We start from the raw sequence: 60,948 nt of genomic DNA on the forward strand, positions 1-60,948 counted from the left end.
AACATGTCATTTTATTGTTTTATTTATTGATTTTTTGACCTAGAATTCCATCAATTACTGAGTGTCCGTTTGGATAAATTTTGACCGAACTTAGTACTATGGAAATTAGACTTATAAAAAAATAAACACACAATTTTTTCATAGACAGTCAACGGACTTTTAACTTATAAAATAATTAAATTAAAATAATATAAACAATGAAATCTACACACATTTTTAGCAATATGATAAACGGAATCTTACATATATATATATATATATATTAATACTTATAATAATTATTTATGTATGACGAACAAACCATGTGATAAACGATGATAAAATTAATTACAAAAAATATTATTGTAGTAATACGCATTGACTAATTGTTTCTTTCGATGGAAGCTCCAAAATTGAGGGATAAGGGTAAAAACGTAAATATGCATCAATTTATATATATATATATTAATTAAAACTAATTTTGAATTAATTTATACTAATTGGTAATAAATTGAAACAAAAATAAAATTAAAAAAAAAAAAAGTGTGATATGATATGAGATAATAAAAGAGATTACGAAGGGAAGTAGGCACGTGAATAAAATATATAGTCAATATGAGCAGTGATCACCACTTAATGATTTGAAAAATAAAAATAAAAATAAATTATAGTGGAAAATGATTATGACCAATACCAAAAAATAATGGGTAAAATTAAAATTCTAGTCTAAAATGAATATACAATGGAATGAGTAACAGTGGAAGATGTTGGCCATATAGTTTACAAATCTAACATCATTAACTAACTCATATTTTAATTTATCCTATACTATAGCCAATATCTCAATATATTGTTACAATGTTATTTGCTACCTTGAAATTAAACCCAATATGTTAAGTTTAAAATGAATCTATATATATATATATATATATATATATCAAATCCAAAATAAAGAACAAGAAATCAAATTGGAGTCAATATAGAAGTGGTTTGTTACTCCCTCCGTCCCTTTGAAAAAATTGGCTTTTTGGAGTTTTATAGTAAATTAAGAAATAATATTGGTCAGTGGAAGTATATAAAAGATTTTGACATTTTTGCCCTTTGACTTTTTGTATAAAGTAATTGTATGTGTAGTGGTATGTTAGTAATTTAAGTAAAAGTTAGGGGTATTTTGACATTAGTGTAGGATTATTTTTTCTAAAATAGAAAATGAATATTTTGAAATGAGATAAACGAAAATGTTAAAAATAGTATTTTGAATTGAGACTGAGAGAATATTTTGTTGGACTTATATTATTTTTGGGATCCCCGGTATGTGCACCTCTATGGGAGGAGTAAAGTTCAATCCCATCAGTTCATCTCATTCTTGATTGATCTCGATTCTAATGAAGACAATTCTGTATTCGTCGGCAGACAAAGAAAGTGAAAGTAGGGTGTGACATTTTGGCAAGATCATACTTGGATCTAACCCCTCGAGCGTCATTTTCTACTATGCCAGACACGGATCATCATATTAGCAAAATTATTGTCGTCTTTGTCCGTGGACGTAGGAATTTTATTCGGAACCATGTAAATTTTGTTTATTTAATTTTGGAGGATTTTTTCGAAAAAAAAGAAAAAAACACATATATTCTATCTGTTTCGCCACATTTACACATTTTTTATTTTAGTATGTTCTATAACAACCGACAAATTTTCATTTTTAATAAATTTATTAATTTAAATATATTTAATAAAATATAAATAAACGTAATTAAAATTTTAACATCTTATTACGAGACCCAACCAAAACTCTATTTTTTTTGATCTTCAATCCCACTCAAACCCCTTTTAGCTTTCTTCCAAATTTTATTTAAAATCCCTTTATAATTTCTATCTAATTTTTCAATATTAATATAATTTTGACGGATGAAGTATTTAACTATAAATATATATAAACACAAATCCATAATCATAATAATAAATAAATAAATAAAAATGTATTTAAATTATGATGCAAGGGGTGCATCGAACTCACGCAAAATGTTTGTGATTTTGATACGTTAGAATCCACCAAATATACAAATAAATAAATAAATTATTCATAGCTGAGTCTGAAACTGTTTTGGCGGGGCCAAATTCATAAAAGTAATATAAGATATAATTTTTTTAAAAAAAGTTATATTAAAATTAAAATTAAAAAAAAAATAACAAATTACAAATATTTCAATTTGTTTCTTTTATTTTAACTTTTTCAGATATGTACTAGAGTGTTTAAATTAAAAATTTGAAATAGAATATTTTTCATAATAATATTTTTAATAAATTTATAAGAATGACTCGTTACTTTAATTTTATAAATACTGTATAATAAAAATAAATAATTAGAGGAGGCAGACATATATATGTCGTCGGTATTAGTGGTATATATAGGTGACCAAACATTCAAAATATATTCAATATATTTCAATCAATGGAAATATCGAATGGAATCTTATCATCTTAATACACACATATGTAATGCATGCATATATATATATATATATATATAGATGGGGTCGAGTATGGTGGTGAGTTATACTCTCTTTATCATTTAAATTTATGTTTATTATTTTTTTTTTTGTCATCTAAAGATATTTTATTTTATTTTATCTTTTTTTTTCCGTAAAAAAAATACTATTTTTTTTACTAAAAAAAAAAAAAAAACTATTATTTCTTTATCTGTTTTTTTAAATTTGTACTCAATCAAATGAACATAATTTTCCGTGATGAAGGAAGTATAATTGAGCACCATGTTAAATTAATGGTAACCTTGAGATAACAAAATAGATTAATGGTTAAAAATGAAAATTAATTTAATGAGTAAAATGGTAAAATGATCACAAATAAAAATTTGACATTGATTTCATCATTTATGAAAAATAAATTGAATATTACAATTATAAAAAATATATATATATATATAATCAAATCATTTTACATCCATTTGAAAGAGACGTCTCACACCAACTGAAATATGAATTTTTCTCATTATCTTGCCAGATCAAGACATAATATCATATCAAAAAAAAAAAAAAAGAGAGAGATTTGATCAACGGAAAAAGTAGCCAACATAGTTCAAAGTGCTGAGGAAAAGGATTACAATCAACAAACTTGTAATATCGATAACTTTTCGTATCGAAATAAATCATTTAGATTATTTTAATTTTTATGCGCAATATACTGATTAAAAAAACATCATCTTTAAGAGCACGAGCAAACAGTTCTATAGTAGATGCCCAACATGTTATGTTTTGAAATACAAAGGGATCGAGTGGAATATATTGTTTTTTAGTTGAAGATTTACGATATTCCATTCTCGACCATGTCTTAAAAGTTTTTGTTACATCTGTTTACATTTTTTTGTTCTGACAAATTCAGAAAGATTCTTCTAGTAGATTGAATTTAACAACAAATGTATAAAATTTGACATTGTTAGTTTCTTAATATCGAATTTAGCCAAACGTATATGCATAGATTATATTAAACGAAAAAGAACGTCCATGATGTAGGAAATATTGGATTTGATTTTTAACATACCATATATTTAACCCATGGTTTAGAGGATTGTAATGTCCTTTATTTATCTACATAAATACATATGATTTTAATTCGCGTAATCAACCCGTCTTCTCATCTTTTTTCTTCCATAAAAAAAATCAAGTAAATTTAATATTTTGAAATATTGCCCAAAAATAAAATTGAGATATACATAATATTATTCATTATATACGATTTTCGAAAAAAATATATTATTTTTCTTACAAAATATTACATCAAAATACTATTTAAATACAAATAAAAATCAATATTTTATTTCAAATTAATTATAAACCACAATAAAAAAATTCTAACTTTCATTTAAAAGAAAAAGTATGTATCATGCCTATTAACGTCATTATTCATGTTTTTTTCTTTGAAAATCGCATAATATTACAGCGAATAATTATTTTCATCTGAAATATATCAAAATGAATATATATATATATTTATACATAAACAAAAGAAAATTAAACACCAAAAACAACAAACCCTTAATTTGAAAAAGTTTAAAATTGTGTTTAATGTAATAATCTTTTCTTATATTGAGTCAAAACTGAGTGAAGGAGTGTATTTTTTAGGTAATGAATATACTTTCCTTTTGTTTTTTTTAATAATTTTTTTATTGAAATATATTAAGAAGTAATACATTACATTTTTGACAATTTTCTTATTTAAAAGATTTTTAGGATTTTTTTTCTTATTGAGACCATTCGTATATCGCTATAAATATGTGCTAATTGAAATAGAGAATTTCAATTTAATATTCTAACATCTTTGAAAATTGATACGTGCCCAACAAAAATCAACCTAACGGACCAAAAAAAAAAAAATCATAAAATTTTATAGTAACATAGGTTGTGTTCTTTTGTGGATTTTATCAAAAGTTTTTATTATTCAAATTTTTTTTTTCATCCAAATATATCAAATCAACTAATTACTTTTCTTTTTTTTTTTTTTTTATTATACTACAAATTTATTTTATTTTCAAAATATTATTATCAACTTCTAATTATACTGCATCAAACAATTATTCAAATTTTAACTTTTTACTATTTAAAAATTCAAACCCAAAAACAAAAACTCACGGACAAACGCACCCATAGATTTTTAAGTTTTAAATAAATGTGGGTTTGTAGAGGTCAAGTGGGCAAAGCCCATCATATTATCCAACTAAAAACATCAAATCAAATATTTATTTTTCCCCTAAAAATGTGGGTTTTTTATTTAATTTTTTTTCCCTAAAAACATCAAATCAAATACTTATTTTTTATTTTTTTATATTATACTAAAAAATCAATTTTACATTCAAAACATCACATCAACACATATTTATATCATATCATACAACTATTCAAATTCAAAATTTTTACTATTCAAATCTAAACTCAACATTCAAACCCCCAAACAAATACACCCTGTTGCCTTCTCATTTCTCGATCTGCTAACTACCAGAGAAAGTGGCCACTCTCTTGGTGGGGTGTGTTTTTTTAGGGTTTTTTCTCTGAAAAATATTAAATTAAACACCTATTTGTTATTTTTTATATTATACTAAAAATTAATTTTATATTTAAAATATCACATCAACACATATTTATATCACATCGTACAATTATTCAAATTCAAAATTTTTATTATTCAAATCTCAATTCAAAATTCAAACCCCCCAAACAAACATATCCTTAATTAAAGAAAAATATATATTTTTTCAAAAATATTAATGTATTAAATATATTCATTATTTTTATATTTTTTACATAATTTTTTTTATACTTTATATAAAAAAAATAATTAATTCAAACAATCTCACAAATCAAGCACATCCTTATATCGAACTTTCAATAACAAAATATAAGTTATATAATTTAATGAATTAATAAACATATATCTTAATTTACAACAAAACTTCGAAAGAGTACTTTAAAAAAGGTCAAAAGGAGTAATATATATAAACTTATGTGTATATATATATAACCACTGTCGCACACATAAGCGCACATTATATATAATATAGTGAATAACGATATAAATAATTAATATTTTTATTGGCTATTTTTCTAATAATATTACAACAAATATACAAACCATAAATATGTAATGTAATGGAAATGGTCATAAACTAATAATAATAAAGTTTACATAAGTGAACAATTCATGAACACCATTTATATTCCATATAAAATTATTAATATCAATACATATAAATATAAATAATACATCATTACTATATATTTTGGAATAGATATAAACAAAAATATAATATAGTTAATGTTTATTTAGATAATTTTATTCATATAGATACAAATAGAACATAGTTTGTTTATATTCAATTATCAGAATTTATACATACAAACATCACATAATTGATACACTGTATGTTGAAAATAACTTAGAATATTTTTGAACAGATTCAATTTATATACAAATAATACAAAATTTATATTCAATTAGCCAGACATATAAATACATATGTTAAATAATTAATATTCATTTAGTACTGTATAGTAAAAATAATTTAAAATATATTTAGATAATTTTATATTTATATACAAATAGTACATAATTTATATTTAACTAGCAAGATATATAAATACAAGTATCACATATTTAATATATATATATTTAACTAATAAAAATAATAATTACTTCTACCGCTATTTATATATTTATATTGCCTTAATATCCCAAATATCTTCTTCACATTTCATAGCCAATAATAGGTTTAGATCATCTCCAACCTGTACAAAAAATAGGGGAAATGGGCTCCAATCCAACCCCAAATTCCACCTATTTTTGCAGATATGCACGGTGTTATTTCACTCCAAAAATGGAGTGAAGTTTTTGTGTTATTTATTTATATTTTTGGTATTTTTTGAGTGTATTGTGTAATTTTAATTTTTTAGTAGATGATATATAATTTAATATTTTAAAAAGTTGTATGTAATTTTATTTTTTTGAAAAATAATGTATAATTTTATTTTTTTAAAGTGATATAATTTTAGTTTTTGGAAAGTAATGTATAATTTTATTTTCTAAATTGATATATAATTTTACTGTTGAAAAGTAATATAAATTATATATGTATGGATCTAATGTAAAAATAAATTAAAGTTGGGGTGTAATTTATAAATATAAAAAGTTATACTCCCTCCGTCCCAAACACCGTGCAATATTTTTTTTTTATGTCCTAAACACCCTGCAATATTTTCAAAATAGGAAATAATTAATTATACTTAATCTCTACCCCACACTTTATCCCATCACATCATCCAAATAAAAAAATAAAATATACATTTCTCTCTCTCTATCATATCACCTAATTTCTAAATTATCATACTTAATACTACTCACCTAAAAATCGTGTCCAAAACAAATGTTGCATTTTATTTGGGACGGAGAGAGTATAAAATAATATAAAATATGAATATATAGGAAATATACTTTTTAGAATAAAAATTGAAGTTTATGATTGGAGTAAAATTACTGTAACTGTATTTTTACGGTAGCAACTCAAAAATATAGAATTGAGTGTTGGAGATGGCTTTAGACAACCTCATTCTCAATATTGGCCTTTCCACATTTTTCTATTTTTAGTTTTTCTTCTATTTTCCACACACATGATTTTGTATTAATAAGGTGGGTCTACTCAAATAATTGAAGCTCACCATTAATAATAATAATAATAATTTTATAGTAATAATCAAATAATATTTTTATTTTTTATATTATATAAAATTTATTTTTACAAAATGATATATATTGATTATATTTGTTTTAATATATATAAAAATTTAAATTTAATTACTTTTTATAAAATATATTAAATCAATATTTTATTTCCATATAATCATTGTATTATTTATTATATTTTTTTTCGTCATATTTTAATTGTCTCATTTTTATTTTTTTTTATTGGTTCCACTTCAATTAACACATTTTTATTTTTTAAGTAAAATTTACTAAAAATCTATTGATACTTGAAAATTATAAATCAACTTAATTAACTTAATAACATATAACATAATACGTCAAAATTTTTATTTTTTATTTTTTGGAAGTTTTATTAATAACACTTCTATAATTTAATACTCTACTTTAAAGGAGATGTGCACAATTTTTTCTACTATATTTTTTGTTAAGAATATTATAGATGTATGTGGTTAAAAGCATGACTTACAACTTACACCTGATCATGCCACTATAAGTAAGATCAAGATGATATTTAGTATTGTAAGGAAATGATATCCTTATTTTGGGGCGAAAGTATTAGATTTTATGTAGTTTTGTTGAAATTTTGTCTAAAACATTAAAATTTTTCTAATTTTTTGTTTGTCCGGGCGTACTATATATTAAAAAAACAACAACATTGAATCGATTAAAAAAAAAAAAAATTGATATTTTTGCTCCTCCGAACTTTTACTGCTAATTCGGTCACTGCTCACTGATATATTTGAAGTCGAAAGTTCAATCCTCATGAAATGTGTAAATTTATCAGTTTGTAAGGTTAAAAATGAATATGAAAGTGATCTCAAAGGGAAGCTAAGGCAGCCAACAATAAATCTTAAATACATCAACAACTACAACTACGTCAACTCCGAATCCGAGACATGACCGGACTTTCTTCGTGGTCTTGAACTCGTAAAGGTCAATTGGCTTTCCGACTTCCTCATTGCAGTTTGCCCCGCCGCCGGTGGTCTTACAGACCTTACGCCCCGTCCCCTTCCCTTGGGCGTGGCTGTCGACATACACATAATCAATCGTGAGAGATTAAACTGACATTATATAACAAATAGATAGACATCGCATATTTATGTTAATATAATAAAAATACAACATCTGATAAAACATAAAAATAATCCACAAAATATGTGTCACCATCGAATTCAGCATATATCATATGTTAGCACAATAAAGACATGCAACACAAAGTTTATCCTAATATAATTCAATGCACCATATGAACTGACAACATATGATAATCATTAATATACATGTTAATGATATATACAACACATGTTGTTTTCATGAGTTTGTCCCAAATCAACACCATTCGGTTTAAATTCTGTTTGACAGTTTATACTTACAAGGGGTGTTGTTTGAACATATTTTTTTGTGATCAGATCAATGATAATATGTGATGTATATACATTTATCATGTATTGTCATATCATTTATTGTATTCGTATTATATTAATTAATATAAATTATGTATTGTCTGTCATTTGTCAATGTGTTGTCGCCACCGAGCTGAATTTTATAATTCAGCACAGTAATCGCCGTCCAGTCAGTCAATCATTCTCCGTACGAACGCTAGTATTTTTTTTACCCCATACATACTCACGCACTCCACGGGGATTTCGCGTCTATGCCGATTTTACAGCCATGTCGAACAAGAAACATGTAATAAAAGGATCGATTTCTCGATAGAAATGTAATGTAGTAACCTGGCTGTGTACTAGTCTTTGCCTTTGTCTTTGCCTTTCCCGGTAGATTACCCGGCAACGACAATTTCCGCGGCGCGATCTCGGGCCTTTCCGGTGGCGGTGAAAAGAGCTCCTCCGCCACAGGCAGCGCATTCTCGTCGCCATCGCTGCCCGATTCGGAGCAATCCCACGCATTCGCCTTTTCCCTCTCGGTAACTCTATATGCAAACATTTGAAACGGTATTTGCGTCACCCCCGACATCATCGAAGACCCGAGGCTTCTCCAAACCCCGGCCTCGATCTCCTGGAAATCGACTGGCGGGATTGGCGCGGGCGAGTCGGGCTGGCTGCATTCCGGGTTCATCACCAAGAATCGCTTCACGTGCCGTAAAATTCGACAAATCGACGCGAAATTAGGCCGTTGGCCGGGATCGTTATGCCAGCATTTCTTCGTCAAGTTAGTGATGAACTTCGGCGAATGGAACGGGAACAGAGGTCGCTCCCCGGCTCGTACGTTACGGCTCATTTTATCGCCCTGTAGATGCGCATCTTCGAATGGGACTTTCCCCGTCAAAACCTCGAAACATATCATTCCGAAGCTGTACACATCGCATTTCTCGTTGCCTTTGAAACCTCCTGACTGTTCTTGATCGGCTAACACCTCCGGCGCGTACCATATAAAGGGTATCTGTCCGTTGTTGTTGTTCGTCGCATTCGCACGGCTGTAATACGACGATGCGCCGAACCCGGAAACCTTCGCGTGCACGTACACTTCGCCCCTCGATTTTACAAAAACGTTACTCGGATTCAGCTCGCCGTGGTAGACGTTTTTTGAGTGAAGATATTCCATTCCTCGTGCGATTTGAAGCATTACATCGACGGCGACGGGAAGGGTTAATGGCCCTCGTTTTCGCGACGTTTCCTTGACGTAGCTCGATAGATCTCGACTCGTTAGCTCCATCAACAAGAAACACTCGCGCTTTTCCTCGCCAGAGAACGCGCATATCGTCTGAAGTATGTTCGGATGACAAAGTGTTATATCGTTCCGAATGTCGGGGATCAATTGCTCGAATTCGCCGTTGAATTGTCGCATTAGAAAGCTCTCGCCGAGCCATTGTATCTCCTTGTCGTTGCTCCCGCTCCCGACTCTTTTCCTCACCGAATAATCCTTCGAATTAAGTAAAATCGAGCTCGGCAACATCATGTCGTCGTCGTTAGTCCGTCCCGATCCTAAGTAGCTCGAAATCAAATCCGCGAGACGACGATCGCGGTTCGAGGAGTTTTTCTTCTTGTCGCGGATTTTCTTGAGGAGAAACCATCGATCGTCGTCGAGGGCGGATTCAATCCGACGGCAGAAATCCAGTGAGACGAGGTAATGATTGCCGAATAGCGACTGGAAAGTTTTCGGATCTTTGAAATCTTTTCGATATTTTATCGAGTACAAGTTCTTCTTATGCGCATTGTCGTCGGAGATTTGTCCGGCCAATTCGACGGCCTCGACGGCGATGGGAAAGTACGTCAGGAAGTTGTGGACGTGGAGCTCGACGCAGTCGTCGTTCCGGGAGACGGCGAGGGCTTTAGCCCACCAGTTCTTGGCGTCGAGGCTGTGCTTGAGGATGGATTCTGCTTCTTTGAATATTCTTAGAAGCTCCTTTAATGGATTTTCGATTATCTTCCATTTGGTGTTCTTTTCGTCGAATCTGAGGTTGTGTTTGATGAGGTGTGCGATTGTGTTGTACGCGGAATTCGCCATGTCTACCATTAGAGAGCATTGTCTCTGATTCAGGAGGTTGTCGGAAAACACCATTAACGCCTTCATGCTTCCGACTGCTTCTCCTATTTGCCTGAATTGCTCCATCCCTGACCTCAATTGGAAATGGAAAATCCTTACATGAAATTCCATGGATATAGAGACAAGAATTTGTGTATATATGCATATGATTGATTACCTGCGAGATTGATTGATCGGATTGAATCTTGATCAGCGACGGGATCGGATCAGGACGACATTCATCAGGACAGCATGGATCTGATTGTGCTTACAGAGATTAATTAATTAAATAATTAGAGATTAAAGATATTTGGCTTTGTTATCTCCATTTCTGATTTCCTTGGATGATCGAAGAAAGACGTTAATGAATTTTCATCAAATTTTGGAAAAAGGAAGACGATGCATTACTGAAGCAGGAATTCCCCAAACTCTTCTGAGCTTTTTAGCTTGAATAGGTCATTTAATAATTTATTGCATAATAGATATGTTTTTTTGTTTGTTTGTTTATAATTTAGTTATTACTATTATTCATTATATATAAAATATTTATTAAATACAATGTTTCATAATGAAAATAACTATAAATTTATTAAAATTGTTGTATTATTATATATGAGTATGTTATTGATGTGAGATTAAATATTAAATAAATTGTATTAGTAGATGTTAGTGGCATAATTATAATATTGAAGAGTATAAATTTAAAAATATTTTAATTTTTTTTATATAAATGAAAACACATATTTTTCATGAATAAAAAAAATATTAACTTGACGGACAAAAATAATATGCTCAGGTTCCAATACATAATACTTGACTCTCAATCTTTTAAGTTTTATTGTTTTTCTTTTAAAAATATATATTAAATTAAATATTTAAGTTTTATTGTTTTTCTTTTAAAAATATATATTTAAATTAAAAAAAAAAATTGTTGTATCAAAAATTATTTATAATGTAAAACCTAAAAAAATCAGTCGTGTCACACCATTGTTGGTGAGCCAAATGGAGAATTCGATATCGGATGATCATTCTAACAAAAAAGTTTTATTTGCCGGACTATTTTTTGACAATATCAATTTAAAGTTCTAAATTGATAAAAGGGGTCGAATACTAAACAATTTACCTTATTTTCTTTTAGGTAAATGAGGAAATTGTATATTTAAAAAATTGAAACCAAAATTTAATTAAACAAAGATTTTATATTCTTAAATTAATATATATATATATATATATGTAGAAGATACTTTCTATATGTATAATGTATATACAAATTTAGCAATAATTCTAAAAGATCAACCACATTAAATCATCATCCTCGATTTCATGGAATGAATGGCATAAATAGAGTTGTCTTTCCATTTCTTGAATATCTAAAATAGAAATTAATAAGAAGCTATTATATAATTCCCAACAAAAATCAATGTTTTTAATTATTGTTTAATAAGAAAATATATATATATTTAACTCAATATATTTTATTTAAAAATAAAATAAAATCACAAAATATAAAAAAATATAATATCTTGTAATATTAGCTATCACATTATTAATTTATTTGAAATCACAAAATATATATATATAAAAAACATAATATAGTGTAAGATTAACTATCACATTATTAATTTATTTGATGAAATAATAGTCATGTATAGTTTCAAGTAATTATCAAAATTTTTAGTATACTAATTTTAAATTATAAAAAATATAGTAAATACAGACGAAAAAAAATAGCATTAAATCTTTAAAACAGACGATCTATCTCCTGAGCTATAGCAATGTCAAGTATATATATTAAATAAATAATAATAATTTTTAAAAATTAAAGTAAGTGAATAATAACACTAACAAAAGATAAGAAAAAAGCAATGTAAATATGAAAATAGAAACTGATTTGTAGCTCAAAGATTAGTAATTGATAGATAAATTTATATATATATATATATATAATATTATTTTGAATCATCAAATTGCAAGAATTGTAAGTGAATTTCATTTTTGAATCGGTTTGATTAATATATTTATATTTGAGTAACCTATATAAAAAAAAATAAAAAAATTTAAAGATTATTTTTTATAAAACATTTATTTAAGACATATTTTATATAAAAGAAACCTTTAATATTCGAAGAAAAGTCAAATAATGAATTTACGTATGACCTCTCAAATTTTAATTTTTTTTTAAAAAAAATTAATATTATTCATAATGAGTCGTTATTCCAACAATGGTATAAAAAAAAATTATAATAATTGATTTCTAGCAAAATTCGAAGAAAATTTTGATATAATACTATAAATACAATAAAAAAAACTTGTGTTTAGATAATCGTGTTCTAGTGATTGTGTGAATATTATGAGACAATCCAAATTGAATAAAAATTATGTAAAGAAAATAGCATGCAAATCATTATTACCAAAAGTACTCTATTATCTTGTCTTTGTTCACTCAAATAGAACAAAATTTGATTCAAATTAATAATTTGATGGGAAGGCCGTGATTTTGAAGTATTTTCAATAGACTTTTGAGAAAAAAAAAAAAAAAAAAAATCCTCCGCCGTATGATCAATCTAAATTCTAATATATGAGAATAAATGAAAATCAACAAATGTAACATAAAAGAAAAATATATAAATCGAATGAGCTATCAAAAGACAAAGGAAAGCTCAAATTTTGGTGTGTTGGACGCCACCTTTTGTATCTCCTCATTCAATTTTTCATGGTGTGTTTTTTTGGAGTTTGGATTTCGAATTGGAATTTGTATAATAAAAATTTTGAATTAAAATAATTGTATAATATAATATAAATAGACATTGATATAATGTTTTAACTTTAAAATTATTTTTAATATAATATTAAAAAATAAAAAATAAGTATTAAATTTTACATTAAATTTTTCATTCCTTATTCCATTAGATTACTTAATTAACTCTAGCTTTATTTAGTAAATGGTAAATGATTAAAAATTTAAAAAATAATAAACAAATAATATTTAATTTTATGTTTTATAAAAAAATTACACAATTATTGTAAATAAATAATGACTCCATTCACGCTAATGAATGAAATAAATTTTGATATATGAGATGAGAAAGTATTTCAATAATATAAATTACCCTCTCCATCTCATTCAAAGTGTAAAGTTTACTTTTTGCATATACATTTTTATTAGTATTATATTAGATTGAAGTAAAAAAAATAAAAATATCCTATTGGTGTAATATAAAAATAATAACATTTGTGTAATATATTGTAAGTTAGAAAAATATTTATTATGTCAGATAGGTAGTATAATTACTAAAATAGAAAATAATAACTTTGTTTTAGAACAAATAAAAATAAAAAATTGTAAATTTTCAATTTGCGGAGAGAGTATATTAATTTAGATTGAATTATGACTTTTTGACATTTTGTAATAATGTCTTAACTTTTAATAATAAATATTTTGATTTTTTTTATAAAATATTACTTCTTTCATTCCATAGAAAGTTTCTACATATTATAAGTATAATTTGTAAATTATTAAAAACATGTATTAGTAAAACATAATTATTATATAATAAAAATAAATATAAATTAAGATAATTAAATAATTTAATTAATATTAAAAAATTAAGTTTTAAAATATAAAATACGATAAAAATGTATAATTATATTTAAAAGAATAAATGAGACTAAAATAAAAAATAAATAATTTATTTGAAAAAAAAAAAAAAAAAAGTACTACCTGTCGGCCGACTTTTGTGTGTTGATTTTGAATATTAATATAAATTAAAAAAAAATTACAAAGTTAATATAAACACCTCCAACCCTAGCTTGGCTCTTCCTCTTCTTCTTCTCTCTACCCACCATCTCCTTGTTGCCCTTCATTTTCGATTTCCGCCATCGCCATCTTTCCTCAACTTCAACCACAGGCACCTTTGCTAATCTAATCAATTACTGTCGATCTACACCTTTACTTGTTCACTACTGTTCTGCTGCCGTCGCCTCTAATTTCATCACCAATTTTGTCCACAGCCGTTGCTCCCACCATCGTTTTTTTCCTTACATTACCGTCTTTTCTTCCCACTCAAGCCGTGACCGAGTTCAAGGCCATTCCTTTTTTTTTTCCCACTTCGATTTCTGTCCCGCCTAGGTCGACTTCCATTTCTTTCTCGATTTATGACACAATCGAACCCACCCGCCCCATCTACACTTTACATTCTGCAATTACCTGTTCAATTTTGGTTGATATGCAGTCTAGTTTGGATGGGTTATTATTGACTTGTGTTGGTATTTTGTGCAGATTTGTGTCAGTTTTAATTAATAAATTGGTGATTTGAGTCTGTGTTGGCAGATTTTTAATTGATTGAATTATTTACTTTCGATTCATAGATTCACATCTTTATTCTTGAATTGGGTATTTGTTGATGTTAAATTATTGGGTTTTTTTTTTATAATTATTATGATATCTGCTGAATTTTTAATGAGAAGAATTGGATACATGTGATGGATTGTGGCATTTCCTTTTAGGATTGGTAATGAATTCTGCAATTGTGTAGATATATAATGTGCAGATTGATTGATTGCATGAAGCTGAAGTTGTTGATTTTATTGCAGTTGTTGATAAGGGATTGAATTAATTGCCTTTTTGAGTGGTTAATTACTTTATCTATATGGTTAGTTAGTTATGTAATTGAGAAGATTATGATTTGGGAATTGATCTTGTTAATTGTTCGATTTTTATGGGGAGAAAAGCCTTAGATCCGGCTAGAAATGAGTCACCACCATCTGATGTCCATTTCCTCTCACCAGAATAGGTTCCCTGACAGAAATAAGATAAGGAAATTGAAAGCCCCCGATAACTTGCATATAAGGATCTGAGGTGTTGTCCCCATTCGTGTCCAAAATCACTCAAATTGCCTAAGGTTGGTATAATCTTTATTGAGAGCTCTTTCTTGATTCTATGGGTAATAATATAGGACTACTTTTAATTAGTGGAGCGATATGTCTTGGTTCATTTATTTAATAAACGAGAGGAATTACGGCCTTTTAGGCAGCTAAAGTTTGAGCCAATAACAAGTTTATGATGTCCTTAGGTGATGTATTTCACTAGTTTATAGCCTTGGCCACATGCCTAGGTAGTTGTTGAAATTTCATCGCGATAGAGGTACATCATTGTAGTTTGTTTTCAACAAGGAATTAAGTTTGAGTCATAGTATATGTCAATTACTTTCTTTGCTTTTGTATTACTATCCGTAAAATTAAGGAAGAGCTCTCAATTAATGTTATTTCTAACACTTAGGCAATTTTTGGCTGACCTCTTGGATCCACTCTTGGGTTCTACCCCGATCAACCCCCAATATTTGATTATTGTCCTTAAAGCAACGAGTTTGCCTTGAACAGCTCGGATTTGTTGATCTCCGAGTTTGTTGACAAAAAGCTCTTTGCTTGGGAGTATAACCATAATTTTGATTATGCGGACAATGGTCCATCTTCTTTCTCTGAGCTTCAATTGAGTCGTTTGGTTTCTTTCTAGCTTAAATCGAAATAGGTGACCAATTTATTTTAAATTTCATATTGTTTCTTTTGATCTTGTGATATTTTTATAATATTTTATTTACTCATAATCTGATCCAAATATTGTTTGTGAAGTGGACGATATTTGCAGGCTTATGAGGATGACAAAAGCAACTCTTTTTAGAATCCCTGAATTTGAGCATAACATGGTTGCTTTGCTAGGTCATATTGGTTTCTTTTATTTCGTATTTCCTGACATGCGTGGTTTACAAATTTTGCATTTCCAGAGGTCTCTAGAATTGTGAGTCAATGAGGTCCATATGTCGCAAAATCCTGCACATACTTAAGAGGACGGGTTAGCTGGTTAAAATTACTAAGGCTAACAGTAGTTATTACAAAATTCAACTATTCTACTCAAATAATCATCTGAAGTAAATTCATCAGAAACAATGTCAAAAAATTGATGAAGTTTATTTTGGTTATGAGTGGCTTAGGTTGCAGGTTAAAAATATGTCATGCTATAACCCAAAATAATAATAAATAGTAATAATTTTTTATAATAACTAGTGCCGGGTTGAATTCAAATAATTTAATATATAAATGACATGAATTAAAACTAAAACTATACGAAAAAAAAAGTATAACTTGCGAGCTTTCTTATATAGTTTTGCTTTGTGGGCTGCTTAAGTCGTCAATTTTTTCTTCAAGCTATTTCAATGGCGGAGGTAGTTCCTTTAGCCTCTGTTTTAACTTTCTTGCTCAGTCCAGATATCTTTCACTTGAGTGTGTTTATTGTAGAACTTTTAGTCTTCTTCAACAAATGCTATATACTCTTTCTTTTTCCTTTACGGGGAAGTAAGATGTTGGATTTCTCGTTCGCTTCTTTCCACATGGATAAAATGAACTTTAGTTTACGAGAGATATTGTTTTTGTCCACTAATTCTCTTTTTGGATCAAATGAACTTTAGTACGGTGGACAGTGTGACATTGCGGAAGTAGGTAGCTCAAGTTTGTTACGAGAGATTTAGTGGCATTATAAAAGGTTAAGATCGAAGTTAGGAAAAATGAATCGTAGAGTAGTTACCTAGTTTGGTGGAGAGGAACCCATTGGATTTTTTAAAATTTTATGGGCATTTAAGTGCCGATGGTATCTGATAATGCAACGCGGTCTAAGGTCACCATGACAAAGCATGACAACCACAACAAAAAATGGACTTACTAGTGTAATTTTCTTTTCAATTTTTATTTATAGTTTTCTTATATTTTTAATATTTAATAATAGTTTATTATTTAAATTTTTCATATGTTTCTCTTTCCTCCTTTTTTTACTAAATAGTTCGACCTATCCAGATAAATTATCTGCCATAAGTCGTTTTGATATTTTATTTTATTAATTATAGGTTGAATTCGTAAGTCTACTGATAGTAATTTTTCAGTGATATGGCTCAAATGGTATAGCTCAAATGGTAGAACGTTCGTTTTGAAAAGTATTTTGATTGTTCTTAGTTTCGTCTTAATTAAATCTTCCATTTATTTCAAAACTAAACTACTTCACCAACAAAATGAGCCCTTCACAATTCCATCGGGATTTTGTTGACCGCTTATACTCCAAATCCTGGTTTAATTGGCAAAATGGTAAGAAAGATTTAAAAAAAAACAAGACAAAACACATATTGTGGGTAAGTAATATTGATTTTATTGTTTTACTTAATTTTATAAAAATTGTAGGCCATTTCTTCAAATCACGGTAACAATAACATCTATCGTATATAATTAATACGATAATTTAATTTTTTTAATAATACATGTGATTGAAGTATATTAAGTAAAACATCCTCGTTTTCTTATTTCACAATAATTTCATAATTTTTTTTTTTCAAAACTATAAATATTATTGGATTATTGTTGATGTTGGAGAAATGAAAATGTACGGTATTTATTCTTTTCATTCCAGAAATCAACCATGATGATTTATTATGGCCGATCTTCTAGAATATTCTATTGAATTTGTATGCACATTATACATATGAGAGGTATCTTTTACACACATATATATAAAGTTCTAAAGATTGTGCCTTTGATATGGTTTTAAACTGTCTGGTTGGGTCAAATCAACTCAAATTAGCAAGATAAACATTTGTATTTGATGGCACATAATAATATAAGATATTACAATTTTTTATTTTTTTTTATCAAAAAATATTACAAATTTTGACAGCATATAATATAATTTTACATCACAGTATATTATCAATTTTAACACAATAAATATATATATATCAACAACAAAATACAATATATAAAATATTCATCACATGCTTTTAGATAAGAGCAAATAAGTTTCATGCATTCTCTAAGATATAGGAGAAATATAAATATATATATGTTTTTATTACATATGATATTTTACCAAAATAGAATATGAAAGTATTTAATCATTTGATCCTAGCATATTTTTCAGTATTTTCATGGATATGTTTCTTATTTTTGAAATTTTCTAGAGCATACATGAATAATTGCATGAAATATATAATAAATAGACAGACAATACACAACTTATATAAATATAATACAAGTAAGGAATATAAGGTTTATGAACAAAATAAATAAACATACCACACGATTTATGTTAATATAAGGTAAATTAATGGAGAATATGAATTTATAGTGCATACCAATAGTCTACTTTAACACGTGACACAGTTGATCTCAACACATATCAAATTTTAGCACAACAAAAACAAATAACATTATATTTATATAACACCCTCTCTGTCGTATAAAATAAATTCATTAGATTTGGGCACAAATTTTAATGTGATGTATACTTTTTTTACTTTTATAGCAAGAAGAGTAAAAGAAATGATTATAAAAAGTAGTTTGACTTTTTTTATTAAAAAATACAACAGAGAGTATAATATATTATATGAACAAACAACACATATGTCATCATTAATCTAATCACATATCACGTATTAACACAACATAATATATAATTGACAGCACATGCTAATAATTTGTACAACAAAAATTGTTTCAACAAGAGCAATATGTTATGTATATCATTATAATGTACCATTCGTGTTGACTAGCCCCAAAAAGAAAGCTCCATAACTGGCACAAAAACACTTGTGAATGTTAAAAGGCCATCGAACATAGGACATAATAGATAATAACATGGAAATTAACTCTTGTATAAACGAAAGAGACGAGTCTAGCATGATAAAGAAGAGACAATTTGGATAGCGTCGGATGACGCCTAAAATCCACGCGCGCTCGACTCAAAGCAAACAGTCGAGCTTATTAGGAATTTAGGCAAGTCATCCTTGGCTACCAAACTATATATAGACTCTTCGTTCTCACGCAGGACCTCTCTTCCAAAGCTTCGCTCCCACACATTATAAATTTGTCGATAGGCGAAATAATCTATCTTTGCTAGCTGCTTCTTGGAAAAAAAATAGGGCTAAGGAGCTAGCATTTATAGTGTACGAAATTTGAGAGATGAATTAGGGTTTCTCTAGATTATTATTCTTTTCTAATCCAATCTTCTTTTTGGGAATAGAATCTGATGTTTAGTGCAATATTGGTCCATGGACTGATTTGATTCTGTGTTTTACTTACCAACTAACTATCATTTAAGCAATCCCAATATGATCCATATTGAGTAAACTTTTAAATTAAGTTTCTTGAATCCATAAAGAAACCCTATTCGATTAATTTTTTGTGGATATGGTGAAGGAGAGTTGGGGCTTTGACATTCGATGAGAAAAGTAGGGATTTTGACATTCGAATCTCAAAGGGAATTGAATACATTCCATTTTGTGAATTCAACATGGCTATATATATATATATATATATATGCTTACAAAGGACCACACGCCTTCCTTACAACTTGCACAACATGACATTTTGAATTTTCGGACATTATTGTTATTATATGCACTATAAATATATATATATATATGTAACAGAATTATGTCCCTAAAGTTCAAATTTCATCCATAATTTCGTTTCTAATATTATTAGTAACGAAAAAAGGTAAATTTAAGAACGAAAAAACTTCATTACAAAAATGATATTTTCTCATAGTGATAGTGTCCATTATTATATGGTGAATTTTATGTGTTGATAGTACCTGATAGTACATCGGTAAATGACAGAGAGCACATGTCATATATATATAACAAACAAGAATGAACGGATAGTTTATAATTTATGTTATGTAATACAAATTAATACAGTACATAAATTGATAGTACATGACAATTATTCACACAATATATACTATCATTGATCTCAAGACGGAAAATATTCCATATTCGATGTGATGAGGTTTTTAAGGTCATTTCATGGAAGTAAATCAAAGCTAATTAATCTTCAGCTTTTCTAATCAGATTCTTAATTTTTGAAAAATTAGTTCGAAAAGTCTAAGACAATTTATGGTATTTGAAATTCTGAAGCCATTTGGAGATGTTAGGAAATTTTCGAGCCAATACAAATGGCTTCGAAAATTTGAAATTATGGTCTCAAAAATTCTAAAGCCAATTAAAGAGAGCCAATATACATGCTCTCAGAAATTCCGAGACCTGTCCTAATTGACTCGGAATTTTTTAAGCCAATAAAAGAGGTTTTCTCTCATTTTGAGGCAAAATCCAAAACAAACTAAAAATTATTTCAATTTATAGTCAATTCCAAACTTTATTTTCCATACTTTTGTATGTCATTTTGATAGTATTTAATTTTATAAAATATTGTTTAAACTGAACCCTCCTTTTGTAAGCCTATATAGTACTCTATTTGTCACTAATACTATATGTTACAGATTTAGGAATCATTTGAATGAAGAACAACTTAACAAATAAAACAGATTGCAAAATTATATTGGACATCAAATTTACATGGAAAATCAAATATTGGGAAAATCATTGGATGACCAAAAAACATCCAAGAGTATAAAATTACAATCTCACTTCTCACATGTGTATTAGAAACTTTAATTTCTTCCCATTAAAATAAATAAATAACTATATAAATAAAACTCTATTTCAACGGCAACTTTGACCAACTTTACTTTAAATATTATTTTGATGTAATATTTTGTACAAAAATATTTGTATATAGATATATATATATTTATTGAAAACACTACAAACTGAATAGTGAAGATTTCGATTTTATAATATATCTTTGTCGTAAGTATGTTCGCAACTAAAAAGCTCGTGGTTCTCTTATATATTTCTAGGTGTCCATTCATTATTTATAGATACATTTATTGTGTATATATTGATTGATTAAGGAATAATAGTATGTTATATTTGATAAAATTATGTAAGTGCGTAAAATATGTAAATTTAGACTGCAACGGTTAATATCTAATAACAAATATGCGTTGAAAGATATATTTGGATACTTTTATATAAATACTGAAATATTTAAATAAAATTGTGTGTTTATACTAAGTGTGGTCCCAAAATAATCGATTTAAACCAACCAATAGTTAACACACCCACAATCTTACTCAGTAGAATAAAAACAATACTAGATGTGTAATTTGTCCCTTTACCCATTACCAAGACTGTGCAAATAAGAATAAAAACACAAAGATTTGTTTACTTAATTTGGTCACTCAAGAATCTATGTCTGAGATTCTAACACATACCATCTTGTTTACTAAGATATCAACTTTATACATGGTTCAATCTATTAATAAACAAACTCGATAAAATGTGACATAATGAGACGATAAGATGCATATAATTACCCCGAACATGCAAATAGAGACGATTTCAAAACCTCAACGTTTATCTCATCTCATCTCAAGTCATCTTTTTCGAGTAATCATCTTAATTAGCTTTCTTCTTAGTCCCTAAAAGAATCATTTCAATCCATTACATACAAGATTCCCTAATTTATTTCATTTATACAATTGTAAACTATACCATTAAGATATTAACTTGAGTTCCCACAAAATAATAATAATAATAATAATAATAATAATAATAATAATAATAATAATAATAAAAATATAAAGATAATTACAATTTTGTCATTTATAATAAAGATGAATTTGTAATACCACATAGTTTTTATCACAGAGCCCTGATGCCATGTTGAATGAGCAAAATGACCGTCTCACCTAAAAAGTTCAAATTATTAGAGAAATGCATCAATATAAGTGAAACGCATCATTAATATATTTATTCGCAAACAAAAGTCTCTCATACTACTGCTTTATAAACGCATTAAATAATGAAAGATATCTACTATCAAGAGAGACAACATTGTTCTAGTATAAAATATTATTTACTTGAAAATTTTTAAAAATGAAAAAAAAATAAATATATATTCTAAATAGTATCAAATACTTACACAATCAATGATGCAACCCTCATTTTAATCATCGAATTTTATAAATGTTAAAAGTTTTCAAAAATTAAAAAAAAAAAAAAAAAAAAAAAAAGCAGAGTAAATAAATGACAGATGTTTGACAACTTTTATATATAGTTAAAGCATGGGATATGTTTTTAGTTGTGTGATTTGTGACTAAGGAAGTAATCTTTCTCTTTCTTTCTTTTTTTTTTTTTTTTTTCTTTTTTTTTTTCCTTGTCTAAATAGGGTTTGTTCACTATTTTTCATGTAGATCATTCTTTATAATATTATTAAAAAATATAATATATATTTATTACACATATAAAGTTAATAATTCAATATAAATTATTTTTATATTATTAATATTATTTTTCGTACCAAATATAAAAAAAATAATAATAATACAAAGTGGACAAATCCAGAATATTTATGTCTTTTTATTATTCATTTTAAAATTAATATTATAATGTAACTTTGAATCTCTCTTTTTACTGCCTTGTCGCTTTTGCTTTCACTCAATTTTCCTGATTTGTCCATTTCACTATGTTTTATTTTCAAAGCAATTGTTTTCGCTTTCTAATTTATTTTAGTTTACTTTTATAATGAAAAATTAATTAAATTAAATGTTAAGTATACAATGTGGAATTTTGAATAAAAAATTTATTTTGTATATAATAATACATCAATTTTATATATATATATACATGTTAAAATATTATATAAATTCAAATTCAAATCAAACGGAAACCAAACAAACCCTTTTGAGTGGGAAAGGATGATGTATTTTTAAAAGATTAAATAATTGTCAAAATTTCCAAGACTATTGGATAAGTAGAACCTACACAAACTATTGAAAAAAGTATTATTTTATTGAACTCGGTGCAAACTACTTGTATTACTTCTGCGTGAAGCCCAAGTTTTAAACGTACAAAATTTGTACCTATTTCTGCCACAAATATTTTTATTAAAAATATTCCCCACCTTTAAATTTATTTTCTATTAAATCTGTAGGCTGAGATAGATAGATATATATATATATATATTTATTTATTTAATAATTTACTTGGAGTGCAAGTACCTACCATTTACTACAATATTAATTCATAGCGCAATCAACATCCGATTGCTATAATTAGAAATACTTTACAAATTTAAAACATGCCAAATAAAATTAAAGATAAAAGTTACTAAAATGATGAATAAAGCTATAAAGAATATATATATATATATATATATATTACATGTAAAGTATCAAATTTAATTTATCGTATCCAATCTAATCATTTGCTTATTATAGTGGATTAAAGTCCCAAAATGATTAAAGATCTTCGTAATAATATACTCCCTCCGTCTACAAACTAATGTCCTACTTTTCTATTTGGGACGTCCAACAACTATTGTCCTATTTTTTCTTTTAAACACTAATTTTATATTTTTACCTTTCATTCATTTATTACTTTTAATCTCTACCATAGATTAAGGGCAAATTTGTTTATTCCTAACAAAAACTGTGTAAATATACTTTTTAGGACAATAGAAAATGGACGGATGAAGTAGTAATAAAAATAAATAATTATACTTAATTAGATGATATTAATTTATTCTAAATAATTTTATACTAAATATCACTCAATAATATATGGATTATAATCTCATTAATATATTAGTATGATACTAACTACCTAATTATCACATTAAAATACTATAGACAACGTACAAAAATATAACAAACATCACATATTGTATAGAATATTAGTATGTACTATCAATTTTATTTAAATACTCTTCCGTCCGTTTAAAATCTTTTATTTTTCTAATTTAGTCAGTCATTTCTCGTTTCTTTTTTTTAGTAAAATTACATTAGACATAAAAACAAAAATACTAGGTTCGGGCCTGGTTTTGCAAGGTATTAGATTCGGCCGGGGGTTTATCCAGTGGGCACTTTCGGGTAGCAGCTGTAGGTTCCCGCGTCACCAAGTAAAAAAAAATACTCATATTTTATATTACATAATTACTTTTACACAAAAAAAATTAAGCAAAATTGTCTTTACATACATATTGTACTGTACTTTAATAAAATACTAATATATTATGTCCGTCCTACATACCATGTCCACATTGCCGTTTCTATACGTCTCATTTTGAACTTTTTAATTTAATTTTTTAATTTTAATTAAAGTAATTAATTATCTTAATCTTAATTATATTAATTTTTAAATTTTAATTAAAGTAAGTAGTTATTTTAATCTTATTTATATTATAAGATAATTATTTTTACTAATACATTCTTAATTATCTATTAATTATATTTATCATAAATTCTCATGTCTACATAGACCGAGACATCCAACGTGGGACGGATGAAGTATTTAAATTCGCGTTCGAAAAATAAATAAAAAGATTATTAGTAGACGGAGGGCTATATGTATTGTGTTAATTAATTTGTGTGATGAGATTAATTTTTATATTTCTTGTATTGAACTAATATTTATATTATATAAACATATATTTTTTGATATATTAAGGATCCGTTTTCTTTATCTAAAATTCTAAATTTTTATTATTTGAATTTAGTATTTTTTTTTTTTTTTTCATAAAATATTTCATTATATATTATTTTAATATCAAATATAAAAGTAAAATTTTCTCAAATTCATGAAAGAATCACACTCATTGTCTTTTCAACACTATACTGATTATATTTAATCAAAATAACAACAATCAATCATTTGCAACAAGTTTACAATCGAAAAATCCGCCTTATTTTTTTAAAAAAAATAAAAATAAAAACCTAATTAATTATTTAATAGTGGTAACTTTTTAATTATTATAAAATCGAGAGCATGGTCAAACATATTTAATTTAGTTTGATACGGTGTCGTTCTGCTATTGCTATATATAGAATAGCTATTGCCCTGCTCCTTCATTCCTTAGCATTCGTTACTCTTCTTCTACCTCTCTACTGTCGCTTTTCTGCAGTTATGTGCAATTACACCTACTCCCACACTGTTGTGATACACTTTTTTGAAAATGGAGTTTGGAAATACGAAGCGGATTAAATATTCAGAACATAAAACTACTACAGAAAAAGTAACTTCCTCTCCTCTCCGGTTACCGCACGGTGCGGTTCTCTCCAGTTCGCCGCGTTTGGTGAGGATAACTGTAACCGACGGCGACGCCACCGACTCCTCCGGCGACGACTGCGGCGAGCTCCGCCGCGTCCGGAAGCACGTGAACGAGATTCGAATAATGGAGGAGAGCGATGGAAGTCTTACGAGGAGGAAGGAGAAGAGATTTCGAGGCGTACGGCGGCGGCCGTGGGGAAAATGGGCAGCGGAGATTCGCGATCCGGCGCGGCGGGAGAGAGTGTGGTTGGGGACGTACGACACGGCGGAGGAGGCGGCGATGGTGTACGATAGAGCTGCGATTCGACTCCGCGGCGCCGACGCTATGACTAATTTTAAAAAGCCGCCGCTGGAGACGGCGACGGAGGAGGAGACGGCGGCGACGGCGGAGGAGGAGGTGTGCGAGAACCGCCTCCCGTCGCCGACCTCTGTTTTGAGGGGAAATGAAGCGGCAAAAGGGACGGTGGGAGATGAGGGTGGATTGTACGTGGACGATTGCCTGCCGTTGGATGAGTGTTTCTTGAACGACTATTTTGACTTTAGGGCGCCATCGCCGTTGGATTACTGCGACCCGATCAGTGCGCCCCCAGTTGAAGATGATGAAATCGTAGCCGTCGATTTGAAAGATGATCTCGTACCGTTTGCTTGGGATGTTGATGATTTCTTGGTGCCATAGAAGAATAGGTAATTTAGTATATTAGTATTATTATTATTATTATTATTATTAATTTCTATCGGTTAAGTGTATATATATTTGTTGCCTCTATTAATTTAAAATATGTCTGTATATGTATCAATGGGAACAATAAGCACCATGTTCGATTTTTTTTATTCACAATATATAAGATATAGATTCATTATAATTGTTTATTTAACAGAGCAATATTATGCTGAATAAAATATATAATTATATTGTGTGAATGCAATATTTATGTAGAATTCAATTATAAATTATATTATTTTTGTATTATATTCGGTTAACACATTTGAATTCAGCATAATTTATACATATATAGTAGTCAAATACAACAAATCACAAATACTAGTTTATTTACATAGCATAATTATATTTTTTGTATTTAACACAATATATATTATTTGTAGTTATAGATTGTATTGACAATATATAAATATTAAAATTTAAATTAGATTAATATAACAAATGAGCAACATTAAAATCTCATCAAACCAAAATATGAAAATTACAAAATCAAATATGGTATAAAGTACTATAGGTTTTTAATATTATGTACTTAATCTAATAAAATCTCTCTATTTTACCGAGTTATATGTAATGTGATAGTTGAGATTATAGTTTGGGTATTTTTTGAATGATTATTTAACTTCTTGAACTTTAAAATAAAATAAAATTTAGAAATGTTGAATTTATTAGTTTCATAAATTATATTATGGGCTTTGCGGTGAGTTTTCTAAAATTAGAGTAAGTTGATTCATCTTATATGGGTGTGTTTGTTTGGGGGTTTGGATTTTGAATTGGAATTTGAATAGTAAAAATTTTGAATTTGAATAGTTGTATGATGTGATATAAATAGGATTTGATGCGATGTAAAATTGATTTTTAGTATAATATAAAAAATGAAAAATAAGTATTTGATTTGATGTTTTTTGGGGGAAAAAATAGAATGAATAGTAGAAATCCACCAAAATCTTTCAAACAAACACACCCATATATGATAATTAATTAGATATATACCTAACATAAAAAAATACATTCATAAAAAATAAAAATAACCAAATCATTATATGTAATCACTATTTTCACTTAAAAAAAACAATAATAATAATAATAAAACATATATTTTGTTGTAAAGAATATATCAGCATATATTTTCAACTTTATTTTCATATCCTTCCAAAATAAAGATAATAAAATTATAGATAAATAAGTAAAGAATAAATTTGAAAAAAATAAATAAATTCATAGAGAATGAGAATTATTTTCAACACATACAACGATCTGGATGAATCAGTCAATAGAAAATGATAAATCAGATAAAAAAATTATTTTTAATGAGTGAAAAAAAAATTGTAAAAATTAAATATATGAATAAAAATTAGATACTATATTTTATAAAATCGGAATAATATAATTTTTCTAAGAAATCATAAATTAGATAGTACAACAAAAAAATCAATATTTAGAAATAAAAATCATTTATCTATTCAAACAAATAAAAACATTTCTATTTTTATTTCTTCATTTCACACATTTATTTAAAATAACAAATGAAAAAACTTGTAAACATATCTAACTTGCACACAGAAGACTTCCAAACAGGGCATAAATGTCATCATGGCAAACTATGCAGGAGATGAAACACAACAATCCTTTTTTACCATTCCATTACAAATTCAACAATCAATTCAAAGTTCATATTGGATGAAGCAAACATCATGAATTCCTTAAACCAAAAAGAAAAAAGAAAAAAGAAAATATATCGAACCGAATCAGTTTTCTGACATATTCATGTTTTAGAACGAACAACACAGACAACACAGTTTTATACATGCATCAAGATAAGCAGTAGGATTACCCGGGTTGTTTATCCCATTGCGTATTTCTGAGTCCAGCTCCGAGCAGTTTGCTCATACTTGGTCCTGTCCGTCTTATACATATGAGCAATTTCGGGCACCAGGGGATCATCAGGATTCGGATCTGTAAGAAGTGAGCAGATCGACAGCAACACCTAAAAGAAAATGCAATTTAAGGTCATACACATTGTAATAAAACAACAATATATAATATGTGATGATACATACATACAAATTTGTCTTAAACCATTCAAATACATTCTGTTATCGAACCACTTCTTTTCCATATTCATAATCATACATTTGCCTAAAATAGTACACCAATAAAACGAAGAGAGGCAATTTAATTTTATGTAAATACAATCAAGCGAGATCAGCAAGAGGGCAAGAAAGCATAACCTTGGAAAGACTATAAAGGATAGAAAAAGAACCTTGGAAATTGTTAGGGCTGGGCTCCATTGCTCCTTCAAGATGTCAAGGCAAATGCTGCCGTTGCTATTGATGTTAGGGTGGAAAACCTTGGTCCGGAATGCCACCTAAAAAATCATAAAATACAAAAAAAAAAAAAAAAGAGGTTAAACATTCTTATACATCTAAAACAATCACAAAAGTCAAAGTAGGAAAAAAGCCTCTTAGATAACCGACTCGAACTTGTAAATAATCTTCAATACCTACCTTTCATATCACCTCCAACTAAAAAAAAAAAAAACAAGAGTATGTAATGAAATCGACTGAAATAGTTATCAAATGTGTATTTTATAACATATTCAGACTTCAAATACAGAAGCTTTATACTATAATTATTGAGAGGATAAATGGCATAAAAATCACATAAACTAATGGACAACTTCATCGTAACAGAAAATTTCACTGAAAGCTAGACAAAGTGTTAAAAATGTAAGATCTGGAAATACTTAGCTAATGTGTGAAAATTTCACCTTTGGAGGCTTGAAGGGGTAATCCGGAGGGAAATGAATCGTAACCAAAAAAACCCCGCCGGAGTAAGGGCTGTCCTGCGGACCCATTATAGTAGCTTGCCAGTGAAACATGTCCTCACCAACAGGTCCTGTTGTGTTAACAACAAGAAGCAAACATCATTCTATTATGCAACAATCAAAGAAAAAAATCACAATTATTTGGAGAACAACAAAAGTCCAACCCAAGATTGTCAGCATCACAGAAAAAAAAGAACTTCCATGGAAATATTTGGCAGATTCAGAAATTAGAACATTGGAAAGTAAGGTCAGGAAATACGAGCTAAAGCAAGAGGGAGCTTGAAAAACAAGTTGAGCAATATCGTGCTCACAGATTTTTCACTTTTAACCACTTTCACATATTATTAGCTATGTCGCATTACTGCACCTACAAATAACCTTCACCAAACATACAACTTTAAAAAACAAATAAAATAAAAGGATTCTTTTGTTTAATTTTAATAATTTACCTACACCAGAAACAAATAGAGACACGTGTGCATTCACCGTAAGAACTATCATCTTCATTCAATGCATTATTGCAATACAGAACATACGACAAAAGAGATCACGTATACATACCACCTAATCTTCTACATTATTCATCACTTACCAAAACAAACACTTTTCACATACTTACAAAACTGCAACCAACATTGCAATACCTTCACTAAAGTAACTTCTAAATTCCATGAATATAATCAAGCTTGGACAAAGAAACTACTCGCACAAAGAGAATCACTACAAACAAAGAGGATGTTCAATGTATATTTCTTCAACCTCAGAACTGCAAATTAAAGATATCGTAGCAAGTTTGTCGCAGTTTACACCAATATATAACATAGGGTACAATTTTCTATTTTGAAAATTCTCAGAATGCATAAATTAGCTCAATACAAGTACAGATCTATCAATAATCCCCAAATCTAAACAAGAACAATGAATGAGTTGCTTCTTAGCTTTAAATCAACACCAAAATCAACATGCCTAATTAAATTCTTATAGCTCACAACATCAATAGTAAAAGTATCAAAGCATGCAAATGAACACTAACAAAACGTAAAACACCGCCACATAAATCTGTTCCTATCATCAAGAAGGATTTTAAGCAATAAAATAATCGATAAGTCAATTAAAAGCAAGTCATATCAGAAGGACAAAATCATTTCCGCATACGAGTTATCCTTAGGTATATGTCAATGTTCTCTCTTACAGTAATCATCAGATTCGGACCCACACATTCAAAGAACAGTTTCTTTCCCTTATTTGGTTAAAAACCACCAAAAACACAATCATTCAATCCCCATGGAAAACCACGTTCTGCTATAGACACAAAAGACATCAGGATTCGCAGATCAACCGCGATAAAGTTCAAGCAACACACCAAAGTAACAATCTACGAATTTATAAATACCAGCGCTGCAGGAAGTAGGAGGATCCTTCTGCAAATCCTTCAGCTCCTTCAAGATCCGCTTCGAAGCCATCGAGACGAAATCAGATCTGTTGAATGAATTCAAAGGATAACGATGAAACGACCGAGAAATTAACCAAGTTTTAAATAAGGAATCATGGAAAATGTGAAGAAAAGGAAGAAAACGAGCGTAGTAAAGAAAGACCTGTACCTGAGGGGTGGTTTCGTCGATTGGTTTGGTGGTGTTGCGCCGCCGCCGCTGGTGGTTGACGATACGCTACGATATAGGCTTTGGGGAGAATACAGAGCAACTTAAAATAGCATTTCCTTCCTCCTTTATGGTAATGCGGAATAGGAAGAAACCCACTCTCTAGAATTATACATATATTTATTTATAATGGATGTTGAACGGCACCAACCGTATGAATTGGATTTTTAATGGTCTATTTGTTTCGAATTTTGAATTTTACATTTGGATTTAAATAGTAAAATAATAAATTGATATTTTTAATAATAATAAAAAAAAAAAAAAAAAAATTGGCAAAACAATAAAGATTTGTTAAAATTTTTCAAATATAACGAATAACTTTCTTTTTACCTCTTTTGAAAAGTGTCATCGCAAATATATTTATTTAATATACGGTTAGTTGAATTGTTCGTAAATATTATTAAAAAAATATAAATATATACATATATATTAATATATAAATATATACATATGCATTAATATTAATATAAGATATATCTATTCATTTAAAAACACTTGAGTGAACTGACTGATAATGTCTGATTCCTTTTTGTTTTTATTATTTATTTGTTTTTCGATGAATTAGTTTTTAAAAGTTAAATAGAGAAAATAATATTTTATGTTAAATTATTATTTTTTAATAATATTCATAAAAATAATATAATAAAAAATTATTAGATGACAATTTTATTTTATTTTTTTTTACAAATAAAAAATCTAGACATAATATTTTTATTAATACAAAGTAAAATAATTTTGACATCAAATATGACTATTGTATATCCTCTAATGTTCAAATGGTTTTTATTCAATAAAAATTTATACCCAAAATTTGAGCTCACACTTCTACAAAACAAATACTCCATAAAATAAAAAATAATATTCTTTTATCATGCAAATTTATATTTAATTATTTTTAAATTTATCATAAAAATTATTCTCATTTTGTTTCCTAAGTAAAAAATTATGTCAAACTTCTGCACTAATTTACTATATAAAAAGACAATAATAATAATAACAAACATTTGAATTTTCTTACTTCCACTTTCATCTCTTAATAGTACGAGAGAATGAAATTGCAAGGAAATATCGAAAATCCAACAAACAACATCAGCCAGCCATCTCGAAAAAAAACCACAGGCTTGAGTTGAGTTGAGTTTAAAGCTACCATCAATCAATCAAGATCATCACTGCAGAAAGTCGACGGGACTGCCGCGAGCTCGATCCGCCCCATCCACTCCTCCCCGGCCTTCAGAGTCAAGCTCTTCTCCGCTGCCGCCGCGCCTATGCACAGCATCTGCTTGTACTCGTCGTCCCCAAAATCCGCCATCGCTTTCGACTTTTTCTCCCATGGATTCCACACCACTGCGCGCATCGATCATATACAGCCAAACTTTTAGTTCGAAACGAGCTGAATTAATAACAATTTCGATGTATTCTTCACTTACCAACATCGGGTAGTCCTCGCTTCCTCATCACATATGTTCGCTTCCTTTCGTGATCGAGGACGGCAACACATTGGCTAGAGCTTAGGTAAACACGGTCGATCTGACAACAATGGAAGTAGATATACATTCGAAAAGAAATCCAAAGTTGTAATATGTTTTGATGGTAAAATTGTTCATAATTCACTTGTAATTTGAAAAGTTTGCACTATTTTTCTAGTTTGAATTTTGGGCAAGAGTGTCAATTCGGACCGGACCGACCGGTTCAGCCTGAATCTGAATTGTACTGGATTGAGCACTGCCCATTTTCCATCTGGGCCTGTAAAGCTAGGCCCAAGAACTCGAATCCCTTACCAACTACAAACTTAACCAACAATTTTACCATCAACCTATGCATTGATATTTGTTTTTATTTCATTACTTAATATATATATATATAACAATTTTAAATATTAAATATAAATTTTAAAAACCGTGATGAGCCCAGTCACGGCTCGACCTTGATGACCTGGGCACGATCCGAAAAGTTTAGAGCTTATTTTTTTAGGCCCAAGCAACTATTCTTTTCGTAATCAGATTTTCAGGTCGTGCCTATTTTTGCCGGATCTAATTCTGTTCAATATTTTCTATAACAGAGAAAGCCTGATGTAGTTTGTATGTCATTTGGAAAAATGGTGCAGAGTTTTCAAACAACAAGTAAGTTATAAATAATTTTGTCTACGTCGAGAGCATGAAGGAAGATTGTCTTACCTCAGACTCAAATGTTATGGCGTCGCCTTGTTCGGTAAACCGTTCCCTTTGGCAGAGGTTGTCCAGATAATCGAGAGTTTCGAGACCTTCAATCCTAACTTCACTGTGGCATAATTCACAACATGATACACATGTAACTATTGGTGAGTAAATTATGGTTCCTTTTGTCTGAATTTTCATGATTTACCTGATGTCCGAAACTGATAAGTGTGTGTGGTAAGCGAACGAGAAGCTGAAAGGCTTCCCGTTCACATTCCTGATGCGCGACACCAATGTCAAGTTCCCATCCGATGCCAGGGAGACTCGAAGACGAAACTCAAACCTGATGCAAGAACACAACAAGAAAAGAGTTCGGTTACTTTCAGACAAACATGCACGTTGCCAATAGCTATATTCATTTTGGCAAAACAATGGCTCGAGAATTTACCCATGTGGCCAGAACTTGAGATCTTCTTCGGCTGGTTTCAGAAGTAAGTCTATGAAGGATTTGCCGACAGAATCTTTTTGATTTAGTGGGGGAGGATCATCTTCGATCGACCAAATCTTGTTCCTTGCAAATCCATGCTGCTCAAGAACACCACAGCTTCCACACTGCAGAAATCGTCAAGATATCATAGTTGGCCATTGTTAGGCTCCGTTTGGTTGGAGGGATTTGGATTAATGGTACTTCAAATGAATTGATTAAATTCATTAGTTCTACTTGGCAAACGCTGCGGATTATGAAATATTTGAAATCCGAAGTAATTCAATCATTCATTTAAAATAAATTCTCAAATCCAAATCGATTATACCAAATGGGGCCTTAGTTTCTTAAACTTACATAGCTAAACAGGCTTAGCATACCATAGTTCTAACTTCTAACTTCACTACTTATCTCATTGTAACGAGCCAATTTTTAACTCGATAATCGACAGATATATAGGCATTGAGAGGTAGAAAGACAAAAAAATTACCTGCGGAAAACAAACAGAGATCCCTCCTCGCATTGCTTTCGGAGACTTGAAGATAGCCTGCAGAAGTTTGTGAAATCAGCGTCGAACATTTCATTACCAAATCAAATATTATCATCGATAAACAACTGAAACAATTCTGTAGTAATTAATAGGATTGAGTGATTGGAACCACACCTTACTAGTGGTGAACAGAAGTTCTTCGCCTCTATCGTTCCTCCACGAAACAACTTGTCCTCCGTGCAGACTGATCTGAAAATTTCAAAGTTCATAACAACAAGAAGTTTCAAGAAACTCGAAGAAATCTAATCAATGCAACAATGGGAGGCTTCTGATAACATAAGAAAGCTTTGAAACTGAAGATATGATATGCATTCAATCAACATCCATTGATTCTTAGATCTTACTCGAGCTGATGCTCCTCGAGGGCTACGAAGAACAACTTGATCTATCCCGTTCCAATCCTTTGTCATTTCAATCGAAGCTCGGTGATCCCAAACTGCTGCTGAATGCCCCATTGCTGATAAACTGATGTTAGCCTCCTCGGATTCGATTAATTCCTCGAAACAAATTCAGGTATGGCTATGTATCCCCAACACATTTCTTGTGAAATATCTGCCAACCAATGAAATTAATTTACAACCAACTTCAACACATTCACAGAATTCCTCAATTGCAGATAACAGAGGCAATTCAATTCAATTCAATTCAATGCATAGAATTTTCATCCAACAAATTGAGAAATTCAATGCAAAAAGCACATTCTGATTAAATCTGAATCGTACCCCAAATTAGAACACAATGACTATAAAGTGAAGTGAAAAACCTAATCCCCAATCGAAACTAAATCCCTCTGCATAAACAATCAATCGATAGAAATGAAGATTCCCTCAAGTGTAACAAACTTCAAATAAAGCAGACAAATCGTTCGCATTAGGGCATCGCGATTCAAGAAGGTCACTCACAAAAACGGAACACGCAAATAACGATATATACAAAAAGGATAAACAACAATTATCGGAAATCGAAAAATTAATTAAATGCGCACCGCGTGAGATGAAGTCTGAAGCAAAATTAGAGTAAATTAATTAAGCATTAATATAAAAATCTGGATTCGAAGATTCAGAGGAAACAACGAAGGAGTAACGGAACCTTTGCTGCTGCTGCTGCTGAGATGCAGGAAATGTGGTAACATGGGGTGCGTTGAATATAATATTCAAAACATTCATGTGAAGTGTACCCAACCAAAATTGAGAAATTCGAAAAGGGAAATTGGGGGAATTTAATATTGATTGTTCTTCTCCGTACCCGTGTGGGGGAAGAATGCCGAAATAGAATAAAGTATGCCGAACTGCGTATGTATGCTAAAATGCGCCGGTTTCCGCCATGGCCGAATTTTACCGAAGCACAAAGTAATCAAAATATGGGGGGTAGAAACCTGCAATTCCACTGAACATGAGAGCAAATCTGCAGCGGATTGGATACAAATAGGGAAAATGACAAAATCCTTCAATTATGGGCACCTCTGCAATGGATCGATACAAGAACTACAAGCCTCGGGCCTCGGTTTGAGTTAAAAAGGGAGGGAAATTTTTTTGAAAATAACAAATATGGATAGACAGCACCAAATGTAACCATAAAAAAACACATTTGCTTAAATTGAAAATCAAATTACTATAGCTATTTTTATTTTTTATTTTTTTTTTAAATTGATAGATAGTACTTTGTTTGTTATTTAAATTTTTTTATTTATTTTTTGTATTTTTATCTAATTTTTTTTTTTAAAGTAAAAAATATTATTTTTTATTTTTTATTTTTTTTGTTTTTACTATATAAGGAGCAACGTTTGTTTTTTGCACATAAATTTTTTAATATTAGTATTATATTGCGTTGTAATAAAAAGACGAAAATACATTTATTAGTATTGTGTAATATAAAGGTCGTGACATTTGTGTAATATATTGTAAGTTTGAAAGGTATTTATTATGTTAAATAGGTACTACAATTTCTAATTTAGGAAATGGTACACTTGCTTTAAAATGAACGAAAATGAAAAATTAAACTTTTTTTTCATGGGACGGATGAAATATTTCTATTTTTACCTACTTTTTTTAAAAATACTTGCCCCGTGAAATCAGGGAGTAGTAACTTTTAAAAACATATACTTCATGTGTATCTTAACAATATATTCATTTTTGCATTTTATTCTGTCTCGTAACAAAATATTCATTTCTTTTTTTATAACTGTATTATCTACATAACATTACAAATACCTTCTAATTTACAGTATATTACACAAATGTCATTAATTGTGTATCATACTACACTAATAAAGGTAGTTTATTCTTTTTACTTTTATTTCTACTATATCCTAATATAATACTAATATTTCTAAAACTCCATGAAAAAAAATATATTGATAGATAGATATGTTACGGAGAGAGTATATATCAAATTATACTTTTTTTTTTAATGAAACATTCCTTCATTTGCTGTCTAAAATAATATTCATTTTTTTCTTTTTGTTTTATTTTATTTTTTAATAAAAAAAGATTAATTTTTAATTTTTTACTATAAATAATAAAAATTAACAATTATTCCTTATTTTTATTAAGATTATAAGCCTTGCTAGCTACCAAGCTTTTATGTGTATTCAAAAAATATTTGAATACAAATTTGAATGACGTAATAGTACACCTTATACTCAAAGTTTTGTTATTTTTAAAACTTTGAAAACTTTAATCTACACTAAATCTAAAATTTTATTTCAATTTGCTTGTTGTTTCATAAAGTTATTTTTTTTTCTTCATTTTTTTACTTTATCAAAAATAAAATAAAAGCAAAAACAACACTTATTTTATATATAAAAAATGAGAAAAGCAAAATTTTTTTTTTAAAAAAAATACTAGTTAAAAAATATAAATATAAACAATAAATAACTACAAACCAAACTCAATTAACGGTAAACTGCTTTTTTAGTCTCGTAATTGGACCCCTTTATTATTTTAGTTCCGTAGGTGGAGTCTGTCGCAAACTAGTTCTATAAGTGAAAAATTTTCGTTGTTTTAGTCCTCCGGCGGAGACGCCCACGTGGCTCGCCGGAGGTGACGTGTCCGCCAGGTCAGCGACACCTGGCGGACACGTGGATTTATTTTTTTTTTAATTTTTTTTTATTTTTTAATTTTTTTTAATTAGACAAAATACAAAAAAATACAAAAAAAATGAAAAATAAGTTTTTAAAAAAATTTAAAAAATTAAAAAAAATCCACGTGTCCGCTAGGTCAGCGACACCTGGCAGACACGTCACCTCAGGCGAGCCACGCAGGCATCTCCGGCGCCGGAGGACTAGAACATCGAAAATCTTTCACTTATGGGACTAGTTTGCGACATGCTCCACTTACAGGACTAAAGTGATAAGGGGGTCCAGTTACGGGACTAAAAAAACAGTTTACTCTATAAAGGCAGGTGATGTTGACAGGGACAATACAAATCCCTCTCATCATTAAACTATGAAAGAACTATTAGTGAAAATATTTTTAGGTTGAATATTAATTATTATATCATAACGTACTGTAAATTAAAAAAAATTACAAAAATATTTTCATCAATGTATTGTAATACTAATAGAATGATATTTATACAAAAAATAATTATACAAATATAAGAATATTGTTAATGTTGAGTAAAATTATGCAAAAGGTAAATGTGACCCTTAAAGGCGGACGGAGTGAGTATATATAGTGGAGTTGCTTCTCTTTAATTGCATTTTGAATAAATTTCAACTGAATATAATAGTTGTCAAGATAAGTCTCACTAGACAAACTATATGATGAAATTTACTAATTTAAAATATATTTAACAAATTTAATCAATTCAATCAATTTTATATAACATCATACATCATATACGATTTAATTAAAATTATTTTATTTATATTATTTTTTAATAAATAAATATTTTTACCTAAATTTAAAACTCTCTATAATTTATAAAATTAGTTTATATTAATCATAAATAAATAAAAATTTTATCTTATATAAAATTTTATTTTCTATAAAACTATATCATATTATATATTTTTTATTGAGATATAATTAATTTTGTTTTATGTTACTAACAATATCACTTACATAAAATAAAATTATAATTTATTATTATTAATTAATTAATTATTGTTATTTTAAATGTCTATTTAAAAAATATATATATATATTTTTCAAAATAAATTGGGACGTAACGAGGAGTATTTGAATACAAAAGAAGTAGAATATTAAATAAATAAATGTAATTAAATAGACCCATTGAGAATATATAGAATAACAATCAACTTTATGGAAATACATAAAGAAACGCCTCACAAGTCACATAGTCACACGTTCATTTATTAAATTTGTATGATTAATTTTATTTTTTACTTATGCAATTTTTATAAGGGTAGAACGGTCATTTTCTATTTATATGATATTTTAAATATAAATTGAATTGATCTGCATTATAAGATATTTAGGATTTTTTTTCGTACGTTTTTCGAAAAAAATAATTTTTTTTCCTCACAAAACATCCCATCATACCTTGTTTTCATGTCAAATTTAAACCAAAATTTTTCCGAATCCATCAAAAGAAACAGACCCTTAATTGTTTGAATTGTTTTAGATTGAATGTGAATAGAAGATGAATTGTTTGTTATGTATTCCCTCGTCCGTCCCACACACAGTGTCTGCTACACTGTAAATATGGTATTTTAGGAAGGGTGTAATTAGTAGATAGTTAATAATGTATCAGTGAAAATAATTATTCTATAATATAAATAATTATAAATTAAGATTAAGATAACTAATTAGTTTAATTAAAATTTAAAAAAAAAATAAATTAAAAAATTTAAAATGAGATTAAAGTGTGTAATCATTTTTTAAAAAATAAAAGTGACATAGTATATGAGACAGACAGAAGCGGCAACATGTAGACGGAAGGAAGGAGTATAATATTTTTTCCTTTTTAGTATTTGTATAATTATATATATATATATATGTATTTTTTTCCTTGTATTATTTATGTATTTCTTCAACTATTTCTTTTGTTTACTCATAACGAAAATAGTTATGACTTGAAAATCTCTAAATTTTAAAGACATATTCTTGATGGCATTAATCAAGATGAAATCTTTTTCATTTTGAAGAATATTTTTAAAATGTTGCAAGAGAGATTACCAAACAGTTGAAACAAATAATGTTTATTTGATTAATCTTATATATTTCCACCAAAAATTTACAAAACCCTATGAATTTTGGTTTAGTGTGCCTCCTATCATATTTCTAATTTTGGATACCTTTCTTATGCTAAAGATTTGAATCCTAGTAATAATTTTGCTTTTACGTATTTCTAAGTTATCTTTTCGAAAAGAAATGAAGAAAATTGTACGATTTGGACAAATTTAAATATATGGTGTCTCAAAATAAATTTTCATTTTTTTTTATAACGGTGAAATCCACAATAACTATTCTTCGAGTACGCTTAAGGTAAACCTCGAATCGAACTTAATAGCCTAGACCTCAAATTAGTAGATATTTAAGAATGTCTTACCTACATTTTTGTCCGGTAAAAAATAGTCTGATAACATAGAAATAAACTCGTGATAATGCATTCAAATCCCTAAAGCTACAAGGCCCAGTATGCAACCTATAAAACTCGATCGAAAATTTACCAAAAACACACTAAAAACAGTTTTAATCGGGAGCAAGACCGTCTAATGTTCCTATACGCCCAAACAACCATTCGGCATCGATCACATCCACTCCAATTATGTCAAATTCCTTCCTATTTATGGTTTTAAACAGACATACACAACTCCTTACACATTATTACATCCAAATGTCCTCTCTCTCTCTTCAAATCAGCCATCAGAATGAGGATGTCCGACGACAGTTTACAACAATTTCACACCCTCTAAGTCTAAATTTCCCACAATTATTTCTTGCTATCTTCTTCCCCAGCATCAATCTGAACATTAAAATAGATTCCAGGTTCCGCCGGGACAACATAAATACAACAACAACAACAATACCTCTTTAAATTAGCTTACTCTCATCTCACCATACCTTACCCTTTTTCATTTAATTAATTAAGACACACAATACTCTCTTCACTCCATTGCTATTGTTAGAAAAAAGCAATCTTGGACTTGTAATTACGCCAAAATTACCTCAGCTCGCCGCTACGGTGTCAGCTCTCGGGTTAGCATCAAGAAGCTGATGAAGCTTAGCTCCCGGGCGATTATTTCCACTGTATGTATCGCTTTCGTCGGTTTTCCTGTCGCCCGAATCATTGTTGTTAACTCTCGCCAATAGGTTCGCTGTTCCGATGGGCTTTAGGCTCGGATCATCATCGTTGGTAGCATTCTGAGAATTCATATCAGCCATTTGCCCGACCTGCGCAGCTCTCAGCTTTTCCTGGATATATATTGCTTACATTCAGATTGAAGGAATATCGAGTCAAGAGTGTATATATATATATATGTATATATATACCGTTAGTGCAACATTTTGGAGCTTCAGTTTCTTCGAGCTTTCCATTAGTTTGTTTATTTCCGCTGTGAGAGACAAGTTCTCGGCAGTTAGTGCCTGCACTTTGCCAGCTAGCTCCTCGGTTTCGGCCTGTGCCAATAATTGCATTGAGAATAATAATAATAATAAAAAAAATCGGCTAAAAAGGGATTAAATCTAAACCAAAATTTCAATAAACGAACAATGCGGACTCAATAGCTCAAAAATTAGTAATTCAACATCAAGATATCGTTAAAAATAACACACCTGCTTCCGAAGGCGAGATCTTCTTGCAGATTCCCTATTGGACTGTTTCCGCCTCTCCCGTTTCAGCTCTCTTTCATCCTGTGTACACATGTCAGAACACAAACAAAAAATATACGTTAGGTGTCCTATAATAAACCCTTTGCATATGTAAAAAATTCCAATCCGGCCTAGGGATTTGCATTCGGTCGGTTCAATTCAAACCGAACTTAACTTTCTATTTTGATTGGTTTTCGGTTTATAAATTTTTTTCAAAATCAAATAAACCGAACTAAACTAATTCAGTTCAGTTTAAAACCAAAGAAATTGAACTTTTATTTATTAATATATATTTTACATATACAATCAAATACAAATACTCAAAATTATAATATATATTATTTATTAATACATAATTTTTTATCAATTTTAAAAGTTCGATTTTTTCTGTTAACCAAAATTAAAACTTGAAAATCATAACCAAATCGAAATCGAAATTTATAAATTCGATTTTGCACCAAACTGAACCGATTAACCAAACAGTCCGAACCAAAAAAAATTCGATTTTTTCGGCTTGAACCGACCAATGCTCACCCCTAATCCCGCCAATGATAAAAAGGTAAAAAGATGAAATCACCGGCAGCCAAGGTTCATTGGGCAACGATTGCTGCGGACCATTACTCGGGCTTGACTTCAGACTGAGGGAATGATCCTTCAGTTCCAATGCAGTGTTAGTGTTCTCCATCATTTTCAGAGGAATAGCATCGATTATCTTCTCAGATCCTCCCTCGCCTCCCACCACTGGCACTAAGCTGCCTTCTTTTCGACCTTTGCTATCACCTAAGCAAGAGACGAACAATATGAGAATGAAGGAAACATAAGTTGTGAAAAAACAATTAACAAGTTATGATCGATGAAGACAACCTCTGCTCAGAGATCGTTTTATCTTCCTCTTCTTAAGGTCATCAGCAGCCTGTAAAAAACGCGATCAGATTAATACATCTCACGCTGTGTTTAAAACGCCATCGAACAGTTGAACAAGTAGTCTCACCACTGTAGTAACTCTATTACTTCCATCGCTGGAACCTTCGGTCGCCTCACTGTTTATAGCAACAAGATCTCGTCTTTAACGCCAATCACAATAAGGAACACATAAATAGCAAAAGATAAGATGTCTTTAAAACCTGTCAGATTGTCTATGTTCGGCTTCACCTTCGGCACTTTCGGCATTTCCATTCCCAATCGACATTGCAAGCCCGTCAAATTCTTTCAACTTCTTCACAAAACCTCCATCAGTGTTGCCTGGTGACTTCGCCGTCGCGTCGACACTTAAAGGTGTACCAGCCTGCATGACCTAACCCACAATTATTTCAGCAAAAAAATCGATATAAATTTGACATTAAGCTACAGAAATCTTACAAGAGGGATGCCGGGATGAGCATAAACGCCTCCGTGAGGATAGAATGCGGCATACGGCGTCCCATATGGCGTCATCATCGACTAAAAGGGCCAAAACATTTGTGTTATAAAACTGCTCTCAACAGCGTATATTTCCGAAATTTGTTAGTTAAGTTAAACGGTTAGGACAGTACCTGTGGCGGACCCCACATGTACGGGAGAGGCGTGTGAGGAGAAGCGACGGCTGAGTTCATATAAGGCGGGACAGCCATTCGGGGACCATAGAAAGCCTGAAGAATAATAACAATCCGCACAAACTTTTAAATCAGTCTGAGAAATTAACCAATAAATAGATTTCGTTCCTACAACCTAGGATTGTTTCCTAGGTTCGCTCCCACGTAGCTCACCTGCATTGCCGCCCAGTCGGGGTACACGTGGACGTTGTTCTGATCCTGCTAAAGTCATAAATGCATATGCAGTATGTCATATATGATATATCCACACTATGCGATATTTAGGTAATAAACAAATGAAAAAAAGAAAGAAATCGAGCCCGGTATTGGATTTATACGGAATTTTGTGTCGTAAGCACAACAAAAGCAGTTCCTACAAAACTCCACATAAGCTCTTTGGGATCAAATATTCATATCAAGCCACAATTCTTACACTCACTGCCATAGGTGAAGACACTTTCTCAGTACTCGAAGCTTTTCCATCTTCGCTGTTGCCCATGATATGTGTTCAAGAAAACTGTTCAATCTTCTTCAGCTAATGACAACAAAGAAATGCAAAACCTCAAAGTTCTGCCAAGCTATTATGCAAATTTCAAACAACCAAACACTATTACAACATAGCCACTGCGATGGTAGATGGCCATTGCAAGAAATCGGGAATCCAATCATGTTCTTCTCAGTATTTCAAATGGAAACATTCATTAAACTTGTCGCATAACAGAATTCCAGGCTAATAAATTGACAAAAGAAAACGACAAATTCACAGGAACTGTTTTGATCTTTCCAGTTAGGCAAGATCATTTAGATTTAAATACATACACAGTTTAGTATGAATTGACTAATACATCTTCCTTCACAAGCAACAAAAACTCCACAAAACTGACAACCATTAACCTTTCGTAATTTCATATACTGAACAAAACTGCATAAGTTATCTTCACGTAAATCTACTTAAATAATTTCATCACCAGAACAGAGCAAATCAGAAATTGGGGGAAGAAAAGGCATAGGGTCAAATTTCTCATCTCTTAACCTAAAAAACTGAAAAATTAACTCCAACAGAAGCCGCTCGTGCAGCAGATTTAACAATTCCCAAAAATTAAAACTGAAACCCTAATTTCAGAAACAATCGACAACCAGGAGCGAATTAAAGTGCAAAACGGTGAAAGTAATTAATAACAACCGATCAGCAAAGGAACAACAAATGGAATAAAACTCGAAAATTAGAACATACCGCAAAAAATTAAAGCTCGCGAAAACAAATTGGGGGTTTCAAAGCTAGTTCATAATTCTACACTGCTCGCATTTCTTGCCTTCTCTCTTTCTCTCTCTATATTTTTGAAGCCTTTGGAGAGAAAGAATGAGGAGAGAAAAGAATGAAGAAAGAGGAGAGGAGCTGCTCCCAGACAGCCGTCCACGTCATCCAACACGTGTCTCCATATCAACATTAGTCGTTTGCAGTCCCCATGTCACACTCACTCACCACAATGTGAACGCAGAATTTTTAATAATCCCTCATTTCTATCCACAGTGAAATAGTTGATTTTCGATACGAAAATTTAAACGGATAATATTAAATTGAATAATTTGGATATTAGGTCAAGGGAAAAAAATTATTTAAATAATATTCTTTTAATTTATTAATAATTTATTTATTTATTAGTAAAGTATATATTTTTTATAAATATTCTTTAATTTATAATACATTACATAAATATTATTATATTTATATTATAATATATAATACTAATAAAGTTATATGTAATACAAAATTAATCTGTACATAATGTGTTAAAAATATACTTCTTATATGTTGCAACTCAATTTAACTTTTTTATCATTTATTTATTCATTTTAATAAAAGTAATATTATAATACCTTTAATTTTTACATAAATTACAAATATATTATTATAAATATAATTATTTTATATCTAAAGTCAAAAAGTAAAATTATCAAAATATCTTATATACTGTTGCTCACTAATAAAATATTATTATTTTTTAATTTATTATAAAACTCTAAATAATTCATTTGAAGTGGAACTGGGAGAGTATATAAATATGATGTATTGATATATATTTTTTAAATTAATTATAAGATATATCATCTAATATTATGGCATATGCTATTCATATCGTCTTTGTATTACAGTAATATTGTATAATTTATATTGTCGGTCTTATATTATACTCTCTTATTCCAAAATTATAGTTTTTGTTGTATTTGACATCAGATTTAAGAAATATTGATATTATATTAGTAGCGGATAAAATATACAGATAAAAAAAATTTTTGCCATTGTGAATGTATTAGTGTAAAAAGTAGTGACAATTGTGTAATAATAATGAAAAAATAAGGGTAGTTTTATAGTGATATGATTATTTATGAAAATGAGACTATTATTTTGAAACGGGCAAAAATGGTAAACAAAATTATTGTATTGGGACTGAGAGAGTATATTGTATGAGATTATGTCGTATATAATGTTGTTCTATTTATATTATATTAATATAATTTATTAATTATTTGTGTTTATATATTATGTTATTTTCTTATATAACATGTTACTATCTCCATCCCATATACCGTGTTTCTTATACTGGAGATACGATATTTTATGAGGAATGTAATTAATATATAATTAAGAATGTATTATTAAAAATAATTATCCTATAATATAAATAGTTATAAATTAAGATTAAAATAACTAATTAGTTTAATTAAAATTAAAAAGTTTAAAATAAGATTAAAATGTATAATTATTTTTCAAAAAAAGAAAATGACATGGGTACGTGGAACGGACAGGAACGACAACGTGAATATGACATACGGGATGGAGGGAGTATTATTTATCTCTACATAATGTATAGTATGTCCAATCTGAAGCGTACTTTTTAGGTTTTATATTAAATTAAAGAATAAAAATATTTTATTAATGAATAAAAGTATATAAGAGGATTTTGAAAATTATTTTGTTATTTGTATTTTATGTATATTTTATAATTTATATAAAAGTTAAAAAATATTTATTAATATTTAATTAATTTTATTTTTATAAAAAATAGATACTTTTAAAGAAGACATAAATAACTAATTAGGAGGTCAGTTAGATATTGTGTTTTTATTGTATTGTTTATACTTGTATGTTGTATTGTTAGATGGTAAAATTTACATTAAAGAGTCAGCCACTTAAATTAATTGATTTTAAAGACTGAAATTTATTTATATACTCTATCCGTTCATCTGTAAGAGTCATATTTATTTTTTATGTTATTATACTTAATATTAAAAAAAAATATATTTGTATAATCTTTTTATTAATATTTTAAGATATTAATAAAAATATTTTTGTAATTTTTTTTATAAATATTATAATATAAAAATTAATAGTATTTAAATATTAATGTCACTGATAGATAGTATATTTTTTAGATAAAATAATGATAATAATAATCTGAATAGGCATTAGTTGCGAAATTTGGAAAATTGTGAGTGAGCTGGCAGTTGGTGGAAACATTCGCGATGGGGTGGAGTAATATTTATTCCAGCTCATCTCAGCCGTCCACGTGTTGGCGGGAGAATAGATCTACGCGTGGTGTTGTTAGCCAACTAATGCTACCACCAGCCATGTGGCTGACGTGTTCTTTCTTGTGGGGATTAATTTAATGCTTTGTTTAAAATCGGCAAAATTAATCGGATTTTATGGTGCCTTTGGAGTCCGGACCACTCAGATTAGATTTTTATATTTCTCTTTGAAATTACCATATTGCCCCTAGGATTACCGGTATTAACACTTTGCCTTTCTCTGACCCACCCCCCGTACCGCCGTGATTAAATTCCATTTCACACTAATCCCTTCCCCTATCGTCATCCAGCAATTCTGATTTCGTGAAATTACGTTTGTGCCCCCCAAAATATTTTATTAGGAAATGACTTCTTTATTATCTTAGGATTACAGGTGAACTGAATTATGTATAAAAAATTGTTTAACAATGACCGGCTTGAGTAAGTGTTTGTGTGGACAAAGGAGCGTCGCCAGAACATTGTTGATGAATGAAAATTTTGGATGAAAATTTAATTTTTTAGCTAATTACATGTAAGAATTTAAATATTTTTTCATTTATGATAATTTGGAACTCCATCTGTCTCAAATCAAATGAGTCCTTTGAGGTTTTATAATAGGTTAAGAAATAATATTACTCTCTCCGTCCTGAGTATTTATTTTTCCATTTTAATTCATCTCATAACAAAGTATTCATTTTTTTTTTTTTTTAAGTAACTGTCATATCTACTTAATCTTACAAATACCCTTACAACTTACAATATATTACACAAATGTCATTAGCTTTATATCACACATACTCATAATGTTATTTTAGTCATTTCTACTTTATTTCTACTACATTCCAATATAATACTAATATTTCTAAAACTACGTGTAAAAACAAATGGATATCTAGTTATGGGACGGATGAAGTATTATATTAGTTAGTGGAAGTGTGTAGAAATTTTGAATATTTTTGCTTTTTGATTTTATGTAAAAAATAATTGTATGTGTAATGGTATATTTGTAATTTAAATAAAAGTTAACGGTATGTTAGTATTAATATATAATTACTTTTTCTCAAATAGGAAATGAATTCTTTGAAATGAGACAAACAAAAATGATAAAAAAAAAATACTTTGAATTGAGACGGAGTGAGTAATTAATTATCTTTTTTATTGCATCATTAGAGAGGTGGATAAGGTGGATGTGGATATTTTTCCTGATAAGATCTGTCAATGTGTTAATGTGCAAAAGCCCAGTTTAAATTTTTTATAAAAGAAACGAGGACTCTGAAATCTTGAAATAGATAAAATATATAGAAAATTGTTGAAGATCATTGTCGGAATGTGTTTTGTGATTTATGTGGTTTTATTTTGAAAGTCCGGTTTGGATTCTAATCGATGATATGGAGGTTCGAGGTGGGCTTGTGCTATTTTGTTTTTGTAGTCTTTGTATTGTGAAATTAGTCGGCTTTTATTATTCCTATATTTTTCTGGTTAATGCAATGTTGTTGTTTGTTGCACTGATCTTTTAGTATGTTGTTTTGATTGACGTCAAACGTGTAATGGTCGTGTCACAATAGTAAATTTGTAAAGTAAGTTAGTGTGTATGTTGATATTCGATTTAAGTTTTTACTGATTTCATAATTCTAGACATTAATATAAGTCTACACAATTAATGTATCATAACAAAACTATACATTTATGCAATTAGAACTACATGCAAATATTAGCTCATGCATGATCAATAAAACAATCAATAAGGGCAACCAATGCACAAAATTACTATTACACATTACCACAATTCAAAGTACATATAAATGTTAGTATCTGTCGGTTAGGATTCAACTAATTCAATATTGTACTCCCTCCGTCCCAAATACTGTGCAACATTTGTATTTAGCACAGAAATTTAGGTGGGGAGTATTAAGTATGGTAATTTGAGATAATTTTGATATTAAGTGATGTGATTGGAGAGAGAAATGATTATTGGTTTTTTTATTTGAGTGATGTGATGGGATAAAGTGAAGTATATATATATAAATATTATTAATTATTTCTATATTTGAAAATGTTGCAGTAAGTTTGGAACAAACAAAAAATAAAATATTGCAGAGTGTTTGGGACGGATCGGAGTATGATATTATCTCTTTTAAGTTAGATTTGTTTCTAGATTTCTTAAAAAATCATAGTACGAGAGGAATTACATATGAGATTTATGAAATATGATTTCTTTTTCTAAATTTTCAACATATTATTTGAATTTTCATTTTCAACAATTATTCTCTAAAATAAAAAACTACTAGAGTTTAGAAAACACAAATACAAACTAGAAAAATAAATTGAAAAAAATATAACTTGAAAGGAAAAAGATAAAAGAAAACATAAAAAAAAAACAAAAACATAACCACATAGGAGCAAGGGGTAACCCCCTTGTCTCCCACCCCTTTGTTGGAACCTACCCGAAAGTTGATATGGCCGGCGCTTAAGTTTCGCTCGTGCTGAGGCCTATACTAGCCGTTTCTTTATGCAACAAATCTGAGTATATCATACAATATGAGAAAATTATGCAAAACGCGTATTTGCACTAAGATATATGTCATCAATTTATCATACATGATAAGAGCTTGCACATATGAAACAGATTATGGCTGAAAATATGAGGTCGAACTGTCAACTCAGACACCTTACCCCCTCCTCCTATTTATTTAATCATTTATTTTTTTAAAAAAATACATTTTTAAATTATATATACAATTGTAAAAGTAATTGAAATAATAAAAAGTACCAAGAATCAAAATTGGTTTGGTTTTAATTTCATATTATTATTATTACTATTTAGTTGGCACATTTTTAAATAAAATATAATACTATTCAAATAACAAGATTACGAAAGAAAAAAAAAATAAAAAATCAAACATTTAGGTTGTGTTTGATTTTAATTTTAAATAAAAAAAAATAATACTATTCAATTCATCAGACAAAAAAATAAACTGTCAAAAGAATCATATAGCATTTAGTTGGTGGTGTATGGAGAAGTTCCGAGGACGACTCCGGAAGGCCACGGGCTTTGGAGAAGCCAATCTCTCGCTTATATATTTGGAAGCCCTACTTTATGTGAAAAATCGTAGAAACATGTTGTATGAGATGGCTCTTTATATGAGACGGCTCGTTGGCAATCTCCCACCTATATATTCAAACACTACTAACCGTTTATTAAAGCTCGGCCTGGCTTGATTTATAACAAGACCTGAAAAGTTAGGCCCGGCATGGCCGGTCCATTTTATATATTTTTTAAAAGTTTTATACCTAAAACTACGAAATATGGGTATGACTGTACCATTAAGTCATAGCTTAATTTTTTTATTGTTTCAATAGTTAATATATATACATATATATTCATTTTAATAATCCGGACTGGGCTAGGCATGGCCCAATGTTCATAAGCCCGGGCACGGCACAGTTTATTAGCGTGCCTGGTCAGGCACAGTCCAAAAAATTTGGGCCTCTTTTTGGAAGGCCAAAATACGATTTTTTTTCATACTGAGCTCGGATTGGATTTTTGGATTATGTCTATTTTTGTCAATTCTACCTCTTATAAGGTTGTTGTTCATTTGTTGTTGAATCTCCTAACACTAGACAAGAGCAACGAATCAACGATCAATCAACTCACAATAAAAATAATGAATTTGCAATAGATGAATCACACAAGAAGTAGCATTACAAATGTATGAAAAATAAAATTATCTTTCTATTTTCGATGATTATATAGTATATTTGTTAGGAAAATATATATTTCTCCATCTAAATATGGAAAAATAATAATGTACAATTATATTAGCTATTCTGATTTATTTGATTGATTCAAATTACGTAATCCAATTATGGAAATAATCAATAATTTGTTTGATTGATTTAGATTACGATATCTAATTATAGAAAGAATCAATTATTTATTTGATTAACTTAAATTACGTGATTTAATTATGGAACAAGTCAATTACTACATTATCTATATGGAATAAATTGACCATGTACCAAATAACATATCTATAAATTTCATTCGGTTATGGTCCACAATACACTAAATCAATCATTGTTCTCTATTCTCCCCATCGAAATAGATTATTAAGGACCAATTAGGTTATTTAGTCGAAGAAGGCTGTAATATCAATTGTTCGAGTTCTCAGTTTCGCATCAAGAAACTCAATGGATCCAGGTATGTTATAATGTGTGTGTGTGTGTGTGTGTTTTTTTTTTTTTTTTTTCTTTCTTTCATATAAATCGCATATAGGTGGCTCTGATACCGCTTGATGGAAAAGTTTCATTGATAATGCACTCGTCATATCTCAAATTCATGTGTCCTATAATGATTTATATGAAAGGAAAAAAAATCACATTATACCATACTTTGATTCATCGAGTTCCTTGATGCAGAATTGAGAATTCGAACAATTGGTATTACGGTCTTCCTGAACTAAATCGCCTAATTGGTCATTCGTAATTTATTCCGATTGGGAGAATAGAAAACAATGATTGATTCAGTGTATTGGGGACCATAACCGAATGTACTTTGATCAATAGGTCACCCATAATCATCTAATTAATACGCTATTTGGTATCTGCTCAATTTATCACATATCAATAAGGTAGTAATTAACTTGTTCCATAATTAAATCATGTAATTTAAGTAAATCAAATATAACCAACTATCGTAATTTAAGTCAATCAAATAAATTAATGATTACAAGAGTCTAAATATGACTTAGAATTCAATGACGATCCAATTTTGTTCGTACGGGCTATGAAATGTTATAATACTAATTAGTAGTTGAATGTCATGAAAGACAAACTAAAATCTACGAAATATAATGGAATTTTAAACCTGGTCGAGTTTTCTATAAATTGTAAACAAATTGGATGTATATACGTCTTCAAGACCAAACATGATTTAAATGACAATATAAAAATATACATATTTAGACTTGTCAAAATATTTTCGTTAAATAACATTAATTATAAAAAGATATCGTTGTCTATCTTTAAAAAAAAATTATTTAAAATTATCATGGACGGTTCAATATAATTTGAAATTACATCACATGAATATAAAAATTTAGAAAAAAAATTATATCGAGCATGAACTATCACTAATTATTATTAAAATATAAATTTATTAAGATTCAATATAAAAAATAAATATATAATATCAAATAATAAAAATATTTTTATTAAAAATTATATAAATAGAATAATTATAATTATAATTTAAAATTACAATAAAAAACCGGACTTGTAAAAGCAGTCCATGTCTGACGCAGCACTGCCGTTTGTCTTCTTTGACTCTATCACATAAAGCCTTATTTTTTATAGCCCATAGGACTGACTAGGACGAATTAGCCACCTCGGATTTCCATTTTTTTTCTCAAACTCCGCTCCACGTGTCGAACCAGGGTTGCATCTCACACCCAACCTACCAGTTATTGACAAAAATAAAATAAAATACTCAATCCCTCGTCCAATTGTGTGTTCATTTGATCGGACACGGATTTTAAGAAAAATATATATAAATAAATTTTTTTATTTTTTTTGTAAAAAAAAAGTGGTATTTTTTTACTAAAAAAAAACGAGAATAAATTTGGATGACAATCAAAAAAATAAAAGTAAAAATAGATTTACATGACGGAGGGAGTTATATTGTATTCTATTTCGTATGTTATAATTCTTTTATACTTTATTTTTTTCTTTAAAAAAAATTATATATTTTAATTTTAATTAGACTAATTGATTATTTTAATTTTAATTTAAAATTATTTTTCTTATACGATAATTATTTTTACTAAGATATTCTTAATGTAGTATTTATTAACTATACTCATTCTAAATTTTCGTGTATACCGTAAACAGAACACGATAGTCGGGACGGATTGAGTAGTAATAATAATACTCTCTCCGTCTCATAACTATATATCTGTTTGTTTTTTTGCATAAAGTTTTTAAAAAAAAATTAGTATTATATTGAGATATTGTAGGAATAAAGTAGAAATAACTAAAATAATCTTATGAGTATCGTGTGATATAAAGATAATTATATTTGTATAATATATTGTAAATTGTACGGATATATATAATATTAGATAAATAGTATAATTACTAAAAATAAATAAATATTTTATTATAAAATGTACTAAAATAAAAAAATAGATAATTTATTATGAAACATAGACTCAATAATAATATTGTCAAAAGAGCATCTCCTGGTCACCGACGGGTGACTCTATCCATATCACCTCACCAACCTTCGCCAAACAACGCACATTAAAATAAACGATACGCTGACGTGTCCCGCTCACAAGTCGAGGGCTAGGGCACGATCCACGTAGGCACAAGCACGTGCCGTCACTTTAATTTTGGGCGGGCCCCACCAGATGGCTATCTGGGATTGGCTTAGGAATGAACGGCGATGCGTGATTCGCGGTCGACAAGGGCGCCACGTGGATTAATATGAGTGGTCGGATGTGCGATGACGTGTCACGCATCGCCTCTCCCGATTGCTTCGCATCGCAGTCGCATGTGGTGGTGTCGCCCTTGTGCTTTTGACGTGGACCACTTTATTATGATTATTAAATTATTATTATTATTATTTTATTATTTTATTTTTTTAATAATCGTAATTCCATTCCATATCGTTTTAGATCGTACATTTCGACTTTCATCGACTTTCTTTTTATCTTCAATTTTCTTTTCTAAAAATTTGCAATATACATTTTTATTCTATTTTAAAAAAAAAAAATTTATAATTGTCTACCAAGTAAAAATTATTGTAATATATATCTAATTCAGTGTACAAAATTAGCTATCTATATATAAACAATGTAGGAGTGCAAAATGTTGTGATGTATTTTTTTAATTTTCATAATTTAAATAGTAATTTTAATGTGATATTATATATATATATAATAAAATGAAATTTCAAATAACACAATCTAGTTTTTTTTGAATTTTAATTTATATAGAACTTTGATATAATATTAAATAAAATTATTTTTATTGAGATTGTGGAAGCCAAATAGTAGAAAAATTAATTTGAAGTTCATAGCAAACAAACGCAAGTGCGATGATTGAGGATATAAAATAAACACGGTCGTGTTCATATCAAACATGAAATGTTTACATTGCATTAGTTAATGGTAGTAATAATATTTCCTGGTTAATTTATGTTGATTTATATTAAGTATAATATGTAAGGAATAGTGATATTATACAGGTAGTTGTGTAAAAAAAAATATAAGTAAAGGATTTGTTTGTCAATTTGAGTATATTTAATTCAAGTGTAAAAAATAATACCTAGTCAACTTCTAATGTTTACATAACTTTATTCTCGTTCGTTCGATTAGTTCAATTTTTTATTTTTTCTTTTTAGTTATTGTAGACCCTACGATTAACTACTAATACTTTTTACATTTACTTATCATTTTATACTCAATTTATTATACATTTTTATCTAAAAATAAAAACAACTTTATCCGCGTACAAAAAAAAAAAAAGCTGGACAGAGAATAGTATTTATATAATCATAATTAAAAAATAAAAATATTTTTATGATAATTTAATTATTTATGAAATTAAAGCTATTATATATATATATATATAGAACAGACAAAAGTAATAAAATAAGACTATTGAACACAAACAAATTTAGTTGAAATACAATAAATTTTGTGAATTTAATAGCTACGTTAACCGCCGTATATTTTGATGGATCTCGTTCTATACATGAGCATTTTGTCGAAATGACGAATCTTGAGCAAGATTTAAATCCTCAGACATGACTGTGGATGACAACTTTAATTTATTTTGAATTAAATGTCCCAGAATATGGACCGTTCCAAATGAATTGTAACAATATGAAAGATACATTGAAATGTTTATAAACTTTCTAATATGTTAATTTAAAAGGAAACAACTTAAGAATCAGAATTCTCATTCGATTCATCTCATGACCAATCAAAGAGCTAGTAAGAAAGTCGGAAACAAGAAAGAGAAGATCAATAAAGGACCATTAAAAGTGAGTCATATGTCCAAACCCCGTAGAAGGAACTTAAAACCTAAAGTGTCTCTTATATAGGAGACATGGACACTTTTAAAGAAAGATATATAATGGTTTCATATATTTTGAATCGAATTTAATTAAAGCTCCCTATTTACGAGAAATTTTCATTAAATTTAATTCAAAACTTACAAAATATATCATATATACCTTTTTTTTTTAACCATGCCATATATCTAGATAACATAATTTATTGTTTTTATTTAACCATGCCATATGCCATATAAACCTATTGTTTTTATTTATTTATTTATTTTTGCACTATACATAACATAATTTCATATGCATAAAAAATGCATAAATAACGGCAAACTAATTAATCACGCATCAACTGATTTCATAATTTATAATTAATTAATAATTAATAATTAATAAAAAGATGCGCACATCAAATATCAATAGCAAATAAAACTAAACATAAATACTCCCTCCGTCGCACACGGAAAATAGAATCTTTTGTTACGGACACGGTATTTTAAGTAATATAGGTTATTAAGTTATTAATAATAAATTAAGATAATATTTTATTATTTTTTATATGTGTAGTGTTGTTGGTATTTTAAATATCTTTACAATTATATTTCAATAAAATATATGCAATATAGATATTATTTTGTAGACAATAAAATTTTATATAATACAAATGAATAAAAAAAATATTTATCTATTTATCATAAATTAGTTTTATAAAAAATGAGGATTTTTAAAGGTAGATAAAAATATTTGTTAATTGACGAGAGATATAGAAATAAATGAGTTTTGAGTGGGTCTTATGTGTAACATGTTAGAAGTTTAATTAAATTGATTTATATTTGTTAAATATATTTAAGATCGATAAACTTGCTAAAAATGAAAAATGATCATCATTTGTGGGACGTACAAAAAAAAATGGAGTCATCTGTAGCGAGACGGAGGAGTACTACAATAAATTATAGATAATTAAATTAAATAACAATAATAACATAAATTAAGATCTAAAAAATCATATAGGTTGTTATTGATTTATATTTAGTGTTTTAAAGATCATTGGTTACCACACTATCAACATCTAAAATAATCTTCAATAATATTAAAATTATAATGTAAAATAAGTATATTTTACCATTTTCATAACTATAACAATTAAATGGACTATTTAAAGTTCAGTTTTTTTTTTTAATATATTTTGTATAATTTTTTTTGGTTGAAAATAAAAAATATTGATTTAACTTAATATAATTATAATAAAATAATAATTGATAACTAAGAATTTCAAAATTAAATATATAGCCTTTAATTTCATTATATATGTATTAATACATTTTTAAAAATATTTAAAGTATAGTAATTTTTTTTTTTTGATAAATTTGTACTCTCACAAAAATATCAATTTATATTCAAAATTATCTTGACAGAAATTTTGAGAAATATTAATGAATTAGTATCTTAATCATAATTTGTGATATTACTACGATAATTTATTTTGATCATAATTTCAAAATTTATTAATACTATATTCGTCTAACTCTAAGGATCCTATTTACTTTATGCATTTTGATCTTTTAATATTAATTATTATATAAAAATTATTATATCAAAATGTAGTACAAATTAATAAAAAATTGAAAAAATACTTCCGTTAGTGTTTTATAATACTAATAAAAAATATTTGTATAAAAAATTATACAAAGAGTATTTTTAATTTAAGTATAATGACACAAAAGGTATAAAAAAATATTTAAACCTTTTTTTTTTTTTTTTTTTTTTACTTTTAATAAATTACATTGGGTCAGGTACGACATAGCCCAAATTTTCAACCGTGCCAAATTGGCCCATCCTACAAATTTTTCGGGCCTAAATTTTGATGTTATAAATTTAATGTTAATATAAATATACATAAATATATATTTTTGTAAGAAAATAAACGTAGGAGAGTAACAAATAAATTACTATCGGACAAAATGGTATGTATAATCAAAATATTAATTAAAGGTTGATTGTGTCGATGGAATATGTAAATTTATTTTCGATTTTTTTTTTGAATTTATCGAACAAATTTCGTATACAAAATACGACAATGAATTAATAATAACGGAAGAAAAATTTGAATAAAACCCAAATTAATCTAAAACTGAATCGAAATTGAAATTACACACTAGGCATAATTCAATATTGGAATTGGGAAATCAAATAACCAAACAAACAGGACCTAGGAATGAATTAAAGAAAAAGCAAAACTGTGGTTAAGGTAAAGGAATAATGGGTTTGGGTTAAAAGGATTGGATTAGGATTAAAGGGTTGGGCCAATTCGATGGATCGGGCTATGGAGTAGGCCAACTAATTATTTATCGAAGGACTTGTCGGGTTAATATCTAATACTATTAAAATATATAAAAAATAATAATTGTTTGTTTGATTGTATTTGTTTAGTGAAATTGTTTAAAGAAATTTTTTTTTTTATATGAAATATAAAAATTGTTTAAATAATATAATAATAGTAAATTTGTAATATATTAATTTTATTTTTAAAAAATATATATATTTTGGGAATTATGAAAGAACATACTGTTTATAAGTTTGTTTGTTGTTAGGTTAGATTAAATTTGGAATTTGAATTTTTACACAAATAAATATTTAATGTCAGTGACAAAAAAAATATATATAATTTTAGAAAACATAACTAAAGATGATTTTATATTTTTATATTAATTTCTCAGTAATTTTATTGTCTTTTATTGTGAGGTATATATTATATTTTTTTATATAAAATTTTTAAAAATCGTACAAGAATAAAATACTCTTTCCCTAACGAAGTACAATTAATAAATAATAAAGCATATATTAGTGAAAATAATTACAAAATTACTTATTAGTTTAATTAATATCAAAATTATTATAATTAAAAAAATTTAAAATGAAATTAATAAAAAAAAAATGACAAAATAAATATAACATACGAAAATAGAAAGATGAACACCGACAAGTAAAACAGATGAATTACTTTTATTTTTATTATTAGAAATTTAAGTAAATAAATAAGGATAGTACGTAATTTGCTGACAATAACAGTGACAATAGTGATTAGGAGGCGCGTGTGTGAACACTTTGCAAAAACCTCCTTTTCCGCAATTACTATCCAAACACAAATTGTTACATCTCCCGTCATCTAGGGCAGGTTCACAACGTTGGATATGATTGTCGGAACAGCACTTCAAAGCTCCATTCACCCCAATGTCACCACCTATACATACAATACACATCATAAATAAATATATATATATATATTAAATAATCTATATAAAATATATGATAAATTATATAACACCTTCTTATGTATTAGTAAAAATACATAGAATATCTTATGTTTTATTTATTGCGTGAAACCTCGCCTAGTTTTAATATAAAATTTGTACGAAATATCATTGTAAATATGATCCAATAATGCAAGTTTTATAAAAATAAAGGAATAAAATAAATAAATAAATAATTGATCAATATTTCATTTTATAGTTTTTTGGAGACATATTTTTTACAAAAAGTATAAAGATAAATGATTGATCAATTATTTATTTTATTCAAAAAAAAATTATTTAAAATATTTTATATTTTTTTTATTTATATAAAACTTACATAATTTAAATCTTTATACAGAATCAAACATCAACTTTTGCAAGAAAGGTATTTTGTGTAAATTTTATATTCACGCAATAAATAAATCACACAGTGTTTTGTGCATTTTTATTAAAAATACAAAGAAGTCTTATATAATTTACCCTAATATATATATATATATATATATATAAATTAATTAACACATAGAAATTTACAAACCTGTGGACAACATGAAAAGCAATGTAGCTGCCATCAAGAAGAAAACCCTAATCTTAGCCATGCTTAATGTGTATATATATATATATATATATTTGATTTCTTTCTTCAAAAATTTATAAATTGACTTATGGATGATGAGATGATGAAATTTGTGAGTGATATTTAAGGGCAAAGATGATGGTCTATTTTAGTAAATTGAAGAATCTTTTTTTCTTAAATATATATGGTAATATAATCAAACAGTTTCTTTCTTTCTAATCATAATTGTAATAATGATATAATATTGGGTAATCATATTCCTATATTATATAAGGGAACCAAATCAAATATGTGAAAAATAAATTAGAAAAACAAAAAGTTCGTAACGAAAATAGAAACATACAAATAGATATAATATACAGATTCGATAGACTCAAATTCAAATAAGATAAGACCAAATGTAAATATAAATCTACTAAATTTAAAACTGAATATCTAAAATATAAATCAGAAACGGAAAGAACTGGAAACTATTGAAAATTTCAAAATTGAGAGGCCTCCGGGTACATTCCTAGTTGAATGTACCTGGAGAAGAGAAACTTTGGTTAGTGAACTATATCTAATGCAGGAGAAAAATAAACTCTGATACCATATAAAAAATAAATTAGAAAGGCTAACAATTGTATTGTTATTCATAACGAAAATAGAAGCATATAAATAGTTTATAGGTACAATATACAACTCAATAGTCTCAAAGTTAAATAAAATAAATCTATTAAATCTAAAATTAAATATTTAAAATATTTCAACAAAATTCAAGATCTATTTTATTTTTATGGTAATATTATAATTAATTAATGAATTGAATAAAATTTAAGTGACGTTTTGTTTCTTAATTTGTATATAATTGAAGTTTTCTCTAAGATTTATTTCTTTGGTAATTTAAATATACTAATCTAAATCTACTAAATTTAAAATTGAATATCTAAATTATTTCAACAAAAATCAAGATATGTTTTGTTTATATGGTAATATTATAATTAATTAATGAATTGAATAAAGTTCTTACATTGGTAAGATGTTTTGTTTCTTAATTTGTATATAATATTGAAGATTTCTCTACTATTTATTTATAATAATAATAATAACTAATTAAATAATCATTAATTTCCTTTTACCATAAAAACTGAATCAAGGTTGTTTGTTTAGTATTTAATTTGAAATATATATATTTTTTTGTGCAGTATGATAAATCTTATCAATAATATAAAAAATCATATTTTGTATTGGATTGTCGATTTTTGTTAAAGAAAATATATAAATATTATATATATTGAAAATCGTATACGAAAAAAAATTAGTTGGATGAACAAATATATTTCAAATTTTCTTTTTGTGCTAGTATATATATTACTCCCTCCGTCCATATAAGAAGGAACATTTAGATTTCGGTACAAGAATTTAGGCGAATAGAATAAAATAAAAATTAGGTGATGTGATAAGAGCAAAAAATATATATTTGAGTGGTATGATGAATTAAAATATATTAATTATTTTCTATTTTAAAAATATTGCAGAATATGTGAGATAATATATATATATATATAAGGAAACCTAATTAAACTAATATATGGATTAGTTTTCTCCAAATTTAAAGAACTACACTAATTATTTGTAATTTATAGTGTTTTGTTAGGTTTGTTTGTTTAATATTTTTATTTATTTATTTATTTCTATGTGAAGTATAGAGAATTGTATCGATAACATAAAATATAATATTATATATTAAAATTTGATTTTTGTACAAAAATATAATATATATATTAAGAATTATATTGGAAAAAAATAGTGGCCAAACAAACTACTATTATTTTGTTTTTATTTGTATTCATGTGAAATACATATAGTTACATGTATTGTTTTGTATATGAATAGAGATATTAATTTTAATAGAAAAGATAGGCTGTATAGTAAAATGAAAATTAAACAAACTAAAAGACAATAATATCAGATTGTGTTTTTTCAGTATTTTAGAATGGAGATGGACTATTTTAGACTTGGTACTCTTTCGGTCATTTAAAAATAAGGTAAATTGCATTTTTAATCATGTACCTGACTCCTATGATCATTTTTAGAATTTTAAATAAATCATATACAGAAATTATCTGACAATTAATTTTTTTCTAAAAAATAATTTTCCATCACCAGAATTGACACATCGTTGATGTGGCTCACGAGTATGATTTGACATTGATGTATCTAATCTGTTAGCTCCATGTTACAAGGAGATTTTTTTTTTTTTTTTAAAAAAAATATGTAAATTTTATTTCTAAAAAAATCTACATGGTGCCCGTTTGGCACGCCAGAACACAGGTGTTTACCACGTGTATGTAAATCTCCAACGTGTCAAATGGGTGCCACGTGCGTATCTCCGACATCGGAAAACTAATTATGTCAAAAAAATTATTTATAAGACGAATTGTATACATACTTCAGTTATAAAATTTAAATAATAAAATGATAAGTTACGATATAAAAATACATATTTTTCTTCTTTTTATGTCAGACAAATAAGAAAAGTTATAGGATTTTTTTAATGAGAGAGAGTATTTTATTAAGAAAAATGGTCTATGTTATCGCAACCTAATAGATTAATTTAGTCTTTCTTACTTTTATTTTATCAAAATATCTTTATAAAATTTTCTCTTTATCCCATTAAATTTAAGAATATTTTAAACTTTTATATATTACCGTTTAACTAGATATTCTCTCCGTTGTCACAGTCTTTTTGCGTGTTGATATTTGAATATTAATTATTATAACAATACGTAGTATAAATCAAGATAAAAAGGCAAAAATACGTTTATTAGTCTCTTATAATACAATACAAATACAATGATATTTGTCGAGTAAATTATTCAAATATAAGGATATTTTTAATGTTAAGTATAATAATGCAAAAACCAAATGACAACCTTCTTGCGGGACGGAGGAAGTATTACATATTTTATTAATAAACCAGGTTATGTGAATTAGGTT

At 28.1% G+C, this 60,948-nt stretch overlaps 5 protein-coding genes across 15 annotated transcripts; 1 reads left to right on the forward strand and 4 right to left on the reverse strand.

Annotated features, from left to right (window-relative positions):
* Nucleotides 1-8,120: 8,120 nt before the first annotated feature.
* LOC127260488 (uncharacterized) lies at nt 8,121-10,980 on the reverse strand. The gene is made up of 3 exons (XM_051288222.1): nt 10,910-10,980; nt 8,883-10,825; nt 8,121-8,272 (listed from the first exon to the last, which is right to left on the reverse strand). Exons 2-3 carry the CDS (start codon nt 10,816-10,818, stop codon nt 8,121-8,123), a joined length of 2,088 nt encoding a protein of 695 aa, XP_051144179.1. The 5' UTR covers nt 10,819-10,825; nt 10,910-10,980.
* A 14,544-nt stretch (nt 10,981-25,524) lies between these two features.
* Nucleotides 25,525-26,585, forward strand: LOC127262336 (pathogenesis-related genes transcriptional activator PTI6-like). The gene has a single exon (XM_051290990.1). It carries the CDS (start codon nt 25,624-25,626, stop codon nt 26,392-26,394), a length of 771 nt encoding a protein of 256 aa, XP_051146947.1. The 5' UTR covers nt 25,525-25,623; the 3' UTR covers nt 26,395-26,585.
* A 1,467-nt stretch (nt 26,586-28,052) lies between these two features.
* On the reverse strand, nt 28,053-31,034 carry LOC127263003 (ubiquitin-conjugating enzyme E2 28-like). The gene is made up of 5 exons (XM_051291910.1): nt 30,868-31,034; nt 30,660-30,745; nt 29,210-29,337; nt 28,703-28,807; nt 28,053-28,426 (listed from the first exon to the last, which is right to left on the reverse strand). The coding sequence occupies exons 2-5, from the start codon at nt 30,727-30,729 to the stop codon at nt 28,283-28,285; spliced, it is 447 nt and encodes a 148-aa protein (XP_051147867.1). The 5' UTR covers nt 30,730-30,745; nt 30,868-31,034; the 3' UTR covers nt 28,053-28,282.
* Nucleotides 31,035-31,867: 833 nt separating this feature from the next.
* Nucleotides 31,868-35,563, reverse strand: LOC127260347 (putative glucose-6-phosphate 1-epimerase). 4 transcript variants are annotated; one of them, XM_051288077.1, is made up of 9 exons: nt 35,357-35,563; nt 34,456-34,663; nt 34,226-34,300; nt 34,052-34,108; nt 33,526-33,689; nt 33,286-33,420; nt 33,099-33,201; nt 32,352-32,451; nt 31,868-32,268 (listed from the first exon to the last, which is right to left on the reverse strand). In XM_051288077.1, exons 2-9 carry the CDS (start codon nt 34,564-34,566, stop codon nt 32,078-32,080), a joined length of 936 nt encoding a protein of 311 aa, XP_051144034.1. In that variant the 5' UTR covers nt 34,567-34,663; nt 35,357-35,563; the 3' UTR covers nt 31,868-32,077. The 4 variants fall into 4 exon arrangements, with proteins under 4 accessions (XP_051144034.1, XP_051144025.1, XP_051144041.1 ...); XM_051288068.1 differs by lacking the exon at nt 35,357-35,563 and adding an exon at nt 35,201-35,345; XM_051288084.1 differs by lacking the exon at nt 35,357-35,563 and adding an exon at nt 35,097-35,207.
* A 4,282-nt stretch (nt 35,564-39,845) lies between these two features.
* LOC127262882 (common plant regulatory factor 1-like) lies at nt 39,846-43,829 on the reverse strand. 8 transcript variants are annotated; one of them, XM_051291790.1, is made up of 12 exons: nt 43,696-43,829; nt 42,901-42,996; nt 42,636-42,680; nt 42,423-42,518; nt 42,250-42,330; nt 42,015-42,175; nt 41,882-41,930; nt 41,755-41,803; nt 41,468-41,670; nt 40,855-40,932; nt 40,573-40,698; nt 39,846-40,494 (listed from the first exon to the last, which is right to left on the reverse strand). In XM_051291790.1, exons 2-12 carry the CDS (start codon nt 42,958-42,960, stop codon nt 40,249-40,251), a joined length of 1,194 nt encoding a protein of 397 aa, XP_051147747.1. In that variant the 5' UTR covers nt 42,961-42,996; nt 43,696-43,829; the 3' UTR covers nt 39,846-40,248. The 8 variants fall into 8 exon arrangements, with proteins under 8 accessions (XP_051147747.1, XP_051147725.1, XP_051147740.1 ...); XM_051291768.1 differs by having other exon boundaries at nt 42,015-42,184; XM_051291783.1 differs by having other exon boundaries at nt 42,636-42,683.
* Between the last annotated feature and the right edge of the window lie 17,119 nt (nt 43,830-60,948).

Source organism: Andrographis paniculata, unplaced genomic scaffold (assembly GCF_009805555.1).
Source record: "Andrographis paniculata isolate CXL003 unplaced genomic scaffold, ASM980555v1 Contig15END, whole genome shotgun sequence".
Taxonomy (NCBI): domain Eukaryota; kingdom Viridiplantae; phylum Streptophyta; class Magnoliopsida; order Lamiales; family Acanthaceae; genus Andrographis; species Andrographis paniculata.

Bases quoted from the DNA above. Each gene is read 5' to 3' on its own strand.
- LOC127262882 (XM_051291739.1), bottom strand. From the start codon at position 42,960: ATGGGCAACAGCGAAGATGGAAAAGCTTCGAGTACTGAGAAAGTGTCT. The intron at 41,931-42,014 runs GTTTTAAAGACA...TGCTATAAACAG, and splicing joins GAACATAGACAATCTGACAG to TGAGGCGACCGAAGGTTCCA. The intron at 41,671-41,754 runs GTTGTCTTCATC...TCTCTTGCTTAG, and splicing joins AAAACGATCTCTGAGCAGAG to GTGATAGCAAAGGTCGAAAA.
- LOC127262336 (XM_051290990.1), top strand. From the start codon at position 25,624: ATGGAGTTTGGAAATACGAAGCGGATTAAATATTCAGAACATAAAACT.
- LOC127260488 (XM_051288222.1), bottom strand. From the start codon at position 10,818: ATGGAGCAATTCAGGCAAATAGGAGAAGCAGTCGGAAGCATGAAGGCG. The intron at 8,273-8,882 runs GTGCGTGAGTAT...GTATGTCGACAG, and splicing joins AGACGCGAAATCCCCGTGGA to CCACGCCCAAGGGAAGGGGA.
- LOC127260347 (XM_051288077.1), bottom strand. From the start codon at position 34,566: ATGGGGCATTCAGCAGCAGTTTGGGATCACCGAGCTTCGATTGAAATG. The intron at 33,421-33,525 runs GTAAATTCTCGA...TTCTTGCATCAG, and splicing joins CTCAAGTTCTGGCCACATGG to GTTTGAGTTTCGTCTTCGAG. The intron at 32,269-32,351 runs GTAAGTGAAGAA...CGATGCGCGCAG, and splicing joins GCGAGGACTACCCGATGTTG to TGGTGTGGAATCCATGGGAG.
- LOC127263003 (XM_051291910.1), bottom strand. From the start codon at position 30,729: ATGGCTTCGAAGCGGATCTTGAAGGAGCTGAAGGATTTGCAGAAGGAT. The intron at 29,338-30,659 runs GTATTTATAAAT...TTAACACAACAG, and splicing joins TCCTACTTCCTGCAGCGCTG to GACCTGTTGGTGAGGACATG. The intron at 28,808-29,209 runs GTGAAATTTTCA...ATGATTTTTTAG, and splicing joins ACCCCTTCAAGCCTCCAAAG to GTGGCATTCCGGACCAAGGT.